The sequence below is a fragment of the Meles meles genome, chromosome 18 (genome assembly GCF_922984935.1).
Source record: "Meles meles chromosome 18, mMelMel3.1 paternal haplotype, whole genome shotgun sequence".
Classification (NCBI taxonomy): domain Eukaryota; kingdom Metazoa; phylum Chordata; class Mammalia; order Carnivora; family Mustelidae; genus Meles; species Meles meles.
In genome coordinates this window covers 10,892,697-10,962,296 of record NC_060083.1, presented here as the reverse complement: position 1 = coordinate 10,962,296, position 69,600 = coordinate 10,892,697, and the positions used below count along the sequence as shown (strand labels likewise).

The following is a 69,600-nucleotide window of genomic DNA, read 5'->3' as shown; positions in this document are numbered from 1 at the left end:
ATGGACTCAGACCTCCTGAGTGTGAGGGACTTCGTGCTTTCTCCCCTCAGCTTCTAGGCAGAGGATAGGGTTGGGGGAGCGGAGAAGGGACAACCTCGAGCTCCCTGGGGAGAGGCTGGCACCGCCGTGGACTGGACCACAGCCACAGGAGAGGAAAATGAAGTGACAGTTCCCGAGCGTGGTCTCTCTTTTTCCGATTCAGCTGTGTCTGCCAGCAGCCAGCATCATCATCACAGGCGAGGGGGACCCGGGTCTTTGGGAACCTCTGTCACCGCGACGTAAATCTCGGCCCTGGCAGAGACACTCCAAATCACGCTGCGCACTCCCACCCTCATCCTGGGCGCGTGCCTGTTATTTGACGAGTTGATTTGGAGGCTTTGCCACTGTGAAGAGATGTCTCCTCCTGCGTCCAGTTACGGGTTCCCTCAGCAGGCTGGAACAGCAGGAACAGCCTCGGGGCAGCCAACCCCGAGCCTGGCAGATGGCTCACGTCACATCCGCGGCTTCACAAAGCACCTGCAGTCACGGTGCGGCTGGTGCCACTGCCTGGGGGTGGGGGGGCTGGGATCCTGTCTGGGCACAGCCCACCCCCGGGCCTTTGCTAACCATCTGCTGGCTCCAGTGCTCCACCCAGAGCCACTCCTGCATCCCAAGCCAGCTGCAAGCGGGAGGCCCAGGTTCTGAAGTCCTGGCCCCTCCACCTACGGGGCTGTTCTCCACCAGGGCAACGGTGTCTCCCAACCTGGGCCAGAGGGAGCCAGGATCATTCAGCATGACAGGGGGCCAGGCCGGGGTGAATGCAGTACAAGGATACCACTCAAATCCTACAGAGCCCAGGACAGCCTCTCAGCAGGAAGTGTCAGCAGTCTGGCACCTGGGAAACACGTGCCGTGTGGTGGGGTGGACACAGAGAGTGTGTGAGGGGGAGACCCTGCAGACCAGAGTGCGGAGCCGGGGAGACCCCACAGACCAGAGCACGTGAGCAGGGAACCCCCTGTGAGACCCCACAGACCCAGAGCGTGTGAGCAGGGGACCCCCTGTGAGACCCCACAGACCCAGAGCACGTGAACAGGGAACCCACACGCCTGTGCCTGTGCACATAAGCAGGGAACCCCCCAGGGCGCATGAGCAGGGAACCCGCAGACCAGGGCACATGAGCCAGGGAGAAGCCGCAGACCAGAGCTCATGAGCGGGGGACTCCACAGACCAGGGCACGTGAGCAGGGGACCGCACAGATCAAGACGGGTGAGCCGGGGACCCTACAGACCAGAGCCCAGGAGCTCAGGAGACCCCATAGACCAGAGCGTGTGAGCCAGGAGACCCCGCAGACCACAGTGCGTGAGAGGGGGAATCCCTCAGACCAGAGTGCATGAGCTGGGGACCTCGAAGACCGGCTGTTACAGCAGGTGCCTTCAAACACACGCTGTGTCCCAGGTGGGCCCTTCCTGCTGTCCACAGGTCCGTTCATCTGCACCCTTAAGTCCACAGTGACCCAGGGGGCAAAGGTTTGTTTATACCAACTCCCCCCTCCATTTTACAGAAACTGGGGGCAAGGGGTTAAGCACTTTGCCCCAAATCTCAGGGGTCCTGGTCTGCATGTGGGTGGAATCCGGGTGAGCCCTGGCCTCTGGGAGCCGTGGAGCCCAGATTTCATGCCGCCCAGACACACGGAGGCTGGGACCCCGCCCCTCAGCATCCACAAGACTCTAAAAAGCTGCCCGCTGCCTCTTAACTGTCCCTGGGGGATCTGGAATCAGTGTCCGGGGAGAGGGAGCGCACGTCCATGGGCGAGGCGAGGGCACAGCAGCCACTCAGGCCAGGCTCTGAGGCAGGGTCCTTCTCCTGCACAGCCGCTGTGGCCCCGATGTCTGTGACTGTGGCTTCGTCCCTCCATCTGTCTTCATGTCCATGTGTCCTCTCCTCTGTGCATGTGTGTCTGGTAAGGATGCTTGTCCCTGGGTTGGGGGGTGATCCGGGACGGTCTCATGTTGAGATCCTTCGTTTAATTAACATCAGCCAAGACCTGTTAAAGGTAAGCGCCGCAGGTTGCAGGGTCGCTAACGCAGATGTGCCTCTCCGTTGGCCACCATTCAGCCCCCTGCGGACCGCGATGCCTGCCGCAGTGAGCGTGTTCCTGAGAGTAAAAGGGCCACCGTTCACGGGGGATGGGAGGAGAGAAGATCTTAGGCACTCGTGGGCGTGGGAGGGGCTGGATGACCCACGGGAGACACTGTGTGCTTGGCTGGCCACAGCCTGTGGGAGCGAGGGCGGGCCCTGCGCTCTGGGCACCGGGGACTGTTGGCTGTCCGTAGCTCTAGGCTAAGTGTCCGAGGTCACAGGCCAGGCACGAGGGGCCCTGCCCTTCCCACCCCTTCGGCCGGGCGCAGCCGTAGGACTGGCTCAGCGGGCGGGTAGAGCGCACCTGACGTTCAGTTAGGGCTGCGGTGAGTCCGGCAAGAGCACATTCACACACAGTGCTGGACACCGTAGCACAGGGCGGAGAGAGCAGAGGAGGCAGGGTCCTGAAGGCACTTGCCGTGCTGGGCAGGAGTCCCCGGGTCAGCTGGAGGGGCAGCCGCGCAGGAGGCAGGGGTGGGGGCGGGGTCAGGAAGAGGAGGAGGAGGTGCAGGCAGGAGGACGCGCGGTACCTGGGGCTCTGGGAGCAGAACATGGGGCGGAGCGAGCTGAGGGCATGGCGGGGGCTGGGCACGCAGGTGGGGGCGCGAGGTCTGGTCAGCAGGCAGGTTGGTGGGTTTGCGGACAGTCCCCGCCTGTGCTCGCTATCGCCAATCGCCATCAGGCGTGGCCCAGGGACGGGAGAGTCATGGATGGAGCCTCATTTGGAGGGTGTCTGCTCCCTTGGGGAGCGGCAGGGTCCAGGAGACCCTGGGCCCTCCACTCTCTGGCAGGCGCGGGCGTGAACGCAGAGCAGAGGGAACGGGGAGGCCAGAGGGACAGTGCCCCGCGCCCCATGGGAACTGGAAAGAGGAGCCTGACTCGCAGGGGGCAGGGCGGGGCTTCGAACCCAGGGAGGCCGGAACCCAAAGCGCGGGCCTGCGCCCCACACTGCGGGGCCTCCTGGTCGTGGAAGGCTGCGAGGGGAAGAGTGGGTCAGCGGGGCCGGCCACCTGTGCGAATGCGCAGTTCGGCTGGAAGTGGGCTGTCGTTGCCCTGACGGCCCCGCACCCTCCAGACCCACGGAAGCATAAATGAGCTCGGCTCGCTTTGACGCTGGCCTCGGCTCCCAAAGACCCGTCAGCTTGGGAGAAACTGAGGCAGCGTGACCCTTTGTCCTCCCGTCACAAGGCAGGCTTTCCCAGAGCATGCTCAGGCTGGCGGGACAGGCAGCGGTCCCCATCTCCCCGGTGGAGCGCGGTGGACCCAGGGAGGCCAGGGTGAGGCTTACTTGGAGTCTGAGGGCGTGCCTCCCCCCCACCCCCGCCCATCCTGGTACTTCCCCCGGTGTTTCCCGGCCCATTATCACATGCGTGCTTGGCTGGGTCTCCGTTTGTCACGTCAAACACCGGGCATATGGTAATGGTCCCCTAAACCATGGCCGGTTGGGTCTTAATGTCTGTTTAATGACACCTGCTATGAAGGCTCCCATAACAGAGCTCTTAATGGCAGACGAGGGGCTGTTAGGCCCGGGAAGGACAGCTCTTGGATGGCACATGGCAGGCTGCCTCTACCAGGGGTGGGGGAAGGGGCCGGGGGGAGCCACCTAGAGCCTCCCTTGTTCTGCTGGGTCCCTGAGAGCGGGACACAGAAGTGGCTCTGGGGGGACGCAGGCAGTACCAGAGCCATGCCGGTTTCCTTTACAGACCACTGACCCGCGCTCAGAGTGAACACCAAGCACTCGGTTTCCTGTGCGGGGCTGGGGGTAAGAAATACGTGGGATGGGGAGCCGGGGAAGGGTCCCTCCCTGCCCTCCTGCTCCAGCCTCAACCTCCACACTCAGGTGCGGGGCAGAGACGGCCTGCGAGGGTGCGTGGAGACATCCCTGGCCAGCACGTCCGTTCTCAGATGCTCTCTTTGTCCTCGTGCCTCCCCCCCTTGCTGTGCAGGGGTGTGCTCAGACTGCTGGCACCTGCTTGCTCCTGGGTCACCCGCCCCCCCTCAGGAGGAGGCGTCTCTAGGTGTGGGGGTCGTTGGTCACACACGAGTAACCCGAAGCCTTCCACGATGAACAGAACATCCCCTGCACTTGTAGGTGCACGGTGGGACCAGAGGCTGGAGGCAGTTAGCACGGCCGGCGCTGGGCTCTCTCAGGCAGGAACATACCCGGGAGTTTGCCAGCGGCCAGGGAGGACACTTCATGAGGGGACGGTATGCGGAACAAGGGGTCACAGGAGGCCACCCACGTCCCAGGGGTGACAGGACAGGGAGCTCCCGCATGCCATCTGAGGGGGCGCTCAGAACCGCGGCTCAACACCCAGCATCTTCCTCGAATATGATTAATTCTTCCCATTGGCAGGGAAGTTAAAACATTTTTATATTGAAGCCAACAAAATATATCACAGTAAAAAAGCAAACATTGCATGACTTTTTGTTTTGTTTTGTTTTAGGATTGAATTTTAAAAAGTTTTGTGTCTCCCTGGGCCTTGCTGAAATGTCCGTGGAGGGCAGCGTCGGTTCTCAGGGCCCAGAGGACGGGAGCTAGAGGGGCTGTTGACCGTGAGGGGTCACTCCGGGGAGGTTCTTATCTGGGGGTGAGCTGGGAGCAGGGCGTCAGAGGTTCCGTACAGGTGTTTCTGGAGAGAAGGCAAATGAGCAGCGTCTCTCTTGAAACTTTGTCCTTTTACTCGGAAAGGCATGCGCGCACCAAAATTTCCATCTGTGCTCACGGACAGGGACTGGGGCGCGTGGCCCATGTGGCCGCAGTGAGCATGGGGAGGTAGCCGTCCTCAGGAAGCACAGCCACCCTGACCTGCACAGGGTCCTTTCAGGGAACAAAGGGGTGTGGTGGACACATGTCGGCTGACGTGTCTGCCCCCACCGTCCTGGGATGTGATTACCATTTCATAATTTGACGGAGGAGGGGACTAAGAGACAGGCAAGCCAGGTCATTTCTTTTCTGAAGACTACGTAGTAGACAGGGAACTGTATCTCTGTAGGCGACCTGAGAGCAGGACCGTGTGTTTGTCCTTTGCCCTGTGTAGCTGTGACCCCATCACCAGACAGAATGTCACTTGGCTCGATGCCTGATCGAACGCCTCGTTAATGGCCCAGTAAAGTCCCGTGCACATCTCAGGCTTCCCCATCCTCTGTCTCAGAGGAAAGAGTTCCGGAAGCCTCCCCACCCCAGCATGCAGTTCCTCTGGGCCCAGGCAGCGCGGGTGTGCCAGGAGGACCAGGTTCGGCTGACTGCCAGCCAGCCACGTTCAGCTGAGCTCACCAGGACCGAACAAGGCCTGAAGTGTCTCAAGGAGTGTTTTTAACAAGTTGTAAATAATACCTCACCAAATCCCATTGCTGCCTAAAACTGATGCGGCTGATGAAACACAATCATGATCCCGTGAATCATTTGTCTGTTTACAAGAACATTTCATTCGCCTCCTTCCAGAAGGATGCACAGAACACGCTTTAAAAGAAGATGTAACTGGTACTGACGTAAGGGAAGGCTGTGTTGCATTCGGAATCCTCACTGGCTCGTGTGGTCTGCAAAAGAAGGGAAACTCGTAATTACTGGGGATTTAAAAAAAAAGTACTCAGAGATAATTTGTCTTAAGAAGAACCACGGGCATCTGCAGAACGATGACCTTATCTCCCTGTGGTGTGCTCTTGGGTCAGAAACGTGGCCGCTACCCTGCCATGTGATTACTGGCTTCTGGCCCGGCTCTCTCACTCTTGAAGAAAGGGCGTATGTCTCGGCCTCCTGCAGAACCACCCCGCTCTTGCCCCCTGTCGCCCGTGCTAAGGCTGAGCATACGGACCTCCGTATGTTGGCACATGAACTAAGGAATAAGCCTCTGGAAGAAAGTCGGAATATCCCTGATGGGGAAGTCTTTCCTGCTGCAGCGACCATCCGTATGACAGTCGGGCTTAAAGAGAAAGAGGGGAGAGTTCAGACACCCAGGGTTGCATCAGCCAGCGAACCGAGCAGCCGTGCCACATAACAAAACATCCCGACCCTCAGTGGCTTGAGACAAAGGCTCTTTCTTCTCATGACCAGAGGGCTCAGCAGGTCGACCGCACTACGGCTGATCTGGGCTACCCTCGGTCAGGGGCTGGTGAGCGGGGCATGGCTCCAGGCTCCCGGGTAGACTCGGGTCTTTTCCTCAGGTTTCTCCAGAGGCCACATCTGAAGTGGCGCCTCTGCCTGGTGCATAACCTTCTCGGGAGATCCCAGGAATGCAAGTTCGCCCAACTCCAGGGCACAAGGAAGCAGCAAGCCTCTGGCAGCATTGCGTCTACGAATATCTCATTAGCCCAGAAAGGTCACATGGTCCACCCATGTGCACCTCCCTCCCTAGGGCAGGGAGCAGGGCGGGGCCTTGGGGCCACGTGGCCAGGGGAGGGGCCATGGGCCAGGGGAGGGGTGTGGGGCCGGGGGAAGGGCAGTGGGGCTGGGGGAAGGCTGAGAAGTAAGATCTACAGTGAGGCAGTGAAGCCTCGGAACCAGAACCGGGGATTCAGTCTGTCCCAGAGGAAGCCATGGGGGGTGGGTGGGATGGGGGGAACAGAGAAACGCAGGAGAAGCCGAGGGAGGACATGGAGTGGGCAACAAGTGGAATGTGCGTGGGGAGGGAAAGGGCAAATCTGTCCCAGATCCCCCGAGTCCGGGTTTCTGCCCCAGAAATGTGAGAGCCCCAGGTATAGGTGGGGCATTCCCAAGGGACGCAGCCCACAAGCTGCCAAGATCCTCCGGGATGGAAAGGTCACAGCAGCACCTGCCTTCCCCTGCAGAGAAGCTGTGACCCCTAGTTTCCCCACAGTCAGTCGGTCTGTTAGCAAATACCTCGCCGCGCATGGAGGTCTGGATGGCAGGCGGGCGAGCAGACCTGTGCCAGCGTGGGTCTCCTTACCATCCTCGGCTGCCACACGGCCTCTGTTCCCCAGGCCCTCCTCTTCGGACAGTCTCTCCCTCAGTCCCCAAATCGACTTCCCTGTTAGCGAGCGACACCGGTTGCCACTCCTTCAGGAGACCTCCCCTTCCCAGGGGTTCTGCTTTGTGGCTCTCATTAGCATTTCCCTCCTGTCCCCCTGAACATTTCTTCTCAGTGTCTTTTCCTGGTGCATTCGAACGTTCAAGGAGGGGAATGTTGGCGGCAGAGATGCAGAGAAGCACTTAACAGGAAATGGTTCAAAATCTTTGGCCTTGGAAGCGCGGGGAGCCTCCTGCTGTGGGGTTGGGTGGATGACGAGCTCGTCCAAGACCTGTGAGACCTGCTGCCCCATGTGAGCGGTGACCCCAGTGACCCCAGTGACCCGCCCTGCCTCCTGTCATAAGCAGCATTGGCGGAGTCCTTTGCACCGCCCTTCTGGGCTCCTGGGGCAGGCCTGCAGCCAAGGGAGCTGCAGGCAAGGACTGGCCGTGGGAGGGCTGCTCTCCTGACCAACTTGCAGGAGGGGAAGGGGTTCAGGCATCATCTACAAATTTTAACACCTGCTTCCCCCACAACAGGGACCTTCAACTGCCTTTCTGCTCCCTCCTGCACTCCCCGCTGCACTCTGCTAAAACTGCCCCTGTGCTAGTCTGAGCTACTGCCCACCCTCTCCTGCCTCTTCATCTCACTTAAATGCCACCTTCTCCATGAAGCCCTCCCTGATTCTCTGGCAGGAGTCATCCACCCCGCCTCTCTTCTGGGGCGTTCATTATGCCTTCCCCTCCTGACTGCCGCTTCCTGGCCGTGGGGAAATTGCCTCAGGCTTTGCTTTTCCCCCAGTACCTAACTAATGATTCCAGTGGAGCAGGTCCTCAATAAGTAGGCAAGAGACCATCAAATTGGGGTGGGAGTGGCAATCGGAGAAGCGACCCCATACATCCTTAAGAGCTCCCGTCCCCAGCTTATGGCTTCAGAAGAGAGGAGAGTGAAATCAGTTTTTATTGAATCGGCCTGCTCTTTACAGAGTGATTTCGTGCTCTCTTTCATTGGGCCAATTACAATTATGAAGATGAATTACGACAGGCGGCCCCCGCGTGCCTGTGTTACCGTGTGCTAACTGTGAAATTAGTGGCCGGCGTCTAGGAGGGGAGTTTGTTGGCTGTTTCCATCAGGAAAAAAAAAAAGAAAGAAACACATATTATGATCCATAAAAAACAATGAGCAATGATAATTTCACTTTTATTGGTCATTTTAAAATATTCGCTGATAATTTTACCCTATGCTTAATAGCACATGCTTGTGTCTTTCAAAGTAAATCCATAAACTTGTCGCAGAAATAACGTCTCACATGATTGTTCAGCTTCCTCCCGCGGTGAAGCCCAAATGAACAACTTCCCAAGGCGGCAGGCGTGGGGTCCCTGAAGGGCTTTGACCCCGGTGGGGGGGGGGGTGGAACAGAAGGACTCACATGAGAGTGAGCATTGACCGACCGGCTGTCCTCCAGCCAAGGAGGTGTAAACATGAGAGCCTTTATCCTGTTTTGCATTTGAATTAAAACTGGATAAGCCCTGCTAACAGATGTAGGTACTTTCTGCAGATAATTAGGAGGAGGCTTGAGGTCCTTGGGGTAGGGGACAGAAAGCACCACAGATGGGAACTAAGCCTGGGCTCTGGAGGGAGGGGCCTCCGCAGCCTTCAGGATGCCCACAAGACATCCTGTCTGTGCTGTGGAGCTGGACAGACCCCTGAGTATGTGCGTGTGTGTGACTGTGATCATGTGTGTGTGAGCATGTGAGCACGTGTGCGTGTCTGTTACGGTGATCATGTGTGTGTGAGCGTGTGTGAGCATGTGAGTGTGAACATGCACGTACCCATCTGTGTGTTCGTGCACAGGGACATGTGTGTGCATGTGCACGTGTGTCTCCAGGTAAGCATGTGGGTCGTGTGTGTACGTATGTGATCATGTGTGTCTGCCAGTGAGTGCGATCGTCTGTGCATGTGAATGAGTGTATACCTGTGTGTGAATGTGAGCACGTGTCTGCATGTGACCATGTGTGTGCACGTGAGTGTGTGGACACGTGTGTGCATGTGTGAGCACGTGTCTGCATGTGAGTGAGTGGGTGGTGGGTGTGAGCGTGTGTATGTGTGTGTGAACATGCATGTGCATGTGTGTGATTGTGTCTGTGTGTTAGTGTGTGGGGAACATGCGTGTGTCTCCGTGCGAGTGTGCACGTGTGGGCCATGTATGTACATGCGATCATGTGTGTGTTGTATGTGATTGTGTGTGCGTGTGAATGAGTGATTGCATGGGTGTGCATGTAAGTGTGTGTGTGTGTGTGTGAGCACGCATGACTATGTGTTCCCATGTCTCTAGAAGCCCCCGTGGTGAGTGAGTGGGGATGAGAGGTCCGGATATGCTGCAGGGCTGGGGCTCCGTGCAGCATCAGGCGAGGCAGGGCAGCGGCCGGCAGGCAAGGGGGCCAGGCCCCATCTGTGTGTGCTCCTGGCTGCGCCCCACGGGCATGTGGTCTCTCCCCGAGCTGAGCGTCTGCCACAGGCCTGCCAGTGCCCTGGGCTTCTCTGGGACCGATACACAGGTTACTCCCGCATTTCTGCTGTGCCCGCTGCTCTGCCCGCGGGGGCGGGTTCCCGCAAGCAGAGTTGCAGCTGTGGCCCGGCGTCTGCTGGGCCGTGGCGGCTCTCCATCTGTCCTCTTGCTTCCTGCAGCCCGCTTGGCTCTGCAGACATTTCCTGCCTGCACTCTCTCTGCCACTGCATAGCCGTGTTTGAACCTGCTTTTCCCGGAGGCTCCCAACACCAGAGTTCCCACCCTGCGGGCCTGGGTCCTCCTCCAAGTTTGTGTCCCCCCGAGACCACTGCAGGCCTGGACCCAGAAGGATAGGCCATCCTTGTCTGTATCCCTGGGAGTGTGCAGGGCGGCGCAGGCTGGTATGGCTTCCATTGTAAGCGGGGTTTTCCCAAGTGGCAGGAAATGCTGGGTCTCGCCACATGGGCTCTAGGTAATCCTTGCATTAGTCAACAAGCAGGTAATTATTCCGTGTTTGTGTGATTTCCCCTCTCATGACTCATTTGCTCCTCCATGGGCTCGAATAGTCACTCAACAAACATTTAGCGAGCACCTAATGAAGCCAGTGGGTCTGAGCCATTCGTGCAGGAGCCGAGTTCAAATCACAGCCGATCACCCCACCCGATCTCACAGAAGCCTGTTTGCTTACGTGTTCAGGGGGCCTCCCGAGGCTGATCAGAGGATCACGGTACAATTCCATGTTAAAGGCCCCGTAGCTCTCTGCCACTGTTGCTGGCATGGGTGTCCTCGCCGTTAAACCCCGAGGAGGCTCACATTCCAGCAAAGGCAGGGATGAGGGTTCCCTGTGGTCTGTTCTGTCCCAAGGGATCAGGAGATGCTGAGGGAGGAGGCAGGTCCTTCCATGCTGGGCCTTGAAGGATAGTTAAAAGGCTACTGGTCAGTGGGGGTGGTTGGAGGGGAGGCCTCCCAGGAAGATGGAGGAGCATGAGTGGCCAAGTGGATTGAGGACGGCGGCTGTGAAGAGGAAGGTTGTGTGGCCAGATTACAGAGAGCCTAAGAGAGCCTCGAATGCCAAGCCAGGCGGTGCATCTGGGTTGTATTCTGCTGGCCATGGGGAGGGATTCCAGCGTCTTAAACAAGGGAGCAGTGGGATCCGATCGGTGCCAAGGGGACAAGTTGCCATTATAAAAATAAATACGTTACCCGGGACTCAGGAAGTTGGCAGGAATGCACGGCCAGATTTTCAATGCTCCGCCTGTGTGCGCTCGCTTCCTGCCGCAGGAAAAAGGGCCAGGAAAGGGGATGTCACGGGAGCTTGGAGGACTCTCGTGCAGAGCAGGCAGCCAACTGGGCTTGCCAGGGACCGCGAGGAAGGGGACGTGACGCAGGTGGCCTCTGGCCCCGTGCCGGGCTTCCTCCTGTCCTCGCCGCCTCAGCAACTCCTGGAGACGCAGAGGAACCGCAGGCGGGAAACGGAGGAAGGCGGGAGCCACGGGGCCCACGTGAACTTGCTCTGTGACACTGAGACAGATCGCTTAACTTTCCCAAGACACGGTGTCCCCATTGCTGTGGGAGCCCTGTGGCACTGGCCGTGGCTGCGAGGACTCAGGGGGACAGCGCAAATGTCTGGGACACACTGTGGAGCACACAGCAGGTGCTCATCAAACGGCAGGTGTGGGGGACGGGGAGCTTCGGAGCCTGAAGAGGCTCACACATCGGCTCCTGCCTCCCACCTCCCCTGCTCCCACAGCCCTTCTCGCCACTGGACGGGGCGTGGGACCTGTGGCTCCCGCCCAGGAGGGGCTCACGCAGCGTTCACCGCCTTCTCCCGAGCAGGCAACACTCGCCTCCTACGTCTTTTCTTCCAGGACCTTTGAAGTTTTCGCTGTAAGTGGTAAAACACATCAGTGAATTTCCCCATGAATATTTATTGAAATGGCACTTTTAATACAAAGCCATTTTAGTGAAACTCCCAGGAAATGCCTTCCGTGCAGCCATTGATCTTAAAATATTTACTACGAATATGCTCGTCTTGGAACTATTACACGCTGCCTCTTGTTATTTGTTCTGGATGAAGTCGCAGGGATCTGGCACGCATGGTTTTACAAGCTGAGCAGTGCTGGCAGGATGATCTGGATGGTGTTCGGCTTCCTTTCTCTCCGGCCCCCGATGTGTGGGTTTCTGCCGCTCCTCCACGACTCTCGTGGTGGGGGGGTGCTGAAGGCGAACCTGTGGCAGGTGAGCTCTGAGAACAGATGCCTGGAGAATCAGGGGCACAAGGGCTCATCTTGCCGGATGCCCTGACTTACCCACGAAGGTGCCCCTTCACGGGGGGGCCACTTCCCAACCCACCCACTGGATTGACAAAACTTGGACAAGGTGGAGAAGCCGCGAGGTCCAGGAAGATGCAGTAACACCGGAATTTCATACGTTCTGGGGTGGATGTGGATGTTATGGCTTTTTGGAGAGAAGGCCACCAACATCCACCACGACTAGGATGCCACCCATCCCCTGAGCCAGCTTTTATGCTTGGGTCCTGCAGACCTCAAAGCACTCATATGTAAGTGTTCGTACTGAGCAGCCCTTGTTGCACGAGGCCAGCAGGGGCCCCAGCCACAAACAGCGTCTCCGGCCAGTGGGAAATCGTGGACAAAGTGCCTCCCGCTTCGGTGGCCCCGTGGACTTGGAGGACCGCTGACCGCTCACGGGGTGTCAGCGTGCACCTCCAAAGCATAGACCTTCATGTGCATGTACGAGTACTACAAGCGTGGGATAGACAGACTGAAGCAGGAAGATTCGAACAGACGGGGTAAAAGGTTGGATGTTTCCCTGGTGCCAGCAGGGCACACGCGCCGCACATTGGAGGCCCTTGCTGGAGAATGTCATGCGCCGTCCCCACAGCCCACAGCATATCATCGAGTGGGGACCTGAAAGAGAAAATTCCGTGCCTCGTAGGATCTTGTTGCAAAAACACACGACGGCCATCAGAAATCTCATATGTCAGTCCGCAGATGGTGGATAGAGACTTATGGCTACAGAGGGGCAGATAGAGATGCACGCATGTGCCTTTCCTAGCATGGGGTGGACAGCAGATCCTTGACCATGAGCCCTGGGGCCATGGCGGGGGCTGGATGGGGAAGGGGGCTTAGCGTTAGGTACTGAGCAGCAGAACAGAGGACAAAGGTCAGGCAATGCCGTTAGACCATCTTCCCGACCATCCACCAACAGGGCTTTGGACAAAAACCCGCTGCTTTGTCTCCGGTTTTGCAAATGGGACACGGGTCGACCAAGAACTTGTGTCTTCCATTCGGACAACTCCCCGGAGAGCTCGGCACTGCCATTCGTCCCCCTCATCTTGCCTGCCGTGTGGATCCCACAGCTCACTTTTGTCCCCCAGCATCTCAGCATGTGGGGGAGGAGGGTTCACAGGTGTCATTAGCTCCGTCCCCCCCCCCCGCCCCCAGCTCACAAACAGGAAGCGTGAGGCAGTGGTTGCTTTCCTGGAAAACTTGAAAAGCAGATGGTTTAGGATTTTCGTGCGTCCCTACTTCCTTCCCCTGATAGTTGCTGTACCTCCGGCCTGCGAGTTCTGTGCCAGGAGCGGAGGGTAGGAAGGTCCGTACAAAATATAGCACTGTCCCTGTCCCCACGGGTTTAAAGAATCCAGTGAAGTAAACGTGTAAATAGAGCTTTCAAGTGAATTGAAAAATATTTATCCAACTTAAAACATGAAGAATGGAAGGAACACACAAAACCCGATTTAAGAGTTTTTTTGTGTTTCCCATGGCGCTGTCCGTTTTGGGGAAATCCTGACAGAGACTGGGCTCTTGAGTGAAGGTCTGGCTGTTATGATGCCCCTGGTGAGGTCGATGTTTGGAGCAAGTGCAAAGGTGGTGCTTTTTCCCCAGATTGTGTGGACGGCACCGCAGAACTGTCAGACGGCCCAGACGGGTGAGGTCTTGGCTCTTCTTTCAAATTTCTCGGGTTTGGTTTTTTTTTTTTTCCTAATAAAGAACTTGAGCTTCAAAGAGGAGAAGATGCTAGCCCAAGGTCACACAGCATCTCCTGGCGAGGCTTGTAAGTCATCCGATCCAGTCTTCGTGGTCAGGCGTCTGGCTCTCATGGCGGCTGGTTAGGGAAGCACTCGCTTAGCTTCTCCTTCCCTGAATCGAACCCAGATGGTGACATGGTCAGGAAGGCGGGGCAGGGACGGCAACGACAAACCCTGAGAAGCGGCAAACTGATGAGAAGGTCAGAGGTGGTGAGCGCTCAGCACACAGCCGGGCTCCTGCTGCAGAAAGGCAGGCATGTCCCACGGGAGTTGGTGGAATCGGGGAGCAGGAGGTGGCCCAGATGTGATTCATGGGGTCATTGGCTGAGGTCCCAAACCTGGGCCCGCCAGGAAGGTTGTCCGGACACCGTCCTCCTCCCCTGGAATGAACGCAGAGCTGCCAACACGCCGATGAGGGCCAGAACCGCCGAGAAGACCACAAACCCAACAACAAGAGAAACTCACACCCAAGGAAATAGAGTTAACAGCATGGAGTGCATTTAATGTCCGCCGGCAGACGTGAAAGGGCACCATCCACGAAACCGGGGCAGACTGTGATAAAAATTAACTAGAAGTTCCAGGAATTAAAAAGAAAAACATGTAATTATGGAAATGGGCAGAGGGGTTAACGGGAACTGTGCGCAGGGGAGAGCCAATGATCGTTTTTGAGGACAAAGTGCAGGACCCGCCTGATGGGATCGAGAGAGCACGTGTGGGAAACCGCCCGCTGCGTCTCCAGGATGCAGCCAGTGAGGAATCCGAGAAGGACTTGGGGGGAGGGGCAACATTCAACCCCAAAATAGTTAATGGCGTCTTAAAACTGAAGAAGTCCAGATACTGGAAGGCCCACCATGTGCTGTGCAAGATTAACTAAAAAGGAGTGCAGAGCGGCCAGGGTGGACTGGGGACGGGGCCCTGACTCGTGGGGACGCGATGATATCCTTAAACACCCCCCAGAGTCAGTGCAGACCGGTGGGGGAAGGGAGCAGAAAGTACGGATTTCCAGATTTTTTTCCCACTTTGGTGTTGTGGCCATCAGACCCCGACTTGGTCTGCAGGGATCCCCACCTCCTGGAGCTCCTGCTTTCGTGGGACCCCCACCCCTGAGTACGGGTCTGTCCCGTGGGATGCGGCAGCGGTGACCGGACGGCCTTCCTGGGATCAGGTAGTAGACGTGGGGCCCTCCTGCCAGCAGGCACTCTGCAGCGACCTTCCTGCGAGAGGCCCACGTGTCAGGACCGAGTGTGGGTCGCAGGGACCGAGGGCATCTGTCCTACGACCACAGAAACTCAGTTCCACCAACAGTGTGGGGGAGCATGGGTGTGGACACGCCCATCAGGCCTCCAGTGGGAACGCAGACCACTAAAACCACCTTGACGGCTGGCGGCCCAGGGAGGTCCACCCAGACATCCAACCCACGGGAGCCAGGAGAGGGTGCCTGGGGGTCGGCTCGAGCTGCTGGGTTTGTGGCAATTTGTCACGTGGCAAAGGCATGCAGCCCAGCTGATGATGGGGGGGGTGTGATCTCAGCCGTAGCCAGTCACACTGTTGACCGGGCGCAGGGGGCCCTGCAAGGCGGGCGTGGGTCACCGGATCGGCTGGGTGTGGGGCTCAGACAGTGGGGACGAGATCGGTGAGTGACCTGACACCAATGTCCAGGTGACCACTGTCTCGTGGTCAGGAGGACTGGCAGGCAATGGGAGGGAGCACCCGCTTGTCCTGTGGGTGAGTGTCCCAAGCTTATCTGTGAGCCCCCTGGGGGGCAGGACCCTCTCCCACCTGGGACGCCTGGGAGTGAGCACAGACACCTCGGCGCGGCGCGGCCCTCTTGCTGCTCCTTGAAGGCAGGTCTTCACATCCTGGCCCTCGGTGCCGATCTCGGGCGTCCACCAAAGTGTGTTACCACAGAGAACTGGCCGTGAGATTAACAGGGTCACGTCCATGAGATTAACGGGGCACACCTGCCCCATTGGCAGCGACACCCGAGAGTTATAGGGTTGAAGCAGAAGGCGGCCAGGTGGTTTCGTGGAAGGAGCCACGCTCCCACCCTCGCTCTGAGCGCTCGTCCCTCCAGCGTGACCTCCGGGGAGTCTCGGGTCCCTCATCCTTGAAGTAGAGGGACGGTGCTTGAACCTGCTCAGCCCAGAAGCTAGATCTCTCCCCCGACAGAGGCGCCCGCAGGCCGAGGGCCCTGTTATAGGAAAAAGGCTCCATCTGCGGCCCCCCAGTTCGAACTGGGCCGAAGCCTGGCCCCCACCTGCAGCCGCCACGGAGACAATGTGGCGCCAAGCCCGTGGCCGCCAAGGAAGAGAAGCCCAACTGCAGCCGAGGTGAATGAGAAGGGGTTTATTGGCTCGTGTAACAAACCCGCCCAGAGGCAGGGCGATTGCAGGCCAGTCGTGAGTGTACGTAACGATGCCAATTCCTGGCTCCTGTGCCCCCCGACCGTCCCTGCAGTAGAACCGGCGACACCTGAGGGTGGGCCCCTCTGCAGGCCCAGGGTTGCTGCCTCCCCTCCCACCAGCAGCGCACCTGCTTCCCAATGTCCTGAGATGCCCTACGGCCACGCCGCCATAGCTCATGTGATTGTCCCGAACCCACTGTAGCCAGAGAGATGGAAGGAGCCGCTGGCTTTGCCCAGACCATCTTCACCCCGGAGATGACAATGACCTTAAATACCCCCACCCCAGAGACCAGGGCTGCTGGGGAGGGAAACGGGGACGGGAACAGGGTGCACGGCCCTGCCCAGCTGAAGCTCTGCCTTCCAGTCCATTTCGACCTCATTCAGGCCTACTGGTCCTGGTGGGAGCAGTGAGTAGTGGGGCCCCAGACCCGTCAGTTTCCCGCTAGACCCCCACAAACCACACTACACAGCCCCGGCGAGCTTCCGGCTGCAGGAGACACACCTCTGCCCCAAGCATTCTTGAAGCCATGAAGACCACCCCCAGCACTCCTGTCCCCCCAAGGGCCCCCCAGGAACCAAAGAGCTCCTGCCATGTTTTAAGGGGAAAGTGAATTCTGGTGTGCAAACATTATCACACATTCATGCATTCAGAATCTAATTTTAGCGGCAAGAGGCTTTGTTACAAGATGCTCACATAATTAAGCAGCTTTCTTCCTGGGGTCTGGAAGCCTGTCTATTCTTCTGTTTCATTTACACATCACTGGGATTATCAGAAATGTGTTTTCGTTTTTAAAAATTATATATTTTGGTGTTTCCAAATTGATCCACAACAGGAGATGAAAACCATGGAAATTACACATCTTAACGCAGGTCTGTGTGATTTCATGGCCTCACCGTTAAAGCTGGAATCTGCAGCAGTGGGGTTTTGTCACAATTCTCCCCCAGATTCACACTGGCTTTTGTGCCCTGGCTGCTTGATGGAGAAGCTGAGAGCTCTAGGAGGCCTCACTTGCATAAACGGACAGCCAGAGCCCTTCCCATGCCTCCAGGCTCTCCCACAGGAAGAACCAGCCACAGGGCCTTTGCATATCTTTGCTCATCAGACACCCAGGAGCACCAGCCCCCTGTAGGGCGCCCAACCATGTGGACCGACTCAGCGCGACCTGGGTGTACACTGACCCCATCTTTCTACTCATCTGCAGGTCTGGCTGAGGTGCCCTGTAAACCACAAGGCTATCAGAGCGACCGGCTCTCCCCGGGGAAGGAAGGGAGGTTCTCTGCACACCTGCGGCAGGAAATGGACCATCTACTGGGGGTCTGGCTGATGCTGTCCTGATTCTGGATTGGGCAGGAGGGTGGGAGGCCCAAGGGCCAGTGGGGGCTGGCCCTCCAGCCACACCTCTGCCCTTCCCAGCCTCCCTGGCATCTGGGTCTTCTCCCCGAAGTCCGGAAAGAGTGAGGGCCAGAGCTGGGAGCCAGGCTCAGGAGGCAGCCAGCATGTGGCTCTCCATCCTGTTGAGACTCTAGGCTTGCTTGGGGGGGGGGGTGTAGGGACCCTTGGGGCACCTTCCACGGCAGCTGGGGCCCCTGGCAGGCCTCACCTCTTCCTATAACTCCAGAGTAACAGTTTCATCAGGGGCCTTCCCAGATGAATCTCGGAGCTGGGACCATGCCAATAAGCGTTGCCAGCATTAAGCAGAGAGCGGCTGTGGGACGGCCCAGGACAGGCTCAGCACCACGGTGGGTTCGGCGGGAACAGGTGTGGAGGCCTCCCTCCGAGGACAGGCAGCCCGCTGGGCCCTCCACCCCACCTGCTCTCACCATGGTGGCTCTCGGCTTCCCAGGGCCGGGGGGAGTGCAGGGTCAGGACGTTCCAATGCTGGTTTCCCCAAATCTCTCACCCCGTTTTCTTCCCCTGGCACAGTTTGGCTCAGGCTGCAGGAGGGCAGACCAAGGGGCCCTGCCACCATCTCTCCAAGCCTGGAGAAGCTGTCGAGGGGCCCACACAACATCATCCACCTGGCAGGTGTCCAACCCCCCCACACACTGGAGACCTGGTAGCGTGGCCTCATTCTGAACCCGAGGTACCTCTGAAGGAAGCTCTGTCCCTCCAGGCTGAGCACCAGGTGGCTGAGGACGGTCCCTCTCTGTGTCCCCACCTCTGTCCTCACCCACCCACTCTGCCCCCAGCTGCAGAAACTCAGACACACACGCCCCACAGCCCATTACCCTGTTCTCCAAGCCCCCAAGCCTTTGCACACACTGTTCTCTCTGCCTCGACATCCTTCCCTCGGCTCTGCTGGTGTAATTCCTATAGATCCCTCCAGACCAGCCTGCACGGTGACCCTGAGCCTGCATGGCAAGCACAGTCCTCTGCTACTAGGTTTCTTCCCTCTGTGACCACCCCTTCTCTGCCTCCTGAGGCTGAGCTGGGGTGGGCGGCTTTCCTATCGCTCCCCCCAGCCACCGGCCAGCTAGCACATAGCAAGCCCACTGCTCTCCTGAGGACCCTTCCTCCGGGGTGAACGAGTGGGAAAGACAGCAGGCTCCCACAGAGACAGAGGGTGTGGCGACGAGGCCCAGGGACCCGGCAGCAGGGGGTGGGTGTTGGGGGGTGGGTGTGTGTGAACTCAGAGGGTTTGGCCATGGCCCTTCCCCCAAGGGTTGTTGGATGGGGGGCATGGCCAAGATGGGTGGGGCCACCGGTCCAAGTGACACCAAGACCCATCCCTCCTGGGTCTCCCCATGTGCATCCCAAGCTTCCCCTGGAAGCCAGCCCTTCCCTGCCCCATGCCCCCTCCCCCCACACCCTGCCTCTAGGACATGGGAGGAAAAAGCCAGGCAAGGGGGCTCCTCGACAGAGTGCTGACATTGGATGGGGTAGTGGGGGGTGCACAGAGCTGTGGCAGGTCCTGAGGTCATTGTGCAGCGTGGGGATGGGGGGAAGGCTCCACTCTGCACTGCCAGCCGGTCTATGGAGAAGGGAGATGCAGGGCTGTGGCCCCGGGGGTCTGGTGGCCATACCACAGGTGTTCACAGGACGTCAGATGTGCCTTTTAGGGTCACAGGGTCCAGCAGCCTCCGCGAGCTCACGTCCACGCCGTGGTACTCGCTGCCTACAGCGCTGATGCCCGCCCAGCCCCACGCCAGGGGGCAAGGACTCCGGCCAGCAAGCCTGCAGCAGGAAGCAGGAGAGCCGCACCGGGAGCCCAGGGTGCACGCGGTCCGGCGTCGCCAAGTCCGAGGGGGTCCCCTCAAGCGTGCAGCAGCGCGTGTGGCAGGTCTGTGAGCGCGGGGGTCCTGCGGCGGCTCTGGCAGCAGGGCCCGCGGAGCAGCGTCCGGGCGGCGCGGGCGGAGCAGCAGGGCGGTCATCTGGGCACATACTCGCCGGGCAGCCCGGCTCCACTGTGGTCGCGCAGCGCCTTGTCCACCGTCCGGATGTAGCCGTCGATCAGCGCCCTCATCTCCGGGGTGAAGGGCTCGGGGTCGTGCGGGCGCCGGCCGCGCCGTCGGAAGCTGCCCTCCTTATTGTTCTCCACGCACAGCAGCCGCTCCTCGCTCACGGACACGTTGAGGAAGGCCACCATCTCCCGCAGCGTGGGCAGCAGGCTGTGCCGTAGCTCCTCGTAGTGCACCACCAGCAGCCGCTTGCCGAACCGCAGCCAGTCCAGCACGTGCGAGGACCACCAGGCCGCGTAGCTGCGCACGAAGTCCGGCCACTCTGCGGGGAGAGACGCACAGGTCGGCCCGCCTCCCGGGAGCTGCGGGCGGGGAGCCGGGGAGGAGGCCGACCAGAGCGGGCGGCCCCTCCGACCAGGCCCTCCTGACAGCCCGCGGGCAGTAAGAGCGGTACCTCGGGCCCAGCCTGGGTCACCGGGCCACATCTGCGTTGGTGGCCGTGCAGCCCCACACGAGGACAGATGCGGCATGTCGGCAGGGAGCTGGTTCCTTCTCTCGTGGACAGTGAGCTCCCTGACCACGGGGCCCACGCCGGGGCAGGAAGAGCCACAGGGCCCACGCGGCACAGCGGTGTTTGTCACGGGGGAGACGGGGTGACCTTCATCCACGCTCACCTTGCCCCGGGTGACGGGGACGAGCAGGGGGACCGCGAGGACGGGCGTAGGCCCGAGCGCCTACCCGGGTCCTCCTGTGAAGCTAAGTGAGCATGGTCCCTGCCTGATGCCTACTACGTCCCATGGGGGTGGCTAGTCCACCCCGTGACACCGCCGGGCAGCCGGCAACATTCGGGGAGGATCTGTGAGAGCTGTCCCGGCACACTGAGACATGTGCTGGGCCTTTTGTCTTGCTGGGGACGGTGTCAATATCAACAAACACAGCTTGTGACCATCGCGCCACCTCGGATGGCGTGGGGACTCTTCACTTTCCCTGGTCCTAACAACCACGCTCAGACAGGGATCGCCCTGGTGTCTCCAGTGGGTAAACTGAGGCCCCTGGGAGCCAAGGAGGGACCAGAGCTCAGCCTCCTGCACCTGGGGCGCCAGCAAGGGGCAGGGTGGGCTGGAGGCAATGGGGGCATCTGCCGGGACAGGGCCTGTGGGGACGGGCCTGCCTGCCTGACGGCCCCACACCTGCTGCCCTCTGACCGCTCAGTGTCCCGACACTCACCACCTGGACCCGTGTCCCAGCCACAGTGCAGGGGGGCAGTGGCCGAGCCCGGGCATGGCCGGGGACAGGTGTCTGCACAGGAGAAGAGCTGCCCGGCCTCCCCCTGGCCTTTTGCCCACCTTTGCTCTTCCAGTTGCGGTCAGCCGCGTAGCCCAGGTGCCCGGCACACTTGCGGTTAAACTCAGCCACCAGGGAGCGGTACGGGTTCCGGATCAGCAGGATGGCCGAGTCGAACATCTCGATCTCCCTGCGGCCGCTCTCGTGGGTCTTCACGCAGATGGTGCGCCGGCTGCGCCAGTGGTCCTTCTCGCCCTTGAACCCTGCGGGAGACGGGGGCCTGAGCACGGTGGTGGACCCCGCCGTGGCAGCAGGCAGAGCTGAGCACACCTCCAGGAGACCCCACAAGTCTGGCGGCAGGGGCCTGATGCCCCTCTAGACTCTGCAGGCGCGTGCGTGTGGGCGTCTGCAAGGTGATATCCCGTGAGCGTCGCTGACAACCCATGAGGGAGTCGTGGCCGCAGGCATGGCTCAGAGTGGGCAGACACCTGCCAGGATCGCATGGCCGCACGGGGCTCTGGGCGCCTCGTGCAGGTGTCCCTGGGAGGCCGGGCTTCCAGCCCCCGCCCAGCGGTGGACCCCGGGGTCCTGTGGCGGGTCCCAGCCCTCCCCACCCGTAACAGAGTCACACGTGGGTCAGCAAGACGCTGTGGGCTCGTTCAGCAGTGGCCTTTATGCTGGGAATGGAGGGGCTCCACGTGCAGTCCCAGGGAGCACAGCGCCTCCCAGGAACTAGGAGTAGGGGCCCGATCAGGGGGTGCAGCCGGATGTCACAGAAGGACCCCTGGAGGGGTACCCCAGAACCTAGACTCCAGCCATATCCCGACACACTCAGGGTCCGCCAGCTGGGGACCCATGCTTCATAAATGAGCATGTGTGTCTCCTGGGCTCTTGGGGACAGCGACAGTGACAAGCAGGGGCAGGGGGTGCACGCAAAGGTGCAGCAGGCAGGGCCGGTTTCTTTGATGCTGGGAAACAAGGCTCCTCTGAGTCGGGTTTGCCTCCTGGAACCCAGCACAGTTCAAACAGATCTCTGTCCCAGGCCTAAGAACTGCCAGTCTTCGCCGGGGCTCCTACTGCCTAGCACCAGGGACGAGGGAAGGAGGAGCCAGACCATGGGCTGTAAACACGGGATCGGGATCGGGTCCCCAGCACCCCAAGACCTGCAGTGTCTTCTGTGTGCGGTGGGCTGTCCCCACAGCGGCTGCTCTGCATGTCGCACGGGCCACAGTCACCCAGGACAGACCAGGTGCCCATGCATGTCACTGGGGGGCCGCTGCAGAGGCTGGCAGCCACCCGTGCCAGTCCCATCAGCCTCACAGGGGGAACCTCCAGGGCCATCACACATGGCCACGCCAGCCACTGGGCCCCCGGGCCACTTGCAGACCAAGACCACCAGCTGTGCAGATGGCTACGGTCCTCTAGATGAGCAGGTGGCCAGCAGCCCATGCCACGGGCCAGGCTGTGCCAGGCCACAGAAGGCAGGACCCCAGAACAGGTCATCCGGCCAACCCCTGGGGGTGCCGGTAACACTCAGGGCATAGGGATGAGCGACCAGCTTTCTTGACTTCTCCCACCAGACCAGAGCCCCCGTCAAGCTCAGGACGCTGTGGACCTGGGCTTCTCTTCCTAAACCATAGTCCGGTCAGGAATCTGGACGCAACAGGGGTGACACCTGATGGCAGACCGACAGCCCCTCGCTTGGCTGGGGTTCTCGGTCCTACTCAGCACAGGGAGGCCTCTCGCTTCTGCAGGGGGAGACCAGGGGCCACACAACTCCAGGGGGTTTTGCACCCATCTTCAAAAACATAGCGTTTTGAGGCGCTCCTTCTGGCCTCACAGAAAATCAGACAAACGAGCCAGTGACGTCTCACCAAATTACCGCGGGTTCTGACAACGAAGGGAAATTCGGAAAGTGGTCATAGCGTGGGAGCGCAAGCCACCGGGATGGATGTCCCGAGTCCCGGGCCGGCCGCAGGGCTGGGAATGTGTTTGCAATGCTGGTTCCCCGGCCCCCGGGGCCGGCCCTGGGACTCCAGGCCCTGCGGCCCTCACTCACCCTTGTTGTACAGGGTCCCATCGAAGTAGTAGCTCCCCGTGTAGAAGCCGGTGGCATGCTCAATGAGGTGCCGCGCCCACGTGTTCCCAGCTCCCGGGAAGCTCGACAGAGCCACAAACACCTTGGCCTTGGTGGGCAGGAACCGCCGGTCCGTGCAGCGAGTGTCTGAAAGACCAGAGGCTGACCACTGACCGCTCCACCCAGACACACCGCCTCCAGACTCCTGCTTCACCGATGGGGAAACCGAGGCAGGCCCGGGGGGGAGGGGTTGGCCGCCCAGGCTCGTGCCCAGAGAGAGCTCCGGGGATGACGAGGCCTCCCACGGCCCGGGCAGCGAGCCCTGGCTCCCCCCACAGCACAGAACATTCCAGGTTCTGCCAGACAGTGGTGGGGCCCTGCCTCGCGGCTCTCCTGCTGTTCCTCAAAGCACCTCCATCCCCAGACTCAGGGAAAGGCCAGGTGTGTCCCGTGTCCAGCCTCCAGGGATGGTGGTGGCCTCCCCTCCCCCACCCAGGATGCACGTGGCCACACTGCTCTCTCCCAACGCCCGGAGAGCACACGCGGCAGACATGGGGGTAGGGGGCCCCACATGCCTCGTGTCCCTGCCGCCGAACTCACCCTGCACGGGCGTCTGGTAGACCGCGCAGTACTCGGCCAACCTCTGTGCCCTGGGCTCCTGGCCACACAGCGCGCTGTCCACGGCGTCCCGAAGGCTGAACTGAGGCGTGGGGTAAGCACAGTAGCACTCCCAGCCCCGCAGGATGGCCAGGGGGAACTCCTGCCGGGGAGCAAGAGGGCAGAAGCATGTGGAGTGCCCGCTGGGGCCAGGCCTCCCGGCTTCTCTCAACATGGACGGTGCCCATCTTTTCCGCGCCAGCCCAGGGGAAGCAGGGCACACGGGACGTGACTTCTGCCCCCAGTAGCTCAGGGCGGGCCGGGGACCCGACAAACGGTCAGCGTGAGGCAGGCCCGGGGCTAACCTTGGGGGCTGGCGGGAGTGCGGGGAGGACCGGGCACCCGGGGCAGGGGCGTCTGCAGGAGCCAGTGTGTGCGAAGGTCAGGATGGGGCAGGTGAGCACACGGACTGCGTTGTGGCCCATCGGCGTGAGTCCCGAAGGGACCTCTGGCGTTACCCTGGGGCTCCCTGGGGAGGAGACCCGCCCAACCCAGCTGCGGGGCAGGGCGTGCAGGCTGGGACATTCCCCAAGTCCCTGAGGCTCTGCCAGGATTAGGGGCGGGGCAGCGCCTCACGGTGAGGCCGGCCCCTGGCCTCCTCTGTGGGGTTCGTTCCATGCTCCCTCTGTCCACACAGAGGAGACCGCTGGGCGCTGGGCGACCTCGGGCAAGGTGCCTGCTGAGCCTCTCTGTGCTTCACCACCAAACACGGGCAATCAGGGGACTCGCACGTCCCTGCTGAGGGTGGCCCAGCACGGGGCACGGCACACAGGTGCTCCCGGGGGACACAGCCCTGCCCCTGCCCCTGCCTCTTGCAAATGGAAATGCAGGGAAGGAGGTGGCAGGGAGGGAGGCTGGAAGCCGAGGCAGCGCCCCACAGACCTTTTTATTTTTTGCTCACAGCGAAAATCTCGTAAATAAATAAAGAAAAGAAAAATCAATAGCGTTTTCTGAGCATGGCTTGGCAAAGTGAGGATCTCCGCGCTCAGAAAATCGCCCGTCCCAGCCATGGGGGGCGGTGCAAAGCCTGTGGGGGGGGGCTCCTGTGCTCAGGCGTGTGCCCCCCAGTGCTCTGCACCCCCACCAGGCCCTCTCCTCCTCTCCCTCCTCCTCCTGGATGCCCATGGGCTGCTGCACCCCTGCCGGGAGCTCCCAGGGTCTTGGCCCCATCCCTCTGCGAGCTGAGCTGCCGCGTGGAAACAGAAACCTAGACCCTGCGCTGTTCTGACACTGCACATCCCACCACACGCCCCTGCACACCCCCATCACGCACCCCTGCACACCCCTACCACGCATCCCTGCGCAACCCCCATGCACCCCATCACCCATGCCCATCGTTGTTACAGCACCAAGCCCCCCCATGTGGGAAAAGCCCCAAAACAGCCGGGGGTCCCATCCAGAACGCTAGTCTCTATAAAAGAGACAAGTCCTTTGGCTGCTGGCTTGGAAGAGGCAGAGGACCTGGCTTCCCTCCGGCCTCCTCACCAGCTTGTCTTCTCCCCTGGGACCAGAGCCCTGGTCCCCATGCTTTTTCTGGACAAGGCTTGACACAGGGATTTTCGGAGGATGGAGGATGGGGAGGCAGTAGCTCAAGGTGTCTGGGCTTCCTGGGCCTAAGGACCAGGGAGGAAGCAGCAGGCGTGTAGCCCGTCAGATCCCGACACCGACCTGACACCTCCGAGCCTCAGTTTCCCTGTCTGCGAGCCCCTTCTCATCTCTCAGGACTCCACTGCCCCCCCCAATGCTTGGGGGACCTGAGGGTTTGACGCTCTGCCTGAAGGCTCCTCTCCAAGGTCCCCATGCCCCTAAGGTTGGAAGTCCCACCCCCACAGCACCTGTCAGACCCTCCCATGGCCACAGCAGCCCAGCCCCCCACCGGCCACACCCTCAGGCACTGCAGCGGAGCCCGCCTTGGCATGTAGGGCTGGGACCTGGACCGGGCCATGAAGCAGCACCAGCGGAGCCCCCAGCCATCTCTCTGTACCATGCGGCCTCTGTCCCAAGCCCACATCTGACCCCCACCTCAGGATGCAGCTATATTCGGAGATGGGGTCTCTAAAGATGTAATTCAGTTAAAATAGGGCCATGGCGGGTGCAAGCCAATCCGATTAGTGTGGTCATAAAAAGAGATTTGGACACAGACCCACAGACAACCATATGAACACACAGGCACAGGATGCCCACGTGTGAGCCCATGAGGCCTGAGAAGAAACCAGCCCAACGACATCCCACCTTGGGCTTCTGGTTTCCAGAGTCCCGAGAAGTGCGAGTCCCCTGTCTGTGGCACTTTGTTCAGGCAGTTGTGGTGAACTTCTGCGCTGGGGTCCTTACGGTCCTTGGCCATGCACCACTGGCACACGCAGACCTCAGGACCATTCCACCTGCTGTTCTCTCTGCCTGGAACGTCCTACCCCCAGACCTCCCCCTTATTCAGGCACCTTTCCCTGAGAGGCCTTCACTAGCCACCCCGGGTCACACCACCACACCCTTCCCACCGCCATGAGACCCCATCCCTTTGCTGAGCCCTCTCGTTCTGTCTGTGGGAATCGCTGGGTCCCGTTTCCTCCCACAGTCAGCCGCGGCTCTGAATTGTGCTCCGCGGTCGTCCAGCTACCCTAGAATGTCCTGGGAACAGGATCCCTCGGCGCAGACTTTCCCTTCCCTCAGAAATCCGTGTGCCCACGCTGGATCCCCGTGGAGGAACCCGCAGCTGCGGTCCACGTGCAGACACACCACGGGGCGTCCGTTTGCCCCACGCGTCCAGGCTCCATCTGCCTGGCACACGCAGACCTCAGGACCATTGCACCCAGAAAAAAGTGTCCCTCTACCAGTGGCCACCCCTGGTGGGGGTCGCACCCCACCAGCAACTGGAGCCCCTCTGCTTCCTCGAGTGGATGAAACCGTCAGGTTCCGGGTGTGTGCGGAGCACAGGGGAGCGCAGACAGTAATGCGGTTTTATTTACAACAGAACAGAACTGGATTCTGAAAACACAGGACAATTTCCAGCCCCTTGGGGATTTCTAGGACATGATTTCCATAAAAATTAAATATTGATGAAACTTTCTCTGCCAGCTTCCCTGCTCCCCCCACCCCCACCGTCTTCTCAATGGCTGGAGAAGGGGAGGCGGGAGGGGGACACAGATGTGAGACCGTTTCCATCGGAGGGGCACAGGGGGGCGGGATGGGGAGATGGGTCTCCACCCGGAACTACGTCCAGAGCCTGGGCCTGGTGGCTGCCACAGGCACAGTGATTCAGTTGGGTGCTGGGTCATGACAGCAGTGGCTGGGCCCTCCCGTCCTGGGAGTCCCCCTGCAAAGGCACGGTCGTGGCCACAGGTCAGGTTGTGGATGTCCCAGCAGGCCCGTCCATCTCTGTCCTCCTTGAGTGCCTTTCTTGCGGTCGGTCCCCAGGATTATAGAGAATCATAAAAACATCAGAGGTTGGAGCTTCGAGCTCCAAGAGGGCAAACTGAGGCGAGGAGGCAAGTGCCAAGCAGCCTAGACTTCAGACCGTGAGACCAATCAGGGGCAGAAGCAGCCCAGGTCTGCTCAAGACCACACTCAACTCCGTGGACACGATCATGAAAATGGGGGGTTTTGGTGAAATCTGCAAACCAGCATGGAGCTTGCCTTCACCGATCTCCTGCCTCCCTTCACTCCGAGGCCGCTCTGGACATGCACACCCAGAAGGAAAGAAGGTGCCGGGAGGTGGTGGTTGCTGGGATGGGCGGGGAGGGTGGGCGTCACGGTCAACCAGAGCCCGTCCGCAGAGCCCATCACCGAGCGCATGTCTCCTGCTGACATGACACCCCTGCCGTCGGGCTGCAAAGTAGGAACTGTGTGGTCGGGGAGGCAGCCCCGGAGCCTCTCCCTCTGCCACGGAAACCCACAGATTCAAGCGGCATCCATGAGAATCAGTGAGAATGCCACAGCTCAGGACCATGAGACTGGCCAGAACCACAAGGCAAGGACGTGTCTGCACAGGGACACACACCCAGGTCACGAACTCTGAAGCCACCTTCCATCGTCTTTGGAAAGAGGCCACGTGACTTGCTTCTGGAAACACACCTGAAGTCTCACAAGTGACGCAGGAGACAGGTGAGTCCCTCACACCAGTGACTCCACGTGTGATGACGTGAGGAGAGCATTACGAGCCGCTGAAAGGTTGACCTTTAGGAATGTTTGCGGCAGCGTGGCTTGTAACTGCGAAGAAAGAGCCCAGAGTGGGCAGGAGGGGGGCTCTTGCCACGAGGAACACGTGGAACAAGGGAAAATGGAAGGAGAGATCTGATTTTTTTTTTCTTTAAGCAGCCTCCATGCCCAGCACAGAGCCCGAGGCGGGACTCGATCTCATAACCCTGAGACCATGAGCTGAGCTGAGCTGAGTCGGACGCTCGACCGGCTGAGCACCCACGTGCCCCGAAAGACTCAACGTTAAAGATGCGAATCCCACCTACATGCCCTTCGAACGGAGGACCTGAAGATGTGAAATGCCATTGGTGGTGTCCTCTGATACGGTAACGTCACTGGTGAGTTCCAATTTAATTTCACGTTTTCCAAATTTTCTAAAATAGTTATGTGTTACCTTTATAGACACCCACCCCCAGATCTGCTCACGGTGCTGGAGTGCCTCGCTGGACCCACGTCTACCATCCCAGGTCCAGGCATGGACACAGGGCAGGTCTGTCCCTACGGCCGCAGAATATCAGACCAGATGGCTTCTCTGTGCTCAGACACACGTGACATTGGCCGAGCCCCGCGCCGGTGGTCAGATGGTTATGGCGCTGACGGTGCCCCGCGTGTCCTTCTGTCCGGCCACATCATGGCATTCCTGAACCATTGCGACCAACCCACAAACCACGGTGGAGACGTCCCCTCTGGGGCCACAAATGCCCCCGACGGTGCTCCGCCCAAACCAGCCTTCGAGAAGCCCAGCCCGACCCCAGCCTTGGCTCTGCGTGGGGGTCCGTGAAGTCGCCGTGGCCTCGCTCGTGAAAGCGTAACACCGAAAACCATGGATGTGCTCCCCAGCGGGGGAGGAGTCGCGTAAACAACAGGACATCCATTCAACGGAGCCCAAGATGGGGAAAGTGCTGCCTGTGCCAGGACGGAGCGGTCCCTGAGCCCGACTGAGACCGGCCGGACGAGGAACAGGAGCTGCCCTCCCCTACCCCAACACTGCTCAGTAGGACCCACGGCACCATCCGAATGGCACGGGCGCCTGCTCCCACAGCCACGACCCCCGCTGGCTCGGGCAGCATGTGGGGGGCAGCATGTCCCCCTCGGAGCACCGGGAGAGTAAAGTGGGTCACCCGGCACGTGGGGCACCTCCAGGTTTGCAGATGGAGCGGCCAGGTCTGGTGCAGCCGAGCTCCTTGGACTGGCGATGGCAGTGGGCACTCCCAGGGCTGCGGACTTCCGGCAGGTGTGCAGAAGCCCTGGGAGGGCCCGTGTAGCAGGTGCACACAGCCTTCCACCCACAGCTCTGCTCACACATGCGGAGCATGGGAACGCGGGCCTCAGCCGGATGCTATGAGCCCCCAAGGACAACCCAGATACCCCGAAATGCTAGAGACACAGAGACCCACTCCAAAGGCTGCTGCTTGGGCTGGAAAGTGCAGGAAAGCCTCTGTCTCAGCCCTGATTGGCGCGTCTCAAGAGGCACCAGGGAGGGCAGGCTCCCCACGTCCCCAGAAGCCCACTTCCTGCAGCTCCGAGCCACCAACTGGGTTAGAACCAGGGGGTCTGCCTGGGTCCAAATCCCAGCTCCCCCACATAGGGGATGGGTGACCTTGGACAGCATGTGTGACCTTCTCCGCCTCTGTTTCCTCGCCTACAATCACAGCATGTCCCAGCACCCGCCAGACATGGCCGTTACCAGGGCGGAGTGACTTCCTACGTGGCGAGGGGTGTGGCTGCCGCTGGATGAACAAGGACATATGTGCCACCATCACCAGGACGCTCCCGTCTTAACTCTGTCCTGTTACGTGGCCTCCGGTCACAGTCCCCAGCATAGGGGAGCAGCCCTGACCTCAACCTACTGCCATGCCCTGGGGCCCACACGTGGGCCACTGGACCGCCACCAGGGCTCAGCACTCTGAGGGTCGCGTTGCTTACCAGCCCCACCTGGCCTTGACCACCGTGTCCCACCTAGAACTCCCGCACAAGGATGGGACGGAGGTCTCAGCGCCCCGCCCCTCTGCAGAATCGTCTTGGAGCCCCAGCTGAGACAAAGGAACACACGTGACCACGGCCCTGACACCGGGTTCAGCGCCCAGCCCTGTCCGTCGGCACAACTGATAAGCCGTCCACTCTCCCCAAGCCCGAGCCAGCACGTCCCTCTAACAAACACTCAGTTTGACACCTGCCATCGGGGAAAGCATGATCCTTCCAGCCTCGTGGCCCAGGGGACAGCACTCCGGCCAGCCTGGGGTGCCCACGCAAGCACAGACCACACGGCCATCCCAAACCTGCGTCCGGCCCGGGCTCCTGCCCCGTGCAGGGCACCACACACGTGCGCGCGTCCCAGCTGGCCTCACCTTCTGGGAACAAAACTCTGAGCAGGCGTCCACCGTTACGTTGGCCTGCGCCAGGGAGTCCGGGAAGGTGTGGGTGCCGTTCTCCGGCAGTCGGAAGCACCCACGGTACGTGACAGTCCTCCCTGTGGGGACAGAACGGGTCTCTGGTGAGACACGGTGCCCCTGGCTGTTGGTGCCTGTCAGGGGGAAACGGTGGCTTCGGGGTCTGGAAAGTGACAACTAGAGTCAGTGGGGGTTTCAAGCCAGAGGGCAGACCGCTCTGGACGGCGTGTGGCGGGCCAGGCTCCTGAGACCCCGGGCACCCGAACCTCGCCACCACGGTCACCGACAAGGGACCACGTGGCTGCAGCTGCTGACCTCAGGCCACTTCTCCTGCCAGCTCCGCGGAATGGTTTCTGTCCCCCTCTGTCCCCCCTTCCTTCTCCCACCAGCTCCTGGGGGATGGTGTCCACCCCCCTCTGTCCCTCCTTCCTTCTCCCACCAGCTCCGCAGGATGGTGTCTGACCTCCACCCCCCATCCCTCCTTCCTTCCACAGATCTGCACTAGGCCACCCAAGAGGCTGATATTCTGGAAAATTCTACATCCCTGCCATGCAGGTATGAGGAGAAAAGTAGATCCAGAAAAGTGAAATGCCGCCACAGCCCCTCGCTGTGCTGCGGAGTCAGACCCAAACTCCCGCCAGCCGCAGGGAGGCTCCCCGAGCCCACAAGCTGTCCTCCAGCCCAGGTGGAGTAGTGCAGCCTTGAGTGGGGTCCTGGCTGCTGGGCCTTCTGGAATGTTCCGGCTCTGACAGCTTGCACTCTGGCCACATGCATCAGGGCTGCTTAGGCGGCAGCCTCGCTGTTGTGCCCGCTTTGCCCGCCTCAATAGTGTGGAGACCCCGTCACCAGCCAGCACCCCGGGTGGCGTCTCCATGCACAACCGTAGAGCAGGACCAGGCCTGCAGTCTGGGAGCCTGTCAGGTGGGCCAGTGCTCTGCGGTCCTGGCACAAGTGGGCCTAGTTAGTGCCCGGCAGGGACGGACACGTAAGAAGCAGTGTGACTCGCCATGGGCTGGTGGTCCCAGTGGCACCGGCTGCGTCCGTCTGTGCCACCATCACGGGGAGTGACTGCCATCCAGGGCACAGGGCCCCCTCGTGCCCGAGGACAGCCCAGGGCCTCTGGGGTCACACAGCACGTGTGAGACCCCCAGATGAGCGTGTCTGTCCTGCAGGCCACGAGCCCACACAGCCCTCGGCTGCCCCCACGCCCACCACACGAGCCCCTCCAGTGAGGCCGGCAGGGAAGGGAGGCTGCCAGCTCTTCCCTGTGTTGGGGACGCAGGGCTGCGGGTGGGAGACGGAGCACAGGGAGAGGCGGGCACACTCACGCTTCCTGGAGCCGGGTGGCAGCTCCTCCACGCGGTAGACGGACAGCCGGCCCACGCCCCCGCACACGGAGCCCTTCTCCCCTTTGCACTCGTGGTTACACGCCTCGGGCCCGACGCTGGTCACCGGGAGCCGGTTCCCGCAGTAGCACTCGGCCCCGGCCTCCAAGCCCGCGTACGCGTAGGACCTGCAGGGAGAGCCGCCCAGCTGAGTCGCTGCCCCGGCCCCATGGCAGCGGTGACTGAGGTCGGGATCAGTTTGGGAGGCCAGGGCCACGGCGGTCGGCCCACAGCTGCCCGTAGGGGCCGGTCTTAGGCCAGACTTACAGGCCCCCCAGCTGGCAGGGAGCAGGCCGTCCTTCGTGATAAACTAGTTTGATCAGCCCCACTCGTGCCCGACCGAGAGCTCTGTCCCAAGGCCCCACCCCGGGAACAGTGGGCCCGAGGCCATGGTGGGCTATGAATGGGCTCTCAAGGCCAGAGAATGGGAGCCCGAATTCAGGGCACCTGTCAGTTCCTGGGATGCCAGCACTCCCGCCGTGGGTAATTTCAGCACCGGGCTCACCGAGTCTGAACACCAGCCACCAGGCCTCCGCCCAGGGCCGCTCCCCACCTGTGCGTATGAGGCATGGCCCCAGCGCAGGGGAGGAAAGATGGAAGACGGCCCCAGTGCAGGCCACACGGACGCCAGCTCTGGAGACAGGCCAGCATGGTCACGCCCCCGGCTCCGAGGACTGAAAACCCCTGCTCTCCTCATCCCCGTTTGTGGCCACCGGCTGGCCATGGGGCCTGACTGTCCCTGTCTACCTGCGAGTCTGTTCCCCGAACTGCTGGGGAGGTAGAAGGGGACTGAGTTGCTGTCACTTTCCACTCGGTCTACACTGCAAGGCTGAGCCGGGACCCATCCTATCTGTTCCAGACTCAGTTTCTCTGTACTGGATCATGACCAAGCTGGAGGGCTTCCCGGAAGAGGTGGCATTGGAGCCAAGCCTTCTACTAGAGTCTGAACACACAAGTAAACCGAGGCCCAGGGGAGGAAAACCACCCGCTAACGTGAGGGCCATCTCCCCGGGCACAGTAGTGAGCCCGCATGGCATCCTCTGTGCCCCAGGGGTTGCTGATCCATCCGGCTCGGGTCAGAGCAGGACGCCCCCTACAGCCACATGCCCCCTCACCCGGAGACAGACTCCGCGGCCCAGGGCTTTCACTCACCGCTCGGCGCACGCGTCCTGGCAATGAGAGACGGTCATCTTTCTCAAGTCGAAGAACACGGCGCCCTTCAGGGTTCTGTCCCGGCCGCTTTCGCTGAAGCAGCCGACGTACGTGCCTGAGGGTGTGAACACAGCGGAGGCTCAAGCGGGGGACGGGACGGTCCTGTCACATGCCCACCCTCGGGGGGATCCTGGGAGGGCCCAGGGCACCCGGTGAGGCCGCACCTGCCCCCGGCGCTCCTGGACGCCTGCGCCGGACGGCCCGCTGTCCCCACACACACCTGCCAGAGCCGGCAGTGGCCTGAACAGCAGCCCCGTCCTCCTCCAGCCCCACCTGGCCTCCCGGGACCCTCGTCTCCATCCTCCCCATCCCCCCACCCCCACGAAGGTGCAAATGGGGCGGGTCCTGTCACCTATGATCCAGAGGGAGAAAATCAGTTATGGAAAGTCTGACCTTCACTACAATAAGGAGCACCCTGCAAACGGGAACAGGATCTCAAGAAAAATCTGCGGTCCTGGGTCGGGGGAAGGGAGCTGCCATCGCTGGAGGCATGGACGTGGCGTGTCGAGAGGTAAGGGAGCCGTCCACATGGAACTCGACGGTGCCAGGGGACTGCTGAGCCCTCGCCCATGCAGAAGAGGATGCTGGGTGATGGGACCCGCCAAGCAGTCACGTGTTGACCCTGCATAACCCTCCCCGTCACTGACACAGAGGGGACTCCCAGACACATGCAGAGAAGCCGGAAGGCACGAGCACAGAGACAGCACACCGGGCCGCGTGCAGGCACCGCCACGTGGCGCAGGAGCTCCTCCGGTCCCATGCTGACAGCTGTACCGGGACGCGGACGGGATGCCCCTAGTGCAGACATTGCCCGCCGACCCGAGGACGTCTGGAAGGGCATCCATGCAGCACACGCAACCTCTGGGGGGTGACAAGCCCAGGGCGTCCCCACAGCCGACGGAGTGGCACCCTGACCCCCCGGTCCCGGTGCCCCGAGGGCAGACCACACTCGCTGTGTTCCTGCCAGGATCCCGGCCCAGAGCAGGAGCCCAGGGCCGCCCGCTGGAGTGTTTGGAGAAGCGTGTCCCCCACCTTCATTCCTGGGGACAAATCCGGGAGCGATCATCCCGTCTGTGAACACCACACCTAAATCTGCCTCTGACCTTGGCTACATCACGACAGTGTTCTGTGCCTCAGTTTCCCTAACTGTCCAATGGATTTAAGGTCCACTACCTGCCCCATCCTGCCCAAGCCCCTTCCTCTTGCCCCTGGCATGGACCTGTGCCTGTTCCCTGATCATGCCCACCGTCTGCTTCCTGCCTGTCCTCGTCGGGTGTCCCTGACCACGCCAGTCCGTCACGGACCACCAGCCTGCCACGGCCTCTCCTTTCTCCAGATTCGGACATTCCATATCTGAAACGCTCGCCAATGCCCAAGCCCTTCTCAGTAACTGCTGCTGTTAAAACGCTCTTTACACCGCGTGCCCTGTGTCCACGAGGCCCCGCTGAGCCCTGTACATGGTCAGCACCCCACGCCACGGTAGGTCGGGGCCCCCAGAACCAGGCCGAGGCTCCGCAAGGAGGGGGCAGGGGAGCGGAAGCTCGGACACAAGGACCCCCCGCATGCAGCTCCCGGGCCCCGAATAAGACGCGGGGCAGCGGGAGGCGAGCAGGTACCCGGAGACGGGATTCCACCACCTAGCCAAGGTCGCCGAGGCAGAACCCGGGGGCAGCGGAGAGCAAAGGTCACCTTCCTGTCTGTCTGCCCGTGGGGCCATGAGCCTCCGTGTCCCCTTGGCCCCAGGACGCCCGGCAGCTCGCCATGGCCACAGGCACCAGCTCTCGCTCAGGACACCAGCACCCCCGGGGGTCGCAGACAGGGGAGGGCCCCTGAGACCCCTCCCCCAGCAGCAGGATAGAGGATTACCCTTGACCGGGTACTTGGCAGAGGAAAACTAACCTTTGAGAAATTTCCGGTGTGTCGCACAGCAAAGAAGAAATTCTATTACAACTTTCAATTAAGCTCCAAGACACAAGCTCAGGGGTCGTTTTGATGGGAAATGAGCCAAAAACGTGTCGAGGGGCCCACGGCATGCGTGGAATGCAAGTTGGGTGTGCGGGGGTGTGAATCTGGGCCCGTGTCACCCCCTCCCTGCTGGGCCTGGGCTTCCCCACCTGTAAGTGGAGACAGCCGGCCCCGCAGGCTCGGGGAGGGTGGAGAGAGGGACATAACACACGGCAGTGTCTGGCGCAAGGCCCGGCCTGCGGTGCTGTCGAGGGGTGGCTGTGTTAACCCCAACAACGATCAGGACGTGGACTCTCCAGTCCTTCATCCCTGAGACCCGAGTCAGCGTGCCGGATGCCCACCGGGGCGCCCCTGGTGCCCTCGCCGTGCTCGGGAGGCCGGACGCTGGACTGGAAAACGGCAGCGGGAGACCTGAGCCACGAGCGGGAGAGGAGGAAGCACTTGGAGCCGCCGGGCCGGGCTCTCTGCCGGCCACGCCACGGGGCGCGCAGAAGGCCCGGGACCCACACGCCCGCCGCGTCCGGCAGAACCGCGAGCCCTTCGTGCCGGAAAATCACCGACTGGCTCTTCCAGCTCTGACAGAGGCAAGGGTGTGCAGCGGAGAGAGGGCGTCCGGGGAACACACTGGGACACATTCTGAGGTGGATTTATTGCTTTCGGCGAAAACGGAGGCGACGCATTATTGTCTGTGACTCCGCATCTGTTCATTTGCGCGTCAACACAGACGCGCCATGCGGCTGCTAACGACGGCTTTGGAGATATTGGAATGTCTTTGGAAATCACTATCAATAAAAAACAAACTGGCGAGGGGAAGTTACTATTTCTCCCCTAGTAAACTTACTGACATTTTATTCCATTATGGATGTTGTCCAAGGTATAATGAAATGCTCGGTGATTGATGGCCTCCTGCCACTTCCGCGCCGCGCAGGAGCCCCTTCCAGGAGCGTGGCGGGCTGCCCGGCCGCAAAGAGCCGCCCTCTTTGTCTGTAGCCCCAGCAGCTGGCCCGCGTGGGCCGCCGGGCCCCGTGACGAGCGCAGTGAGCCCGGAGGCGGGGAGGGCGCCCCAGGGGCTCACAGCAGTCAGCATCCGGATGGCCCAGAACTGCTGCCCCGTGACCCTGCGGTCCTCATCTCTTCAGTGGCTGCGACACCCCGTCCACCGCTTTGCCTGGGGGAGATGACGTGGAGACAAGGGGTGCCTCCGGGGTTCAGACTGGGTCACTCCATACCTCCCCTCCCGCTGGCCGGGTCATAAAGACCTTCACCTGAGCCTCGGTGCTGCTGTGCGGCCGTCGTCCACCCCCAGACTGAGCTCTTCAAGTGCACGGAGCAGAGTAGACTCGTGCATGGCCCCCGAGGAGGGTGCACAGAGAGAAATAAAGAATTGACCTTTGGCCAAACTGCCCAAGGCCACAGAGCCAGCGACTGGCAATACCAAGAGAGAAACCCAGGTCTGTTTTCAAAACCTGTGCTCTTTCCCGGGCTGCTGCTCAAGCATTCTGTGTTGACTTTGTCGGTCACTCACACTTTAGTCTAAACGCATCACTCTGGTATAGTCTGCATAGAGACCCAGCCTCCTGGGGCGCTGGGGCAAATGTACAGAAGGCACCTTGTGCAAAGTGAGCTGCAGGATCCATTCCTCTTGTCCCCCCCATTCTTAGGTGGGAGCCTTGCTGAGGAACCGCACAGCAAGGGCTCTGACCTACGTGACCTCAGGAGACCTGTGGAGATAGAAGGACACTGTCCTCTGGGCTTCACTGACCGTCAGTCATCTCCCCCGATGTGAGGGCCTCAGGGGCTCCTCCCTTTCCCCTGGATCGGCTCGCTATCCTGGCAGTGAAGCCAGGCTCCCAGGCCTGGCCCTCCTCCTGACCTGCCACCTCCAGGCTGTACTCCGAGATACTTTCCGGCCCCGCCCCTGCCACTTGCTCTCCCCAGCTCCCTCCTTGCTCCTTGCCAGTGTCCTGGGGTCACACCCCAAATACACCACAGCTTCTGGGGAACCGAAACCAGGAGAGTGACCAATTGACAGAACATCCCCACACTCCCGTGTTTCCCCGCAGGATCGGGACGTCACAATCAGGGTATTTCCATCAACGTGTCCTTTATAGGCGCACCACAAACGCCATACGATTAGTTGTTTAACAATAAAAGAGCAGCCACCAGTGACTGGTGCCGGGAAGCACACCAGGCCCCCGGGCCCAGGGGTCTCCGCCTTCACGAGCTCCAGAATCACCCGCGGACAGTGCCGTGCAGACACCGCCCCCAGCCCATGATCGGGGGAGGCTGAGGACCTGTACATGGAACAGGCTGCTGCCCTCGGCGCTCCCTGCTGTCCCAAGCCATCCCCATGTGACTTGGGCTGGGTATGTCTGTCTCTCTGCCCCAAGGACCTGGGGATGTTAGGTCACGGGTCCAAGGTCACTGTTAAGTCAGGATGCAAGCGAATGTCCACCTGAACCCAGAGGCTGGGCTCTGGGACCTGCCCAGCCAGTGAGCGGGCAGAACTCAGCAGTCTGGAGGCCACAGGTGGGGCCTGAGAAAGGGAAAGCCACCCCCGGCCCCAGGTAGGGGTCCCGGAAGCAGAGCCCCAACATGCCAGGGGGTCCAGGGCTAGGCACCTACCTCGGCTGCTGGCCGCAGGCCTAGGGGCCTCGGGGCCTGGAGCGGGTGGCCCCTGGGGGTCCCCCATGAAGTGCTGGAACCAGCGGCGTCTCAGCTGCCGCAGCTCCGAGTTCCGGCTCCGGAGCCCGCGGGGGCCGGGCCGGGGCCGGACCGGGGACCTCCGCAGCATGTCCACGCCGAGCAGCAGCTCTGGGCTGACGCGGGGGGCCTGCAGTGCCCTGCTGTCCAGTAGGCCCATGCCCAGCGCCACGGCGGCCACGGGCAAGGCCTGCAGGGGGCCGGGCGCTCGGGGCCCCGGCGGGAGGGCCATGCGGGCGCGCTGCAGCAGCAGCAGGCTGCCGGTCATCAGGTAGGCGGCCGTGAGGAGGAACAGCAGGACCTGCGTGCGCCGCAGCAGCGTCTGCAGTCGGAAGAAGGGTTTGGCCATGCCCCCGGGCGGCGGGGCTCCCGGCTGGGGCCTGGGCACGGCTCCTAGCGCCCGGGCGGGAGGGAAGCCAGGGCCCCCAGAGGCCTCATCTCCGCATCCTGGGGCCCGCCTCTGCTTCTCGGGGCTCCTGGTCCTCCGGGCCTGTTTCCGGCAGGTGCCCCAAGAGCACCATCACGCGTCTCCGGCCGCAGGGCCCCAGGGCTGTGGCTCCTGCCCCAGGGTCACCAACTCTGCCATCGCTGAGCTCCGCCAACACCCATGCCTGGCTGGGGATCTGGAAGAGCAGAGAGAGCACGCTTAGATGCAAGGGGAGGGGCACGATGCCGCCGCGCCGGGGTCAGGACACTCCTGCTCTGGCCTCTGTTTCCCAAAGGGGACGCCTGTCCTGCAGGAGCCCCAGAGAGCAGGGCTCAAGTCCCAGCTCCGTGACCTGCTGGCTGTGTGCCCCTGGACAGTCCCTCAGACCTCAGCTTCCCCATCTGTAAAATGGGAATGACACCCCCTGCCCTTGAGCAACCCCGGGCATCCAGGGACAGAAGTGGCTTTGCACAGAATTCTCTCGGGCCAGGCTCGGAGCCAAACACTGACCCAGCATCTCGTTCAACCCTCAGGGCAGCCCAGTGAGGGAGATGCTGGAACAGCCCCATTTCACAGATGAGGCAAAAGGAGGCAAAAGAACTTTCCCGCATCGTTCAGCTGGCACACAGAGAGCCAAGGTGTGGAACGGTCTGTTTCAGGGCCTGAACTCTAAACTAGTAATTGGCCCAGCCAGCAATGGACACCAGCGTGCACAAGTGTACCCAGCCTGGGGCATGCGTATGCAGCAGGCGCTCCATGCATGCACAAAGTCTGCCAACGCCCTCCCCAGGGTGCCTTGGTCCTGGAGGTTGTGTTCTGGGAACTGTTTCACAGAGGCTGGTGGGCTCTAGCCCGGGAGAGGGTGAAGAACCGCGCACCTGCTCATGGAGACTAGGGCCCCTAGTGGGAACACAGGAGGCGCTCGGTGCAGCCTCCCAGGGCTGCCCTCGGCTCTCGCGCTGGCCTTTGGCTCCGGTTGGCGGTACCTCTGAAGTGGGCTGCTCGGAGCTGGCAGGGGCTCTGCAGCTGCCGGGAGCCAGGCCGTTGTGTGAGGGTGGCCCTCGGCACAAGGACAGTCTTGTTCTGGGAAGAAAAGCTCCCAGGAGCATGACTAACGTGGCCCGGGACCCCCGCCAGGCCCACAGCCCCTCAATGGCTGCTCTGTGCGCGGGGCATAGCCGGCGTGGTGTGAGCAGAAAGACAATGTTTGGGCCCCCGTGGCCTGGCATTCCCAGGGCAGAGATCCAGAGCGGCCCCCTTGCCAGCACGGCCCTTTCCAGCTCAACTCGCAGAGCCCCCCGTCCCGAGGCCCCGGAGAGGGCTGGGTCTGGGATTGCGGGGGCAGGCCCTCCGTCCGCAGCCGGAGCCGGATTTAAACTCTGAGCTGGGAAGCCGTTCGCGCCGGTCTCCAGAGCTCTTACTTTCTCGTTAAGCTGGCGTGCGCCAGGCCCGCCCCAGCCGGCCTCGTCAGATTTGTAACGCTACAGAGAAAATCCCAAGAAATCCGGCCTGATCCCCCGGCCTCCAGCTCTGGACCTCCGATCCGCCCTCCGCAAGGCCGCCAGGGCGATCCTCTGCACACACGCATCTGATCACTGTGCTTCCTGGCCAAAACCCCACTCAAAAGCTCCCCGTGGCTTTGGGGTCACACTCGGAGCTCCTCAGTGGGAGGCACGAGGCCCCTCCCGGCCCCTCCACTGCCCAGCCCTTTCCTTCGGCTTCCCGTCACACGCGTGTGCAAGCACACACACCCCACACCCCAGGAGCCATCAGCGCACGCCGTCCTGGCGCCTCTTCGGTCTCTCCTGCCCTCTTAGCTCAGCGAATTCCTGTGTATCCTCCACGTCTGAGCCCAGGAGTCACCTCCTCCAAGAAGACTTCCCTGATATCAGAAAGCATCCCCTCCTGTGGGGTCATGGAGCCCCGAGCTCTCAGGGGACAGCAACCCAGAGCTGGGGGGCCCAGCCCAAAATGTGGGGAAACACGTATGGTGGGCAGGGCACCGTCAGGTCCCATCAGTCAGGATCCCAGTGATCACGGACCCCACAGTGCCCTCTGGAGTCACCCCCTCCCAGAGGGGCCTCCTGGTCTGGGGAGGGGGCCTGGGCATGGAGGCAGGGCTGGTCATTTTTGGCGTCCTCTAAAGCAGGCTGCCACCCTTGCGCTCAGCCTCACAGCCCCCGGCCACCCCAGCTCTCCTTGCGGCAGGCACCGAGCACACCTCACCTACTGGCAGGCAATGGTGGTGGACGCTTGCCGAGGCCTGGGGGTGGCCAGGGGAGGGGCAACTGCAAGGAAGCTCCCGGCCCAGCCAGGGGCAGCCCCATGGCAGAAGCTGCTAATGCCTAGGGGTCATCCAGCCATGGCCTGTCTGCGCGGGCCAGAGCCCATCGGCGGTGCTGGCGGCACCCCAAACCCCCGTGGGGCAAGGCATGGCTCAAAAGGGGGCCTCAGGCTCCTCATCTGCAAAAAGGGACCAACAGCAAGTCCGTGGGATCCGACCACCGGGAAAACTGCTCCCTACGAAGCTTGGAGCTCGCCGTCATGAACGCCGAGGAGGGGTCCCGGCAGCTGAGCCACGGGTGAAATCAGTCTCTGGGGACTCCCTGGGGTGGGCCTGGCACCCCGTCCTCCTCGAAGGCGCCCCTGGGCTGTCGGCAACTGCTTCCCTGTTGCGTGCCCCTCCCCGAAGCACTCTGGGCGCGGAGGAGGAGCCAAGCTGGGCCGCGGCTGGCTCCTGGCCCTGCCCCGTCTCAGTTACTCCACGCACCCCTCCCACGCGGGTGCCCTGCTCTCCCTGACTCGACACGGCCCCTTGAGCCCAGCGGGGTGAGGCGCACGGCCTGCGGTCAGACCACCGGGCTGCCACGTGCCCCCAGCCCGGCAACCCCGATGCCGTCCTGTGGGCGAGCTCCAGCCTGCTGGGGTGCCCCATCTGCTGGGAGTCTGGGCCATTCTCCCCCAAGCTGCTCTCCCCCACGGGGCACCTCCTGTCTTGTCATCAAACAACGTGTTCCAGGGAGAGGAGAACGAGGGAACACGCTGCTGCCTGAGGCCGGGGCCTTGTTGGCCGGGGGGCGGGGCTCAGCACCCAGAGAAGGGCAGGGGCTGAGGGAACGAGGGACCCTGCGTCCCCTCCCAGGAAGGAGAGAGTAATGGGGCCCAGGGTCTTCTGGGATCTCAGGAGGAAGCAGGACTCTCTCGCGGGTGGGGGCTCAGGAAACCTGGGTCCTCTCCTGGTACTGCGTTGCCGTCCGGGTCCTGGGGGGCAGCAGGTGCCGAGCCTGCCGGTGGGTGATGTTGGGCAGATGGCGGCTGCTGCTCGGTGAGGCGGTGGGGGGGCTCCCAGGGACTGAGCAGGTGGGGGGTGCAGCACAGTGAGAGGAGAGCCGGCAGCCCCTGGGGCCTGGAGAAGGAGCTCTGAGGGGTCCAGGCCCAACCCCGGGCCATTGAGGTTCGATCAGGTGACTCTGCCTCCGTCTCCCCAACCCCAGAAAGAACAGGCAGTGACAGGTGAGGGGAGAAAGACTCCAGGTGCCCCCAGAAGCATCTCAGCCCCGTGACCACGGCCTGAGGACTGGGACCCTCGGGGTTCAGAGCCACGCGCTCCTAGTGTGGCAAGAAGCTTGCAGACGGAGGCACGGGTCCAGCCCGCTGCTCGCCCCGCAGGAGATGGGCAGTGGGGTCCCCACAGCCCTGAGCTCCAGCTTCCACGATGGGGGGACAAGGGGTCCTCAGCCTCAGGACCTCCGGGAGGCCGCACTGGGGAGACTCCAGTGGGGCTTGGCGCTCTGAATTAGCTCCCCCTTTCTTGTCCCTCCCCTGCAGCCTTGCCTCTGCCCTGCTCAGGGTCTGTCATTGGACACCCTGCCCCCTCCAGAAGGCTGGGCCTAAGAAAGTGACCTTCCTAACACGGAACCAGTAACTGCCATTTGCAGGGGCTCCCGAGGACCCGGCGGCCAGGCCCAAGCTCCCCAGCCTGACGTTCCGTCTCCCGGCCCCTTGCAGAAGGCCACGTCCCGGGCACCGTGTCCGCAGGCCCGCAGGAGCCGCACCATGCCCCTCACGCACACGCTTTTGTTGGACCGGGGGCCTGGGGCCCCTCGCGTGACTCTGAAATGCTCTGTGGCCATCAAGGCTCGGCTTCCATGCCACCTCTTCCATGAAGTCTTCCTGATCCCCCCGAGTCAACACGAGGATGGGATGCTCCGTGAACGGCGCCCAGGTGATGCGTCCTGCCCCGGGTCAGGGTCGCGTGCTACTTGGCCCGCTCCTCCTCCCAGCCTGGGAGCCTGCTGAGGCCACAGACACTCAGGGACCCTGTCCAGCTCTGGGGGGAGCATGGGGCAGACCAGCCGGAGATCCGTGCCCGTGGCCGCCCGCGTCCTGGGGCCCCGTTCCTCTGCACCTTGGAGTCTCAGAGCCAAGAGAGAAAGGATCCCCCTGAATTAAAGTCTCTGGGCCCTCGGGCAGGACGAGGTCCGGGAATGGGAACGGGGTGGGGATCCCTCTGACTTTGCAACGGCAGATGCTTTGATCTTCTGAAAGCAGAACTTATGCGAGAAAGTCCAAAATAAGAAATGTCGTTAAGAAGGTATAAAGCGTAAGAGGAAGGTCAAAACTCCATTCACCTCGGAGCCCAGAGAGGACGGTCCCTGCCACCCACCGCCGAGGTTTGTACAAACGGGGCCTCCTGCGCAGCACCAGACACCAAAAGATGCTCTCACGCGGCACCACGTGCACAGAAGGAGCAGAGCAGACAGCGAACGCGGAGCTCCAGGTAAACCCGAGAGGTGGGGTCACCGCGGGCCCGTCGTAGGGACCCGGCTGCTGGCAGAGTCAGGACCACGGAGCCGGGCCACAGACGAGACACGAGACCCACGCCTTCCAATGCACCGCGTCATACGCCTCCATCCGCTCGCGCCCCGGGCTGCAGAGATAGCGGGCAGCCACCGTGAGGCCTGCCGCTGGCCCTTGCCGGTGCGTGGATCTGGAGCCCAGCACAACCTCGGAACCGCCCAGCTCGTCCAGATGCTGGGCTTGTTCATTGGTTCGTGTGCTTCTCCCACTGGGGGGCCACCCCTGGAGGGTCATCCAAGACCCTCAGCAGTTCAGATAAATCCAGGCGAGTGAGTAGAGCAGGCAGACTCGGCCTCGCCCTCCTCTGGCTCCCGCAGCTGCTGGGATGAGGGACTCACCCTACCGGAGGGGGTGCCTCGGGCGCTCCCACCCTCCAAACCCTCCTGGCTCCCTCGGGCCAAGATGCCCGTCCTCTGGGAGGGACTCACATCGCCAAGGGGCTCCAGCAGCAAGAGAAGAGAAGCCCTGTGGAAGGAAGGGGCCTCGGCAGCCAAAGGTGCGCCCTGTTCACGGCTCCGGCTCCCTAAATCAGCCTGTTTTCCATCCCCTTCTCACATCCCGGCTGGCAGGTGGCTCCTCCCCAACCACGTTCTCCAAAAGCGTCCCACTTCCGGTAATTGTGTGGGCAGCAGGTCCACACGGTGATTAGGACAGGCACGGCAAGGAGAGATCGGGAGAAACAGTGTGAAAACAAGACTTTGAGGCCCGAGGAGGGGGCAGGCGCAGCCAGATTCATGCACTCGTGCCCCCCATGAGCCAGCCTGCCCCACCGGCGGGTGTGAGGATCATGGGCCTCTCCAGGATAAAAGCCCAGACGGTCTGAACACCGCGCTGTCCCCAGTGCCTGGGCCCTGACCGTGAGCTGGGAGGCTGGTCTCACCCCACGGTCTGAACCGGGCAGGAGGGGACGCCGGGTGTGTCTGCGGGAGACCCGGCCCTTGCAAGAGCGTCTGTTGGGCAAGATTCAGCCCCAGCTTCCAGGCACGGGGAGCCCTTGGCAGGCCAACCCCCACGGAACCGGCCCCATACTCACTCCTCAGCACCGGGCCCTACTGGACCTGGCCAGAGACTCAGGCCGACCCACCGGTGCCTAGAATATCCACTTCTGCCCGATGAGACAGATGGGAGGGAAAGGATAGGGTCTGGCCCGCGGAATCCAAGCTGCCCGTCACTTCCCACCGGATATGCCTCAGGCCACTGGCCACACCCCACAGGGCTCCTTCCCCTGCTGCAAAGAGCGGTCCCTTCGCCCCACACCAAGCGTTCCTCCAGAGGAGTTTGGAAGTGCTCCCGCCCAGACTTGGGAGAGTGCAGCCGCGGATGAGGGCCACAGGGCTCCTCCTGGGGAGGACGGGGCTGCCAGGAGCAGCCCCCCAGCCCAGCTGCCCGCCAAGCGGCCGTGATCGCGAGTGTGCATGGGACACGGACACATGTGCTCTCGGACCAACCCAGCTGCTGCTCCTCACGGACCTCTGGGGCTCTGGCGGCCCACTGGGACACCTTCTCCAAGGGGCTTCTGAGACCCGAGCCAAGGGAATGTGGTGGGGAGGCGGTGGGGGGCAACCACCCCTTGCCCCGTCTCCAGCACTTGCAAGGGGCAGGAAGGGGCTGCTGCAGACAGAAGGGCCCGCCAGCTTTTCCCTCCTCTCTCTCTCCCCACCAGCCCTCGCGCTTCCCTAACCTGATAGCCCAGACAATTTGGAGGAAAAACAAAAGGCCCCATCTGTGCGTCCCAGCATGGGCGTCCCAACCCGGGACAGCCCAGTAGCTCCCGAAACTGAAGCAGCCTTTCCGGGACAGGAGGGGGTGATGGCATCGGACCCGTCAGAGAAGTACAGTGGAGTTCCCAGTCTGTCCGGCTCTGAGCTGCCCAGGAAGGGCGCCTGGGCAGCCGGGCAGGATCCTGGACACCCGGTCAGGGCTTTGGGGGCCGAACCTTGGTGTTCAGCCTCCGCGGACTCCAACAAGGACAGGTGCCCCTCTGCACCCCTGCCTCCCTGGGGAGAACCAGCAGCCACTGCCTGCTGGTGGGGATGCTCAGAAAACAGACCCCAGCAGGGCCACCCCGAGGCTCCGGACATACAAGAAAAATGCAATGAGCAGCCTCCGGTCCTGTCTCCGTCCCCACCTAGGGAGATACAAAGCTCACTCGGGGTAATTTTGCCGACAAAATACATAAATACATACGTTCCGCCTTCGCCTCTGCCTCCGTTCAAGTTCACTGAGAGACAGAGCGAGCCTTGGCTGACCGGAAGCTTCTCTTGGCAGCGGAGCGAGGGGGAGCTGCTCCGGCACACGTCTCCTCCTGAGCGAGGCAGCGCGCGCCCCAAACCCCGCGCTCGTCCCCCCGCCCCCCGCCGGATCCGCCGCTCCCTCCGCGGAAACGGACGGTCGCCGAGAATTCCGGGGGGTGGGGACAGCGCGTCCAAAACTGCCCTGCGCGCCCCCGGCCACCCCGCCCGCGCCCCCTCCAGCGCCGCCCCCACGCGTGCACCCACACTCCCCTCCGCGGCCAGCCGCCCCGAGAGGAGCAGGTGCACCCCCCGCTCTCCCCCGGCCCCCTCCAGCACCGCCCCCGCGCGCGCACCCACACCTCCCCGGCCAGCCGCCCCGGCCCAGAGGCGCCCCCCATTCGCCGCCCCAAGCCCTGGCAGGTGCAGCCCCGCTGCGCTCCGGCTGCGTCTACACAAACTTGTTCGCGGGCGTCTGGGAAGGAGTCCGCCCGCCCCCCGCGCGGGGGTCCCGGAGGGGTCCCGGCGGGGCGCCCCGGAGACAGCACTCACCCCGCGATCGCGGCGGCTGGGGCACCCGCTCCGGCGGCCACGCGCCCGCTCCTGGGCGCCGAGCCCGCAGCCCCGCAGCGCCCGGACCCCGGCGCCCCCGCGAGCGGCCCGACGCGCCCCAGGGGAAGAGGGCGCCGCCGCCAGGCTCCCCCGGCTGCGGGCGTCCGGGCGTCCGGGCGGAGCGGGCGGCGCGGGCGGGCGCCGGGCGGGCGGCGCGGGCGGCGGGGGGCGGCGGGCTCTGCACATGCTCACTCGCGCGGCCCGGGGACAGCGGCCGGCCGCCCCGGGTCCTAGAGGCGCCCGCGCCCGCCGCCGCCCGCCGCGTGGGAGGGGGCGCGCTGGTGGCCGGGGCCGCCCCGGGGCTGGCCCGTGAGGCCGGCGCGCCCGGGCGGAGGGAGGGACACGCGTGCGCTGCCCACGCGTGCACTCGGCATTCTCGCGCGCACACGCAAGGCCCCGCTGGTGTGGTACACGCAGCCGGCGGGTGCATTGGCGCTCACACCCTCACACGCGTGTCCACACGGCCACATCACCAAGACGCACGGAGACGGGGCACCCGCTGATGGAGACACACCGAGTCACTGCTTCCCAGCCCCGCAGACACCCACTGGCACTCACACCCCCCCCCACACACAGCTCTGTCCCACTCACCTTGCGCTCACACCCACACACACACACACACAGCTCTGTCCCACTCAGACCGCACGGGACACGGTGACAGGCACACACAGTGTCATACACTTGGTGGTACTCTGGTTCCAACACAGTCAGACACACACTGACTCACTGTCCCATCCGCGGCTGGACACGGACACCCACGTCCTCAAGCACACAGACACAGGGACACAGCCACACGCAGAGGCACCAATGCACAGACACATCCCAGACCCTTGTCCCCCACTGGCAGGCTCAGGGCAGCTACTGCGCTGTCCCACACCGACCCTCGGGGACTGACCCACGCCTAGATACAGTCGCCCACGGAAGCAGTGCCACACTCCTGCAGAGTCACAGGGGGCAGGGACCCACAGGCACACGTACATGCACACACACACACACACACACACGTGGCAGCAGGCACCCATACAGACACTCGGGTGTACGACCGCACAGCTATCCACAATCCCCCTCTTTGCATAAGGGCTGGATCCAACCCCAAGGATTTCCCCTCCAAGTGTCTCCCTTGCCCCTGCTCCTCAGAAATCCCCAAGCCACAGCAGCACCCCTGCGGGTGCATGGGGGAAGCTGTCCTCACCCCGGGCTGGCTGCTGAGGTGCTCCCGGAGGCTGAGCAGCAGCAGAGGCTGCAGGAGCAGGTGGCTGTGGTGCGGTGCGGCTCTGACCCGGGCTTCCTGAAAGGGAGTTTCGTGCGCCTCACGACCGCTAGGGGCAGAGCTGCTTGGCGAGACTCCGAGGAACCGGTTTTCAACAGGTGCAGGGCTGGCAAGGAAGGATTCAACTGGGACCTGTCCGAGCCCTGCTGTGCGAAGGTCAGTCTGGTGGTACCCGAGGGGAAGGGGCTGCTTGAGTGCACACATCCAAGCCCTATCTTTAGAACAGAGTCAGTCCCCTCTGGAACTGTGGGTGTGCTGGGCGAGAGGGTACCAGGGGTGAGAGACACGCCCCGTGCTGTCCCAGTGTCCCTGGCTTGGCAGAAGAGCCCCCGCGCGCATCCCTTACAGACTGAGTATTTGCACGGGGCTCATGCGGGTGACGCTGGCCCAGCTGCCTCCCGCCCTTTATCTCACGGGAGACTCACAGTAAGTCAGTGGCTGCCTTCCTGTGCCACCGTCCAGAGGAAGCTCCTGACGCCCCAAGTGGACGAATGCCCGACGCACACGGCGAGCAGAGCCCAGGAGCTCTTCCGGGAGGGCACTTGGGACAGCACTCAAGCTGGGAAGGCCGTGTGCTCCTGCAAGGGTGGAGAGTCATCTCGGGAAAGAGAAAGGTCGGCCGGGCATCTGTGCCTTTCGTGTGCCCGATGCCACATGGCACCGCTGTGAAAAGCCCTCCAGGGGCCCGGGAGATAGGTAGGAGCAGCTGCGGTCTCTGATCTCCAGGAGAGACATGCGGGAGGAGGGAGGACGGCAGGATCCGGGAAGTGGTGGAGAAGGGCTTGGAGATGGGCGCAGGCCTCCGGTAAGGTATCCAGAGGGTCAGGGTTGGGACGAAGCCCTCCACTGTGGCAGTGGTGACCCGTAAGAGGGTCCTCCCAGAGGACCCAAGGAGGCCTCCTGGACTAGGCCTGATAGTGGAGCCACTCCCAGTGCCCATCGAGCTCTGCCTCACCGCTGTCCCGTCGGCACAGCTGGGCTGCTGGACCGCTGCCCCCACGTCATCTCCATCTTTATCCCAGAAGGTTCCCTAATACCTTGGCGGTCCCACAGTGGGACTGACATGTCCGGTTACCACTGACCGTCGAGTCACCGCTCCCGCTCCCCTGCAGGTCTGGAGTTAGAGACCAGACCCTCTGCTCCCACTTCACTCCTGCCTCTGTGTCTGTCTTTGGACTCCATCTGCTTCTCTCTTTCTGGATCCGCGATTGGACTCCAAGTAATTACCTTGTCTCCTAACTGCACATTGGTCACTGGTTTACCACCTGCCCATCCTTCCTCCTTCCTTCCATCCATCCATCCTCTCACTTAATCACTGAGCAAAGCACCCACTGTGTTAGATTTTGTGTTGAACTCGGAAGATTTTTTGGTAAGAAAAGGCAGTCCCTCCAGGGAGGGTCCAGTGTGGAGCGCTGGCCAAGGAAACACGCCCGAAGTGAGAACGTACCACAAACAAGGAGCCCTACTGCACCCGCTGAGGGGCTTGTAGCTTCAAGCCCGTCGCCACTTGGCCAAAACTGTTCCTCTGCTGGTAGCGGAGCACAAGCAGGGTGCTGGCTGCCAGGAAGGCAAGCAGCTGGGTATGCATATATGGGCGTGGACACTGAACGTTTAGAGGAATTCAGGGAAGGCTTCCTGGAGGAGGTGACGTTTCAGCGGACTCTTAAAGGGGAAGTAGCCATGACCTGAGTTCTCGGGAGCAGGGGCCACTCCCAGCAGGGGAGTTGTCCTGCGTGAGGGTGGGAAGGTGAGAAACGCGCGGTATGTTGGAGGAGTTCCCGGTAACTTGATGTGGCTGGGGTGAGGTTGGCGGTGGCTGCAGAGGAGACCAGACAGCCTCATTCAGATCGCTGAGTCCCGTGGGCACACAGGGCTGCAGACCCAGCCCCAGCCCTCACCACGGCCCTGCCCTTCCGCAGGCGGCCACCTGGCCCTCCGCCTCAGGAAATACCCAGTAAATGGTGGGCCGTCAGCCCCCGTTTCTGCCCTTCATCGATGGGGACAGCCTGGTGGTCAGGGGTCACAGGGTGAGCAGCCCGGGCAGGGGCACGGGTCCCAGCTCCGCACCTCCCCTCCCACCTGGGGAAGTCACCATCTCTCTGAGCCTCACCATCTTCGCCTACGAAACAGAGACAATGCAGGCTGTCACGAGGCTCGAAAAAAATGCGTGTGGTGGGTGCAGTGCGCGGCCTGCCATGGAAAAGTCACACAACACGTCCCAGCAAATATTGTGTACAGCGCCTTCTCCCTGACTTCTATGATCCGGAAACGCCACCTGCGGGTGATTTCTGGACCGTCCCCCCCCCAACCAGCAAGGCCGCCCTGACGCGGCTCACTGACCAGCTCCCGGGCTGCAGAAAATGCGTCACGCCATCGTGCCCCAGGGCACGGGTGTTTTTGTCTCTCGCCTCCTCCCGGACCCTCACAGGCCCGCACAGCTGGGGTGTCAGCCACCGCACAGCCAGGGAACGGTCCGTCTCGTTTACAGCTCTATCCTTGGGCTCCAGCTTAATTCCTGGCACATAGACCCACTCACTAAATATTTATTAAATAAATAATTGATTGATTTTTAAAAATGCAATAAGTCTAGCATGACATATTTTTAATGAATCCGAGCGGGTCCCCAGTGGTTGGCTACGGAGCTTCCCAGGAATTCAGAGACTGCTCCCGCCCCCTCAGGCCACAGGCTCTTGCGTCCAGCCCTCCCGCAGTCATCTGGGAGACTCAGCTGGCCGCCAGCGAGACCCCGCGTTGCGGGGTGTATTAATGGTTCACGGAGCTGGTCCCCTGCGACTGGCCTCGGCGGGATGATGGGGCACCAGCGCCCAGCCACGTGCCTCCGGGCAACCTCCTGCTCTGACCATGGAGCCCTCGGCTGCTGGCCCACAGGCTGCCCCGCTCCCCACCCAGAGTGGCCTGGGAAGGCTGCCTCGTGCTCCCGTGGGGGGACCCTCTGGAGACTTGTCTATTAGAAGGGGTCACGATGGGGTGATGCCTTCTCTGCAGCCTGGCCGGCGAGGTGGGTCCCGGGACGGCAGGGCGGCCTTGCTGCAGGGGAGGGTGTCCAGAAAGTACCCACAGGTGGCATTTCCGAATCATAGAAGTGTGGGAGGCCCGATATCCCTCATGGGGCCCACCAGGTTCCGAGTAATGTCGCTCCCACGTGAGTGGCTCTCTCAAAGGCACGCCCCTGGCCCACCGGGCCCCCCCCCCCCCAGACTGTGGTTGAGTAGATGTCCGGATGGGGAGACACAGGGGTCAGAGCAGGAGGGCCAGGGCTGTGCCTGTGACCAGTCCCCTGCTCACTGCCCAGACAGCACCGTGGGGCCGCTGCCTCCCGCCAGCCCCCGGAGGGGAGGACGCCCAGGTGCCATCATCCCCGCAAACCTGCAATGCGTATCGGCTACATTCCTGTCCTCTCCGACCCTTCCCGAGGGGTGCACAGGGACAGCGGCCCCTCCTCTGTCCAGAGAAGCTTCTGTCTTCCTTCCCTGGCTGCCGCCTCCCAGCCACATGCACGTGCCATCCCCCATCACAGGTAGGAGGGACTTTTATGAGAAGGACACTGTTGAGTCACAGAGGACGTGGCTGATGTCACCGGCAGTGCCCAGGGGACCCGGAAAGGACAGGGGAGGAGGGCTGCCTCTCGGAGGGATCTGTGGCTGCGTGGAGGGACCTGGGGACAGGGAGAGGGGAGAGCTGTTCCACGCAGGGCAGGGCAGGGCAGGCTCCCCGTGTTCTAGTTCCTTCCGTTCCCTTCCGGTGTGGTCCCCATGGGGACCCGGGGCAGGACCTTCTGCTAAGAAGGAGCAGAAACGCAGGGCTGAGGCTCTGGCCCGGCGGCTCTGCTCACCCCCACCCCAGCCTCGGTCTTCCCATCTGGAGAGTGGGGATGAGGAGGAGGAAGGGAGATGGGCCTGTGCCCCGACCCTGTGCATGACTTCCTCCCGGCGTATTAGGAACCTTTGCAGTGATATTGTCATCTGGGTGCCCGTTGAGTCCGTGTCTGCTTCTAACACTAGACCCTGACTCCCGGGCAGGGCTGAGGGTCACGGGTGCCATTCTCCGGAAACTGGGAGGTGCCCACCGTCCTCCGTGCATGGGGTGCCGGAAGGAGTGTGTCCACTATGGGGAGGGAGGATGCCTGCATAGCTCACACACCATGGCCGACCCCCTGCACCGGCTCAGAGGAGCGGGAGTGGGGATGGAGGGTGCTGGCGCAGGGATGGGAGAGAGGTGGTCTGGGGCGACGGACCGTGCTGTCGGCTGGTTCCGGACGCACGTGCCCCTGGATGGCTCAGAGAGGCTGAGAAATCCCAGGGCTGGTAGGTGAGCAGGGACAGGATGTCCACGGCCGTCTGACCTCTGTCCGAGGCCGGTGGAAGCTCTCCTCCAGGGGCTGGAAATGGGATGTGGGCAGGGAAGGGGGCAGGAGCCCTGACCCACCAGACCACAGTCCCCAGACCGGCCTCTGGTCATGGCTGCTGCTGTGGGAGCATGGGGCCCTCTCACCATGGTTCTGTGTGTATGAGTTTGACCCACAGAATCTCAGGCCAAGATCAAGATGGATTTCCCCGGTCTCCAACTCCCCTCGGACTCCCTGGGAGAGCCCCAAGCACGTCCCCACCCAGATCCCAGTCTGAACCCCGCCTGCCGTGGAGGGAGCTGTGGCCCGGCTCAGGTGTGTGTCAGGGTCCCCACCCATCTCCGTCCAGCTCCCCCCAATTTCCAGGCAGACAAGAAGGCCCAGGCCCCTCACCAGCCTGCCTCCCCCACTCCCTCCCCACGGGCCAGGACCCTGGAGGGGTCCAGCCACAGTCGCCCCCACGCCCTCTCTCTCCCCCATCACTGGGGCTGTCTCCTTGGAAGAACCTACCTCTCTCTGGCGTCGTGGAGATAACCTTTCCGAGTTCCGCTCCTAATAGCTCCCAATAGTCCTGGGAACGGCCTCCAGGGAATAATGAATTACTCCGTCTGTGTTCAGTTTCTTTGTTTCTTTCTGGCTTTTTGTTTGTTTGTTTTGTTTTTTGCCAGCAGATTGGGGTTCTACGACCACCACGTCTTCCAACAGCCCAGACAGTGTCCTGTTTGTTGCACAACAGATTTCCAGGGGAATATTTTCTGAGGGAAAAGGTGGAGAAAAATAATCTTATCTTAAAACATGGGCATTTACATTCTCTAAAATGTAGCTCTGGCCAAGTGCCCCCTCCTTGGGATCCCGAGAGGTCCTACAAGGCCGGGACTCAGGAGCCACAGCCAGCTTGATCCAGCCAGACCTGCTACCCACCTTGTTCGAGCCCCATCCAGAATGTGACCAAGCATCAACCCCCCAGGTTAAATTCTCCGACTCCCCCAAGCTGGGTCAGGTACCTCCACGGACACACGCCCCTACTAGCATGAACACCCATTCGCACAGTTTTGTCTGTGTGTGTGCTGTGATTCTATAACTGGGGTTGCGTTCTTTTCAGTGTCAGGCTCCTCCAATGGTCCTGGCCCCCAACAAGGGCCTAATGAGCCCACATAGGAGTGGGGAGTTCCTGGCTCTGCCCAGACCCTCCTTTGGGGCCCCAGAGGGGGACCCTGCAGCCGGGGGCGGTGGCCATGGCCCGGCCTGGGTGGGCCAGGCCCAGAGGGTCAGGCGGAAGGCTGGGAAGCCAGTCTGGAGCCCCCACTGCAGCTGGTGCGGCTTATTTACGATGCTTTTAGCTCCAAGCAGACCCATTTCCGAACTCCTCTCCGAGATATAAATTATCCTAAAGGGCTGATTTGTGTCGCTGTGGTTGGACAATGCCTGACCAGAAAGCACTCCCTCCTCTCCGCAGTTTCCATCCAGGGAGAGCTGCGGGTTTTTTTCTCCCTTAGTGAGCACTTCAGAAAGGGGGCTGAAAACCTTCAATGGGTTTCGTTTTTAGGGAAAGCAATTTTGGCTTATTAGGCACTGCTGGCTTCAGAAATATGCTCACTAATGACTTCTATTTAAATATTTTCCTCCAGCTGAGACTTTTTCAAAAATACCGTGTTAATGGATTCAACATCCCCTAAATGGGTGCTTCCCCAGCTCGGCCTCTGAACTTTCTTGGCTGGATCGAATACACAGTCAGGAGGTCGCAAGCAGCCAGCGACACGACAAGCCCACAGAGTTCGCCGTGGAAACGACGGCCTCCCCCTCGTCGCGCTCTCGGCCATCCGCACAAACTCAGAGGGAGTCGCCCATCCCTCGGAACCCAAGCCAAGCCCTGCAGCCTTGCACAAAAGGCCCAGCCTGCCCTCAGTGGGGCTGCAATGTCCCCCACGCTCCCCACTGAACCCTGGGCCGGAAAGGGTGGTGCGATGGCCCCGGGCTCCAGGCTGCCTGGCTTCTGAGTCTCTCGGCGATGGGCAAACCACGTGGCTCCTGGTGAGCTCCACTTTCCATCTGAGAAATGGGATGACTCCGGCCTGTTTTCCAGCTGACCCCACCCCCCGCCCCGGGGCTAACCTGCAGACCCTCCAGGAGCACTTGGGAGAATGTCTGGTGTTCTTTGCCGATGTTTGTTGCCGCCAGTCCTCCTCCGAGACAGGAATTTAACATGATCCTCTGCTAAGCTTGCCCTCCCCGGAGGCATGGCGTTCCTTGAACCCAGCTCCCAGGCCGCCTCTCTTGAGTCTGACACACACCCGAGCCAGCTCAGCACAATCGCGGTCGACACCTCTGTCTGCGAGCGTCAGAAGCCCGCTCAGGCTAGCTCAGGCTGAAAGAAGGTCTGGGGGCATCCTGAGAACCCCAAGATTAAGACGGTAGCAAAGCCTCAGTGGGGCCCAGAATCAAACCCAGAAATGCAGGAAGATCCCACTTAACTCCTGCTTTTATCAGAGAAAAGGCCGCCTTCCCTTTTCTCCTTCTTGGACCCTCAGTCTCTTTTTCTATCTCTCTGCACACCAGCATCTTCTTCAACTCAGCCACAGGGTGAAAAATTATTTCCTCCCCTTTAGCTTTTCCTGATGGTTCTAGCCATGGCAAGCCTCCCGATTCAGTTCCAAGGCTCTGCAGATGGGGGTCTGACCAGGCCCTCCAGGGTCAGGTGCTGGTCAGTGGAGCCCAGACTACAGGATGACCTTATGTTCCCAGCACCTTGATCCCACCACGCCTGTCTTCCACACGGTCTGTGTTTCCCTCAAATGCCATAAGGACCCCTCAAGGACCACACATTTCCCACCTTCACCTTCTCTGGTACCCAGTCCAGTGACTGGAATGTAAATTTTGTTGTAAAAAGGAGGGCGTGAATGATGGAGGAGTGGCATGCATTTCCAACCCGGACCACCATGCAACCTCCGACAGGCTGTTCCTCGGAGGGGCACTAGGAGGCCCACCTCGCCCCCGGTCCCACACACACGGGTAGGGTCGCCTGGCCCTCAGCTGCCTCCAGAACGTGCTGCTTCCTGCTCCTGCTGGCACCCAAGCAAAGCAGGGCTCCGTCTTCCTGAACATGCAGCGAGTGGCTCCAGGGTCTAAGTTGGTTTCTGCGAGAGGGAAGCTGCTCGCTCAATAGAACCCACACGCCCAGGAATTATTAAAGGAGCAGAATTAAATTCTCGGGGGTCGGAGGTCCAGGAACACTGGAAACACGGCATTCCCAGCAGAACCTTAGCTTAACTGCCGCTGTCAAACTTGCCAGAGGCACAGAGATGCTCCTGAATTATTGACTTGGGTCCCACGACCAAAGGGAGGAGCAGCTCCTGCGTTGTGGCCATGACTTCGTGAGCAGAGGGTTTGGTTAATTAGCTGCCGGTTACGGGGCTGCCCTGGGTTGCGGCCGTACCGTGGGTTTCACAGACAGTTCTATGTTGGGTGTCACGTCTTCTCTCAGCAGGAACTGGCTTTCCCGGGGACGAGGGTGGACGGGAGCATCAAGGCACACTTCCTCCTCCAGGGTCTGCGCACAGTGGCCTCCCGGCATCGCCCAAGCTCGGAAGCCACCGACGTGTCCTTCAGGGGCTGGGCGGCTGCACAGACGAGGACGTGCTCTCAGGCGTGAGATGACACAGAGGGGCCCCACGTGCATACAGCAGCCAGTCCGAGGATGACCCTCATGGAAACTGTGGCCTCTGCGGGGCACCATGGCCACGTGGGTTCATCCACGGTGACACCCGTCCCGCCCGTGTGAGACTGAGTTTGGCTGTGTTGCGGAGGCTGCTTGCATGGACACGGCGGCCTCAGAGCACCACCCAGCCCAACTCTGAGTGGCACGCACCCATGTCAAGCGCGTGGTGGGTTCTGTTTACTTAGGACAAGCTGAGCCCATCCGTCAGAGAACGCTCCGGAAGTCCAGGGCCCGACTGCCACTGGGCCCGAGCTGGCTCGAGGCCTCCCCTCAGGAACCAGCATCGAGCCCACTCTGCTGGCTCCTTCCCCACATCGGAGGCCACGCTCCGTAAACCCTCTTACCTCCTGGGAAAGCTGGCCCGGACCCCCAGGTGTCCACGGCTTCCCCCCTACTTGCATCGCAGAAGAAACCGGGAGGGCCTCAGATACCTATGTGCCCCCCTCCAGACCGCAGGCACTGCGAGGGCAGGGACTGGCATTTCATCTCGCTGTCTCCGGGGCCAGCACGGGGCCTGGTGCCCGTCGGGTGCTGAAGCGTGTTTCCCCAATAAGCCAGCGACGGGAGAAAAAGAAGGCATGAGGGGCCAAAGGTGCGGGAGTGACAGACGATGGGGCCCGGCCTGGGCAGGTGAGCACGGCCAGACAGGAGCTCCGGCCACCCACCCTGGCCACCAAGACCGCCAACGGCTTTCTGAGCCACAGCGCATCCCACCTCCTCTGCGGTCCCCCAGGATCATGGCTCGGCTCCCCGCAGGGGCGGTGGGAGCTCCAGCACTGGGCAGCAAGCACCCCATCGGGCATTTGGCAAAGCAGCGTGGGGGCCAGGGAAGGGTTAGAGGACTAGGCTCTGGGTCGCTTTGGGAGATGGGCGGTCCCACGGGTAAGAGGCCACCAGGGAGAAGGGGGCAGAGGGAGGCGCTGCCTTCAGGCCCCAGGACCCTGTGCCTGCAGGCGCAGGATGGATTCCATGCCTGCTCCCGGGGCTCGGAGTCCAAGGGCCCGGGCTGGCACTGGCCAGACCACCTGTGTGCAATGCACAAGGGCCTGAGGGCCGCCCCGGTGACACGGGACCATCCCCTCCTTCCCGCGGACACGGAGGGTCGATGGAATTGGTGTGCAAAGCGCCTGACATAGCGCCTGCCCGGTGCCCGGAGAGCTGAAGGGTGTGACCGTGTGCGACCGGGACTCGGTCTCCCCAATCCCTTGAGGGTTTGGGGGGCCCCATCGCTTGCCACCCCCCATGTCGTTTCGGTCATTCGGGCTCCCTGCGGCAAGCACCTGCCGGCTCCCGCCCACGTGGGAAACAGCCCCGGAGACTTCATGTAACCATGGCAACGGCCTTCCCAGCAGGATGACTGCGACTTAATCCGAAAGTTCTCTCTCCCTCTGCTTCTGGGTGCCCCAGAGTCCTCCGAATGCGGACGCGTGGTTTGTGACCCATTGGAGCTGAGTTTTTCCCCGTAGGAACGCTTCCTCCGCTCAGTAACGAAGGTGGCGGGGAAGGGCCCGGAGGTCGGCTACCCCCACAGCTCTCCCCCGAGGGGCAAACTGGTCCAGGCCAGCCCGTGTTCTGGGTCCCCTTCAGCTGCTGCATCCACGTCGGCCGGGGCCGCAGGGATCGGGGGCTCGGGTCCGTGGCTGAGCCTCACGGGAGACCTCTGATTCCCCGTGTGGAGGGCATCATGGTATGAGGCCATCCGTCCCGCACAGCGTCTGCACGAAGACGTGCTCCAGGACAAATGAGTGAATGAACTAATGCCTCGCTGTGTCTCTCTCGAAGCTCGAATAAAAGGATGACTTTGGAAGTGTGTGACAAGCACACAGGACTGCTGACGGGTTTAACAAGGAAAGCAGCTCAGTCCACACTCTCTGAGCCCTGCCTCGGAGACCTCCCGTCCTCACAGGGAGACCCCACCCCAGCTTCCAGAGGGAGCTGCTCCCTGGCTCGACCCGCACCTTTCTGTCCTGGACCTGCAGGGCTCAGACAGGAAAGCCTCCTCCTCCAGGGACCAGGGAGGTGGGACCCACGTGTCAACCACAGGATCACAGCTCACTCCATAGGTTGCCATCAAGGGGATAAAATCCTGGGGTTTCGTACATGAGTTAACCTGCCCCAGCAAACGGCCCTTCACCCTTCGGGCTTGGAGACTGCACGGAGGCCATTTGCTTCTCCGAGGGCTCGGGGGACTACGTCCTTGACTGACTGGGGAGAAAACGGAGGTGCAGGGGTTGTGGGGGGAGGCTGGTTCCCACTGGCTCTGGCAGCACAGAGGAAATGCTCTGTGCAGCAGGCAGGACCCTGGCAGGCCTGCGGCATCCAACATGATGCTGGGACAGAGGCCCTCGATCCAATTAGCACCTGCTGGCCGCTGCAGGCCAGCCGCGCAGGAAGGGACACGTGGCAGGGAAATCGGCGCCCAACAACTCCAGCCACATGAGCGGACACAGTTGTTTGACCCTGGAGAGCTGGCAGGTGCTGGGTGCACTGTGCAGGATCCCGGGGGCTCGGTCAGTGCCCCCTTCCCCACGTCATGGCCCCTGGTCGTGGCTGCTCGAAGGACACGTGACTCTCTCGTTACGTCACATTGGCTCACCGCCCAGCAGCGCAAGCCCGGCACCTGAGGCCTGGACACCTGTTCCACCTCGTGTCCCCCATGTGGTATCCGGAAACTGGCCGCTGGCCGCCTGCTCTGCTCCGGCGCCCAGACCCATGAAGCCACCCTTATCTTGCCCCCGGATCATCGCCATCGGGGTAGACCTGTCCTTGTCCACACAGTCACTAGCCGCAGTGTCCAGAGTGACCCTTTTAAAACGTGAATGGGGACCTGTCACTGTTCTGCTCAAACCCTCCCGTGGCCACCCCATGCGGGTCCGAGTGAAGGACGAAGACAGGGCCGCGTTGCTGCCCCGTCCTCCCTGTGTGGCTCTCCCTGCCACGCTGTCCCCGGGCTCACAGGCTCCCCACTGGGAGCCTCCGTCTCCTCATCAGCAAAATAGGCATAAAGATGTTTACCTCACAAGGTACCAGTAAGAATTGAATTAAATGGGCTACGGTGTGCTGGCTCTCTGCCAACAGCAGCCCCCGGGCTCACCACCCAGCTCTCTGCACCCCAGCTCCCTCATCCGCGTACCTGGGCCGCCGCCAATGCTCGGGGCTTCTCGCAAGGATCACACGTTGGCAGGCGGATGGGGACTCTGTTCCACCTGCCAGCGTCGCCCGAGGGTTCCTGCCTCGTTGTGCCCGCAGCCTCTGACCTTGTTCGCTGGCCTGACCGCCCGCCCCTCCTGCCCCTCCCTCCGCACGCGCTCAGTCTGTTACACCGGAATGTCTTGGCCTGTGAGCCCTGGGATGCAGGGGGGCAGCCCCGCGGGGGGGGGGGGATGCCGCTCCCCACCCTTCCCTGCCCCTGCGGGCGCTCTGTCAGCGTTGGCTGAAGTGGATCCCGTCCAAGCATCAGGGCGAGCAGCCCCAGCCCTCAACTCCTCCCCGACCGGATGCCTCCCTGCTTCTCCAGGTGGGAGGTGATGGAAACAAGGGCCATATGCCCAGAGAAAAGAAGCCAGTTCAGGATGTTAGAAATAATTGCAGCTCTGGGTTATGTCCCATCTTGGGAGGAAGGGGCCTCTGGACAGACTCACGTCCGCCGGGCGTGTCGCTATCACGCTTGAAAAAGATGTGCGAGGTCTCGCCAGATCCCTTACGAAGTGCCCTCTTGCCAGCCAAGTCTCCTCCAACGGCCCCGCCCGGCCGGCGCAAAGCCCCAGCTCCTCACGGTCTCCCACAGGGCCTTCCCCCAGCCATTCCCCTCGCTGCCCAGGGGCTCCAGGTCACGGGCGTGTCCCACCAACCCCTCTCCACAACTCCTCCCAGGCCCTGCATCCCCGACCTGATACCGTCTCCCTGCTCCCCCAGGCAGCCTCTGTCCCTCCGCTGGCTGTGCTGGGATCGTTCTGGAATACGCACCTGAAACACCCTGCCCTCCTTTGCCCTTGGAAAACTCCTACTCTCCCTTCAAAACCCAGCCTCTGTGTTGACTCATCTCTAAAGCCGGTCGCCTTTCTGAACAGAGACCTGCTCCAGAACTCCCGTGTCTCTCTCATGGACACTCGCCAGATGCCCAGGCTCATTCCCACATGCCTCTCTCTCCTCCCCTGAACCCAGGAAGAACCCGGACAATGGTCAAGGACTTTGCTGCGTCTCCAGAGCCAGCGGGCGTGAGAGGCTGGAGGGAAGGAAAGGGGCCGGAGCCCCCCACGGGGAGTCTTGTCGCCGCTCCAACTCCCTGGCTTGAGGGTCCCGCCCGTGAGGGGACCCCTCCCCACAAGTGTATCAGGAAACCAGATGCACACGGAGGGACCTGGCAGGAGGCGGAGCACCAGTCCGTGGATGCCGGACCCTCCGGGGCTCACCCACCGATGGACGGCCCAAGTCAGGCAACCCGCCAGGCCGTGAGCCCCGCGGGGCAAGGATCGCAGGCCTGGGGTCACGCGGCAGCAGCGCTGGGCCTGCCCGGGGCAGACAAAGGCCTCGGGAGCCCGTCCCTCCCCAGTTCTCAACACTAACCACCCTGCACTCTGCTCTCCAAGTTGGGCTGATTTCTGGGGCCCCGAGGTCCATCCACCTCTCCGCAGTGACTCTCGCTCGGGGCACGTGCGGTTCTCGATGCCCACAGGAGGAACGGGCAGCGGCTCCGTGTCTCGTCTGGGGCCTGACCCTCCCAGCTCCGGCCTGGATTTCCAGAGCACGTCGTCAAGGACAAACGGAGCACAGTTCCGGGAGGGATTACCTCCGGTGACTGGTTTTCAGGAGCGTGTGATGGTCTTCCTTATCCTTCCAACATCTCCCTGACACAGACGACGTGTCCGTAGTATGTGAGCTCATGTCACAGCAAATACGCTCGTGCCGCTGAGGATGGCTACGGCGACAGCAGTGCGAGGGGACACGGAGTCGCCAGAGCTGAGTGCTGGGGGTCGGAATGAGGTTTAGGGTCGGGAAGCCTCATGACAGCAGAACACACACGTGTACGCACGCTCATGTGGATCCCACGTTGGTGTCTCCTGACTCCCTGCCCTCGGCCCCAGGCACCCGGCCCTCAGGAGCCCCCTTGCTGGAAGGTGCCGGAATCCTGCACATGGCCCCTGTCCCCAGGGACTGCTGGGGAGAGAACACGAGACTTCCCAGAGGGTCACGCTCTGAACCAGCAGACCTCACACGTGGGAGCTGGCCCCGAGGAATAAAGGTCATGCAAAACAGCCTAGTGGCATGGGGATGAATGAACAGAGGGAGGAGGGTGGTTTTAAGGCAGTGAAAACACTCTGTATGGCATGTGTCCTCCTGTGTTTGCCCAAACCAGGGGATGTACAACGCCCAAGTGGGCCCCAACAGTCCCATTACCTCCTGCGAGTGATCGTGACGTGCCAGTGTAGGCTCATGACCTCCAGTGAGGGGGACGGAGGGAGGCTCTGTGTGTGCAAGAAACCCTGAACCTCCTCCTGGTTTTGCTGTGAACCCAAGACTGCCCTGAAAAAGGATGTGTATGTATATGGTTAACGGCAAAAAAGTAAGCTTGTCAAACATCATCAACAGTAGCAAATGAGACGTCGAGAACTTCCAAGCACCCCAGGTCTCCAGTCCAGGCGGCATCGAAGGACGAACGGGTCACCAGAACAGACCCAGCTTCTAACTGCTCGAGCAGGTTCAAACGGCCACACGAGCGGGAGACGGGAGAAGCGTCCATAGTCATCCCTGTAAATGAGAAAATGCTTCCGGAATTCCGCGTCCACGCTGACGAAAGAAAGGATCCAAGGACGCTGCTGGGCCTGATAAATTGATGGCAAATATTACACTTAATAATGACACAGTACACGCTTTTCCCCGGAGTTTGGGAACAACTTGCTGTCGACAATGCTATTCTGTGAGGAGGTCCTCACGAGGGCAACGAGGAAGGAAAATGTTCTTAAATGTAGGGATTAGACAGAAAAATACCAGCCCATCGTTTCCTACCAGCGACGTGATTGCATGCTTCGGAAAACGGAGAGAATCCACAGAAAAATTATTAGAGCAAACACATGAATGTACCAGATCATTAGGCGTGAGGTCAATATAGAGAAATCAATCACGCTTGCATATGCCGCAAGTAGGAGATGAGAAAAGTGTTTACATCTACCATTTGTAATGGCGTAAAAACCGAACATAGGTATAAAAACCCAACGGAAAACCTGAGAGGCCTGTGCTCTAAAAACCACAACTATAAACTATAAAACATGATTGACGTAAATTCATCAAGACCTAAATAAACGAGGGGACGTATCGCATGTATGGGCCAGAACACTCAAAACTATGAAGACACCGATTTTGCCCCAAATCGATTTGCAGATTCAACATAACACCAACAAAAATCCCAGGAGGTACTGCCGGTGTGTGGAAACTGGTAAGTCTCCTCTAAAATTCATACAGAATTAACAGGGCCGAGAACATACAAGATGATGCTTATGCTCTTAGCCCTCAAGAGTTTTAAAACAAAAGCGCAGGCATTAAGACAGGGTGGCGTCCGTGCGAGGATAAGCACGTAGAGAGAGCGTGGGCAAGCCGGGTGGGAAAGAGATTTTCGACACTAATTGGTGTGGGACTGACCCAGGGCATGCTGAGAACACCTGCCAACCCATAGGAGACGGAGACTAGGAAACCAGGCAAACTATTCGGGCAGGAGCTTTACGACGAGGTTATCTAAGGGTCCCTGGGCAGCTCAGTGGTTGAACGTCCGACTCTTCACTTCCTATCAGGTCTTGATCTCAGGGCTGGGAGATCGAGCCCCGTGACGGGCTCCACGCTGGGCATGGACCCTGCCTTTTAAAAATGAAGATATTAAATGACCAATAAACTGAAAATCACTCAAGGTCCTTGGTCACCGGGGAAGCCCATTAACACCACCGTCCACTCTAGGTCCGAAAGAAGGAGGTGTGAGATCCTGACGAAGACATGGAGGGGTGGGGTGAGCTTGTGTTGCTTGCGGGGGGTGCAAGTTTGTGCAACCGGCTGAGGAAAGCATTTGGGGGGCCCTCCGAGTTGAGAAGGTGCGAACGCGCTTAGCACGACCTCCCCCTGTGGGCACCCGGCCAGCGGACGTGTCCCCCTAGACGCTAGGAGATACGACCCACGAGGGGCAACGTCAGACGCAGCCCCGAAGCCCACTAAAACAGATACTTACTGTTGTGTGCGTCCTGCCGGGTAAGGAAACCACAGCGTATGCACAGCGCGAGGCAATGACTCAAGGAAAGAGACACGCCGCGGCCGTTCGCGGAAACGCTGGAGAAGTCCAGAAGCCGGGCAGGCCTCGGGCATGAAACCCGTGCTCTGGGGCTCACACGAGCACACAAGAGGGTTTCTGGGGGCCGTGCTCTCCATGGGAAATCGAGCACAAACGCTCCGCGATGTGCCTTTCTGAAGACACACTGGACATATGAATTACAGAAAATACTGAACTGATCTGGACGGCAAATGAGCAAGGTGCGGTCGCAGAAAGGTCCCAGAGGGTCCTGGGGCTGGTGCCGGCGCCAGGGGCTCGGGCTGCGTGGGGAGGGAAAGTTGGGGGAAGAGGCTGGAGTGTCCCCCAGCTTCTCCTTCACATTCCAGGAGACGTGATCATTGGTCGGGCTCTTACCCAGCTGGGACTCAAGGCAGACCCTCGGTCACACATTCCTCGGCGGGAATAAACGTGGGCATCCCAGTGGATTAAGGATGATCTCATCTTCTCAGGGGTTGGAAGGGTGACGTCTTGTTTCCAGCTTCCTTGACTGTGTGTCTCACCACTGTGTCGTCCCAATGCAGCCACCACTGGAGAGGAACAGCCCGTCGGGTTAGGGTCTGACCACAACACCGTCCGGCACGGAGCGGTTTCTAGAACCGGGATCCGGGGAGAGCAGCGAACGTCGACACACTCACATCCTGCCGCACCTCTGCTCCATCTCCACTCACCGCCCGTCCACCCGTGGTTGCAGATGCCAGTCTGTCTCGGTGCGGTCCCGGGACACGCACGCGGGCAGAAGTGGCTTCACCATGCTCCGCAGACCCTGCGTTTTCGGCAGAGCCAAGGTCTGCGGCAAGCCCGCGGGAGCCCGTCTGTCGGCACCGCACATGCAGCAGTTTGCCCGCTTCCAGAAGAGCCTGGGAAATGTAGGAACGCTGCTCTTTGAAGCGTGTCTGTGTCCAGATATGTGAGAAGCACAGAGACATCCCCGAGGGGACGGGGCCAGGAGCCCCTCCGGAAAACCGACTGTGGGACCTGATCTCTCACTGCCGGGATTCATCTGAGAGAAATGAGGCGCGTGTCCGTGGAGGGCATTGCGCTCGCCAGACGCTGAAACCGCCCCGGGGCCCATCAGCCAGGGAAGGAGCCGGTGTGGTCCAGCCACACAGGGGGATGTTAGTTGGCAACAACCTTTACAGACCTCTTGGTCTGTGCTGTGTCGTGGAACCTTCCCTGAAACAGTAACACACTAAAACCAAGGGAGCCAGACACGAAAGGCCGGCATGGTGTGCACATGTCGTTCTTACTCTGGCCGGGAGGCTCACCGGGCAGACTGCAAACCCTTCCACCCAGGAACGCGGCGAGCTCTGTGCTCCTGGACCCCAGCCCCGGCCACCCTGCAGGCCTGTGGCTGGTGGGGGTCGGACACTCAGTCCCATGATAGTGACACACACCAAGCATACACGGAGTGGCTGGGTAGTCAGAGGGGACAGAGATCGGTATCTTCATGATCTCCTGTCCCTCCCCGCCCCAGAAGACCCCCTTTCTAGGATGGCTTCTGAGTAAAGTACATCCCGGTTCTCCCGCACACCCTGGCACCATCTTCCTCTCCTGCTCCTGAAGGGGGCCCCCAGCAAGAAATGGGACAGGGCAGAGTCCCACCTGTTCAGGCTGGACATTATCAACTTTTTTCATTATAGCGGATTCTGCTTTTATCATTAGCATGTAATGAATTATTCTCAGGTTTCCGCGCCTTGGTAATTGTCTCTCTCAAGAACCTCATTAAACATCGCTGGATACTTTTGATCATTATTAATAAAAGTGATAACTTGGAATAATCTTGCATTCCTCCGCCAAGGCTGCCGACTTGAAGCACTACAATAGAGAATTAACGACGACTGGAAATCTCCAGAGAGAAACACCAGGGGTGTCTTGTCTTCCTTCTTCTCTAGAGGTTGCCCTCCCGAAGCCGGGGGAGCGGTTTGCCACCCGGAGTCAGACCATCTGTCTGACTGTCTGACCAGCCCCCCACTCCAGCCCACCTCCTCCTGGCCTTGACTCTGTGGACGCATTTCCTATCCAAGTGCCCACTCTCTCTCATCTGGGCTGTGTTAACAATTCATGAGGGGGTAAACTTCAAGGCTGAAACAGAGAACGTTCCAAAACCAAGGTTTATTATTATCAGCCAAGAAATATGGACTCTGGTGCTTCTACTCAAAACTCACCACTGCAAAGCCGTATTTGGAGGCTCCTGGGCTTGCCAACGTGAGTTCACGGCGGCTGTTAGAGTCAGGAGTTCTCTGTGCCATTGTCCCTCATTATATGTGATTAACACGCGCCCTGCTCTTTCTAAGGGCCAGACGCTGCGCTAAGACCTTTCCTGTGAATGATCTCATCTGCAGCCGTGGTGGTTCCGGGAAGCAGAAACTATCTATCATCCCCGGTTTACGCTTAGGGAGACGAGATCAGAGAGGCTAATTCATCTGTCCAAACCACTCAGGGGATACGCGGCAAAGCTGGGATTCAACCCCGCGGGCCTTCCCCACCAGTGAGCCCTACCCCTTCTCACCCATATTTCAGTCTTATGGGCTCCAAGCAACCTTCACAGGAGACAGAACTGACAGTCTTGGAATCCACAGTGTCCTACCCCCGGGGCAGATCCCCATCCAGACAGGGTCCTGTCGCACCAGCCTGTATCTAACTCTCGAGATCTAGGGCAGATTGTATTTTCTAAAAATAGTCTGTTGGTCTATCCCGTCCCACACGCTCTCCCTGCAGTCTGATTGTGACCTCTCCCCGCTCAACGGTGGGGTCTGTGTTCCCCCCTACCCCCATCCCCCGCTTAAACCTGGTGGAGTTCGTTGCTACATGAATACCAAGAGTGGGTCATAAACATTTCTACATGATTCTCCCAGGGTCTTGCTCTTGGACCCCATTGCCATGCCGTGAAGAAGTACACATGCCCTTTAAAGAGACCCCTCTCGCCTGGGTGGCTCAGTGGGTTAAGCCTCTGCCTTTGGCTCAGGTCATGATCTCAGGGTCCTGGGATCGAGCACCGCATCGGGCTCCCTGCTTGGCAGGGAGACTGCTTCCCCCCCACCCCTGCCTGCCTCTCTGCCTACTTGTGATCTCTGTCAAATGAATAAATAAAATCTTAAAAAAAAAATAAAAATATAAAGAGACCCCTCCCCAGGCTTACCTGAAACCCAGCCAGTGGCAATGCCCCCACCGCCGTCCCTGTCCCCGCCCCTGCCCCCGCCAGCCGGGTGTGCGAATACCTCCAGCTTCAGTTTGAGCCGACGCCGCTGATGCTGCATGAGTGTAGACAAGCCTCCTCCCCAAACTCTGTCTACACTGCAGACTCTAGAGTTTGGGACGGCTTGTTATGCAGCCACGGACAACTGGAACGAGTTCCAGCCTTGTTTTTGCTTTCCAGACCCAAATAGTCAAAGGCCCCCTGAAGACACACACACCTGCCTGTCCCCAACCACTTCAGACTCAACGTGTGTGGGGAGTTGTGCTTCCACTTTGCATCTAGAAATCCCCCTAGACACATCCCTCCCAGCATCATTATGTGAGAAAGCCTTATGATCTACAGAATCGTGACTTTTCTGGAGCCCTTCAGAGAGCTGAGCTCGCGAGGCAGCCACGCGGACTGAGTCCTGATGAGTGGCGAGCCCTGCGAGGGGCAGTGAGACGCTTCATCTCAGGGAAGGTGTCATCTTCGGAAAGCGTGGGGAGCAGACGTGGCCGCCATAAAGTAGGCAAGAACATAGCAGCTAAACTTGTGACGGATCCTGGCAGGCTGGGCTGAGGCTGGCGGGACAGGGCGGCACAGGGAATCGAGAGCCCGAGGGACGCTTGCATCCACGGGCAGGCTCTTTTTTGCAGATGCCTGCAGTGTGCTCACCAGAAAAGCGGGGAGTGGGCAGGAAGCGTGACAAGGCTCAGAGCAGCAGTGCAGGCAAGCCGGTGAGGCACAGCCACAGCTGGGTCATAGCCCGAACCCTCCCATTCCCACAGTCCTTTCTTTCCCAAAGCAAAGGCCACAAGCTACTGGAGGAAGTGAAGAAGTGAAAGCAGGAGCTCCTCAGGCTTGTGCAAAAACACTGCGCTACTGGAGAAGAAGTGGAAGCCAGGCCACCTGACCACAGGGGCTTGGCACCTGATGCCACAGCTTTCTGCCCTTGGGACAGGGGCAGGGGCAGGGACAGGACACACTCCGGGCCCCAGATCTTGCTCTGACACTAAACACAGGTCTGCTATTGCTACAGGGGAGGAAGGGGCCCATGCTGGCCATAGACACAAGGCAGCATTGGGTTGCCCAAGAGGGGAGAAGCAGGACTGTTAATAAAATGCAAACCTCTGAGGCTGGGGTGAAGAAGGTCTGCCTAAGACGGAGATGGACGGCAGGTGGGAAAAGCTCGTGCACCATCTGAAGTGTCACGGAGGATAACAGCGCCAAGTGCTGGAGTCGGCGTGAGAGCACGGGGGAGATGCCTCCCATGGTGCAGGTGTGCGGGAACTGCTGAAAGCTGAGGGGGAAGCAGGAAGACTGAAAGAGCCTCCCTGGTGCTCCAGACCTGATGCTGAGCATGAGACAGCAGCCACAGGCCTTCTCTGGGGGCGGGGGGGGGGGGGGTTTGAGTCTTGCAGTGCTCTGTGTGGAGGGCTGGCAGCACAGACCCCAGCCCAGCTCCGTCCCTCCCGAGATGGACTCAGCTTCTAAGCCAAGGCTCTGACAGAGGAGCGTGGCCACTTCCAGGAGTCAGATCACTGCCCTCTCCACTGCGCTTCTACACACAATGCCTGGCCATCGATAAAGATGAGTCACACACACAAAACAAACGACCCATTATCAAGAGATAAAACAATCGATTGAACCAGACTCTGAGACGATGCCGACTTGGATGTATTTACCTGGAACTTATCACTGTGACTCAGACGGTAAAGCATCTGTGGGGAAAGGTGGAGAGGGTGCAGAACCAGCTGGAGAATTTCAGCAGAGAAATGGAAACTCTTTTAAAAATAGGAAATTTAAGTGATATAAATACAAAAAGAGGTTGTGAGAGATGAAGAATTCCTTTGAGGGGCTTATTAGCAAGTAAATGCAGCTGGGGGCCAACTGGTGGACAGCAGAAACCATCCAGATGAAAACACAAGGTGGAAAACAGCATCCAAGAGCTGTGAGACGATATCCATAATTGGAGTCCAAGAATGAGGAGAAAAGGAAAAACGTGGAGGAAATATTTGAAGGGATAATGGCTGACAACTTTACAAATTAATAAAATACAGTGAACCAGAGATCTGAGTAGTTCAAAGAACATCCAGCAGAATAAATGACAACACACACACACACCTAGATGTAGAGAAGAATAAGATAGTGAAGATAGAGAAAAAAAGAAGCATTACAGAGACAAAAAATGTATATAAGAATTCAGCAGACTTCTCAGAAGAAAACGGAGTGACCCTTCTAAAGTACTAAAAAAAAAACCCAAAAAACAAAAAACCCCACCAGCAATCTAAAATTCTGTATCAAGAGAAATGTCTTCGAGAAATGAAAGTGAAATAGAGATTTTTCAGAAAAATGAAAGCTAGAAGAATATGTTGCTGGCAAACCTGCACTATAAGCAGCGTTAAAGGAAATTCTTCAGGCAGAAGGACAGAGATACCAGATGGAAATTTGGATCTACACAAAGGAATGAAGTATAAACCAAACGTGTAAAAATGGGAATACTAAAGACATTTCAAAACTGACTTTTAAATTGCTTTAAAATGTAATTAACTGAAGAAAAAAAAAGAGTTGTAATGTATCTGGGTTCTGTAGCACATGTAGAAGTGAAGAGCATGTCAACCATAGTGGCGACGATGAGAATGAGGACATGGAGATACGCATTGTCAGGTTCACACACTACATGTAAAGTGACATAATATGAGGGAAGCCTGCGGTGAGCCAACACTGTGTATTATAAACCCTAGGGCAATCACTTAAACGTAAAGAACAGATAGAAACAACTGGTTTTAAAAGTAAAAACCAGTAGTGGAGACAAAAATGAATCATGAAAATTATCCAACTGACCCAAAAGAAGGCAGAAAAAGAGAACAGGGTGAACAAAAACACAGAAACAACAAGTAGCAAACCACCCACAGGATTAATAAGAATGCATTTCCCCCTTAGCCTGATCCTTAGCCTGATGCAGTATTGGGGGGTCTTCGATCAGCACCCCATGCTCTATGGATTATTTTTGAAGGTGTCAAGGCCACAGCAGTGGGTGGGGGGGAGTACTTCTCTTTCAGCCATTAGCTCACAGCAACAGAGAAGGACAAGCTCTACAGAGTCTTTACAAATGTTACCTGTTAATCAAGGGTGGATGGGAGTCAAGTCCGTTAATGAAGATAGGTCTGTTCAGAGCTGCTTAGCCGGTGAGCTGCCTGGGAGATGAAGACCTCACGCCCTCCTTCACCCATCATGCTTGGCTCCTGCCCCTCATCCTGCAACCCCCATGTATTTGTCTTCAGGCTGAAGTGGAATTTCAAATATAGATGTTTTTAGGATAAAATCAGGTGTTCTGAAAAAGCAAAAGAAGTAGAAAATGAGAAAGTCGCATATTTCAATATTGAATACAACTAGATCGATAATTGATTTAAATATAAACAGTCTCAGAAACTCAATTACAAATATGAGATTTGAGTAACAAAAAGGAAGAACTAACTCTATGCTATCAACAACAACAAAAAACTACACTTGAAATAGAAAATCATTAATAGATTTAAAGGGAAAGAATGGGAAAAAGATATGAAAAAGAATCAAAAGAAAGATGGGCCAGCTATATTAATACCAAACCAAGTACACTTTAGAACAAGCCATATTACCAATGATCAAGAGAGAGATGACATAATTAAAAAATCTTTAATGTGTATGCACTTAGCAACAGAATTTCAAAATAAATAAAACAAAAATTGATAGAACTATAAGAAGAAATAGTCAAATCCTCACCACTCTCTCTGTAATCAATAGAACATGTACACAGAAAATCAGTGGGGATATTAATGACCAGAACATTACAATCAGAGGACATGAGCCTCCCCTCTCTTTCAAAAGATAGAAGAGAAGACTTTATGAGACCACAGTTACCCCAGTACCTAAGCCAATTAAAGATATTATAAGAAATGAAAACTATAGACCAAAAATCCTTAATAAAATATTACCAAATTGAATCCAAAAATCTATTAAAAGGATAATATGATATTATTGAATGAGTACCCCATGAATTCAAGATTGGTTCAAAACCCAGCCAATGGAATATGGTAACAGCAAAATGAGAAATAAAAATTATATAATCATCTCAATAAATGTTGGGGAGGAAACTTGGAAGTAATATATATATAATATTATATATTTATAATTATATATATATTGATATATGTAACATATATATAATTTTAAAATACCCTCCACAATCTGGGAAATAGAAGAAACTTCCACAACCCAACCAGAGACATCTGTGAACAAACATACAGCTAATGGCTAGCTCATGCCCAGTGAAGAAAGACTACA

At 60.2% G+C, this 69,600-nt stretch overlaps 1 protein-coding gene across 3 annotated transcripts; it reads right to left on the bottom strand.

Moving 5' to 3' along the window:
- Positions 1 to 15,976: 15,976 nt before the first annotated feature.
- WSCD1 (WSC domain containing 1) lies at positions 15,977 to 45,521 on the bottom strand. 3 transcript variants are annotated; one of them, XM_045986183.1, is made up of 9 exons: positions 45,383 to 45,521; positions 37,235 to 37,935; positions 32,585 to 32,699; positions 31,376 to 31,560; positions 30,006 to 30,127; positions 23,410 to 23,569; positions 22,792 to 22,956; positions 20,795 to 20,995; positions 15,977 to 19,770 (listed from the first exon to the last, which is right to left on the bottom strand). In XM_045986183.1, exons 2-9 carry the CDS (start codon positions 37,659 to 37,661, stop codon positions 19,418 to 19,420), a joined length of 1,728 nt encoding a protein of 575 aa, XP_045842139.1. In that variant the 5' UTR covers positions 37,662 to 37,935; positions 45,383 to 45,521; the 3' UTR covers positions 15,977 to 19,417. The 3 variants fall into 3 exon arrangements, with proteins under 3 accessions (XP_045842139.1, XP_045842138.1, XP_045842140.1); XM_045986182.1 differs by lacking the exon at positions 45,383 to 45,521 and adding an exon at positions 44,787 to 44,913; XM_045986184.1 differs by lacking the exon at positions 45,383 to 45,521 and adding an exon at positions 43,028 to 43,625.
- Between the last annotated feature and the right edge of the window lie 24,079 nt (positions 45,522 to 69,600).

Bases quoted from the DNA above. Each gene is read 5' to 3' on its own strand.
- WSCD1 (XM_045986183.1), bottom strand. From the start codon at position 37,661: ATGGCCAAACCCTTCTTCCGACTGCAGACGCTGCTGCGGCGCACGCAG. The intron at 31,561-32,584 runs GTGAGTGAAAGC...CTCTCCCTGCAG, and splicing joins CAGGACGCGTGCGCCGAGCG to GTCCTACGCGTACGCGGGCT. The intron at 23,570-30,005 runs GTGAGGCCAGCT...GCTCCCCGGCAG, and splicing joins CAGAGTTTTGTTCCCAGAAG to GAGTTCCCCCTGGCCATCCT.